The following is a 72,089-nucleotide window of genomic DNA, read 5'->3' as shown; positions in this document are numbered from 1 at the left end:
CAGAGTCGTCTCTTAAGAGAAAGTCATCCCTCAAAATGTTTAAATGATAACGTTATGGAAATGTGCTACCTTTCGACAAAATATCATAAGCTAATAAGTATGTTGATTTTAGGTCTGGTGCTGAAATAGAGTGACCATTCATAAGGTCGTTTTGTCATGAATAATTTTGATTAAATATATGACATTCCAGATACGTGGACACTTCAAGTAGAACATCTGAAAACGGAATGCTGCGCGGTGTCCGCGAACAAACAAACGCTTACCTCTTTATGCAAATTGTGTGAGCGGTGGATGTTACAGGTAGAGCAGTGAATGCTTACCCTTTTTCGCGAACAACTGGTGTCACCATTGATTTTCAGCCATCCCGTCAAATAATTTTAAGCACTATTTTGCCTTTAATTTGAAGCCCATTGGAAACTGTTTCGGAAGACAATCGAGACGTTTTGTATTGACCATGCTTAGAGCATGGCCTTAAGTTATGCGGTTGCAATGAGAAGGTTAAACTAAGCTTACGGTCTCCTCCCATTAGTAAGACAGCCCAGTTGTGAGACACCTTAAAACAACAAGGTCATACCTGGTTGCACATGTTAATCAGGTAATTAACCCCTATCATGAAAATGGACTTGTCTTATTATAGACAAAAGAAATGACTCAAGATGTTTGATACCCTCTTTTACTTTATTTAATTCAACATTTTAATTCATCCATCCCTTAAAATCCCTTAAAATCCAGTTAAAGTCCACCTGGAATGTCTCTGGGTTGAATGGTTGGTTCAGTAGTTGTTGGATGTGGACCTTCAACTGAGCAAAGAGGCGTTGGTAAGTTGTAGTCCGACGATCAGGCATCAATGCGTAGACTAGGGGATAGGTAATGCTTCCTTTCCGTGCATGCAGTATGTAAAGCTGATTCCAAAGATCTGGGCAGGCGGAGAAAGTACCATCCATGTAGACAATGGAAGCTGACTGGAGGACTCTAAGCTGATCATCAGTTGCAAATACCAGCATCTTGTCTTCTTCACCGTCGGCAAAAAGCAGAAACCGCTCACCATCATGGGTCTCTCTCCAGGGTGCTGCAATGTCGACTTCAGCTCTGGTTTTAGGGAGTTTCGGGATGGTGTGACTGCGGTGTCTGTACATGGCACTGCCGGCTGAGCTGAAGGAGGGAAATATAGCTGCAGCCTCCGGATCATGTCTCAAGACCTCGTCGTTGTAGAGGGCTGGCATAGGAGTGGTTGGTTCTTCTCTTGCTCTCTTTCTTAAGCTGCCAAGGAACTTAAATCTGCTGGTGTCTTCTGGTGGGTGGTTGTGTACAGTGAAATTTCTAACAACATTTCCAAGTGTTGTACATTTGCCAATGTAGGTCTTAACGGCACATCGCCAATGAGTACCAGTTTGTCTTACTTTGTTCTTGTAGTGGAGATATCCCTGAAAGAGGACCTGGAGAGTACCTCTTTGACTGGTAATGAACTCAACCTGCTGCAAACCTGCCATGACTGTGCATGAAATGTTCACAGACTAGGGGGAAATTATATGTGTAATAAGTAAGTTTTATCAAAACATCCATCTCAACTTTTTTAGTAAGCTCCTACTAGCTCCTAACTAAGTTATTTCCTGAGAATATTCAAACAGAATTACTGGCCTACTCTTATTAATTAATCCGCTAATCATGGGCTGTGACCATTGTTAAGTGGGTAGACTGGCTGTGTTAGCTAATTAATCCCAGCTACTCCACTGTCTTACAATGGGTGTCTCACTAATGGGATGTAACCAAGCTTACTATACTATAAACATCCGGATCCGTTCGTTTTCAGTAGTTTGTCTTCACCCTACCCGTTCTCATGGGTTTCACAAAAGGGTAAACGACTATGAGCTGAATCATTTTCAGGCTTTCCTCTGATATCAAGAGGCAAAACCAAAACACTCATCAGTTGTCAGATATATATATATATATTTAGAATGCTTATGTTAAAGAGCTTGTCGCGAACTCTACGGCGGCACAGGTGGCCCAGTCGTCTAAATTACCAGTCGTCTAAGGCGCCGCGATTCGCTGTGCAGAGAAAGATATTATTGTGGGTTCGAATCCCGGTTCGCCCCGATTATGTTTCTAGGTTTGTCAGCACCATACCCGTGCTCCTGGGTTTCACCGAAGTGGTAAACGTCTTAGACCTGCATCACTTCGAGCTTTCCTCCAACATTAAGCTGACTCGCCGTGATATAACTGGAATAATGTTAAAAGCGGCGTTAAACCCAACTCACTCACTCACTCAGTCATGAACTGTACCTGATGGCCTATTCGTCCAACTCCAGGTTCTTGCCACTCTGGTACGGATACAACAAGACAACCGTTCCGTTACTTAATATCAATGGAATGTGTGATATACACAGTTGTGGGGCACGGGTGGCCCAGTGGGTTCAAATCGTAGATTTGCTCTGATCATGATCATCGGTTTATCAAACCCAGTTCGCGTTCTTTCAAATCAGGCTTATACGTAATAGCTATGAAATAATGTTTCATGATGCTTGCAACAAACTCACTCACTCAACACATGCTCACTGACCGTTGTCTTTCAGACGACATACATGTATGTAGCCTTACCTAATTATCCATGTTCAAACATTGTAGACCCGTGAAGATCCGGGGTAAAATAGATCTCCAGCAACCCACGCTTGCCGTTAAAGGCGACTATGTTTGTCGTAAGAGGCGACGAACGGGATTGGCTGACTCGGTTGATAAATTTCATCGTATTCAAATTGCGTGGATTAATGCTCATGATATCAATCACTGGATTGTCTGGTCCAGACTCGATTATTTAGAAACTTCTCTCACTTAGAAGTTTGAAACCTCGTCCAAAACGCTCGGTACCAAATCAGAATAAGAGGTATCGAATCTACGGTGAGATGATTTCAAATTTCAAAACACAGTAGAGTTACCTACTAAATTACCAAGACGAAAATGAGTAATTATACCAATGATATAAGACACAACAACAACTTAAGTACCTGCTATCAGATACAGGAACTAGCCCTAATCATACATGTACATCACAAATGACTTTTACTCGATACAGGAACGTTGTAACGACGTTTCATGGCTATACTGCCTGCCTCTTCATTTTGTACATACTGGAAATTAATGTGTTGAGTTTATATTACATGAACAAGCTTATATTTCTACACAGAATTCAATCAATGTAAAGCTAATTAAGGCGTAGATAAATCTGAGTGAGACGATTGGGTTCGAAAACAAACAAATGACTTGGATAATGGTATGAGATTGTCACAAACGAGGTATCCCTAGGGGTTTGGGGGTAATTTGGATTGTCCAGTACATGTGAGTATATTCTGGAAAGGTCTTAGCCCCAGTTAGTATAGCTGGCTTTACATTTGTTTCTTTGGCTTACTAATATTGTCTATTTTTCCATTGATTAATGTGGTCGGGAATGTTGATTAACATTTTCCAAATAGCTGATTGCTTGTTGAATTTAGCAACAGAAATATTGTGAGGGCATACTATCTAGAGGATATGTGTATAAGCTAACATGTAACTTTGGATACAAATGCATTGGAGAGACATTGGATCGGGCTCATACCCTTACGAAGCCTGCACCCCATTCAGCTGCAGTTGTCGGTTTGAGGCGCACCTCATTAATCCTTCTCTGGATCTCGTCTAACAAGTATTCAGTGGCGTTCAAATCCGGCTGGAGGAACGTCCTAGTGCTTCTGCCAGCGAGGGCTCGGGCGTCTTCCTGGTGGAAGGTGTGATTCGGGTGTCGCGCAAAATGGAGCAGAACTTGGGGATTTTAAAACCTTGCCAATGTACCGAACAGTCGTGACCACATGACCCCTGCTTGGACCACTGTTATTGAAGGGGGCTCTACTATCTGGCTTTAACCATGGTGCTACGGCTTCCTTTCCAAGACGCTTGCATCTGCGAACAGCTCTCCCCGCCTTCGCCAGACCCTGGCTCTGCCATCTGCAGTGGAAATGCAGTACCTGCTTTCATCTGATAGGACGCTCATCCCCCACTACCGATGACGCCAATGCTTGGCTGCAGGGTCCATTGCAGACGTTGCCGGCTTTGACGACCTGCTAGTAAAGGAAATTGTTGTCGCTGTTGGGTGCCAATGGTGCGACGAGCTGTTTCCATTGCTCTAGCGAATCGGTCTTGAAGTCGTTGGCGTAGTATACAGCAATCCTGCGGCGACAACTGCGGAGACGGTCGTTGGTGTTGTTGGTTGTTCTGTATCTTTCGTTGTATAGTGCGAACAGGGCAATTGAAGGTATGTGCAATGATCTGCAATCGTCGTCCGGCGTTCAGACTTCCAATGGCTTGTTCACGTCGGTTACGGCTGTCATGGCATGTCTGCTGTGTCATAAAAACAACTAGCCCCTGAAGATCTGGGGTAGAATAAGTCTTTAGCAACCCATACTTGCCATAAAAGGTGACTATGCTTGTCGTAAGAGGCGACTAACGGTATCGCGTGGTCATGCTCGCTGACTCGGTTGATGCATGCCATCGATCCCACATGCGTGGATCGATGCTTATGATGCAATCACCGGATTGTCTGGTCCAGACTCGATTATTTACAGACAGCTGTCATATAGCTGGAATAATGCTGAGTGCGGCGTTAAACAACAAGCAATCAAACATAAAACAACTGGCAACCTGTGACTGTTGGGTGTCTTTTATACCCAGAGTTACCATAAATTACATGTGTACTTCAATTTTGCCGTGAAATAGTTTGCAACCACCTTCACTACACAGTTGGTTTGGTTGGTTGGTTTGTTGTTTTACGACACCGTATCCCAATTGCGTTGATCGATGCTCATGATATTAATCACTGGATTGTCTGGTCCAGACTCGATTATTTACAGACCGCTGTCATATAGCTGGAATATTGCTGAGTGCGGCTTTAAACAAGAAACCAACCAAACCAACATTAGGCGTAAATGGCAAGCAAATGGTAAAAATTATATAATTATTAATTATATAATTATTATTAACTGAAAATCAGTGATGACAGGAGGTGTTAAAACAATATAGAACTTTCCCAGTTGTTTTCCTTATGAATTTGTTGTTGACAAACAAGGGGGAAAGAATCATACTTTTGTCACTTTTTTTCGCCCAACACTAAATCTATTCTCGGTTAATTATACTCCACCAATGGAGGCTAAGGAATCTTTTCATGTGACTTTCATTGACACGACGTTCGGTATGTTCACAAATCAGGCATCTACATGTCCGAATCATCACGGAAATGTGAACATTCGTATCAACGACAACGTCAAATACATACATGCTTATTACATAATGTTCCAGCAATTACCACGCCCACCACCATGTCTTCATATTTAAGTGAAACTGGAATTTATTTCCATTTTGGATGCCCTTTGTTTTATACCCCGTCTCGGAGCTTGCAAGAGCCGTTTTCGCGTTCAACCCATCCAATGAAAGGTAAATGCTTAAAGACACTGAAACACTCACAGAACCTTGAGTAACGCGACACAAACTGGAACATCAGTTTGAATGATTTAGGTAGCTGGATACGATTTCCCAAACTATGTGTTGTCTCATGTGCTTTACACGCATTCGAAATCAATTCCTCCTCAAGACGAACGCCTTCCTCGTGTTTTTTTTAACAAATGACTTTCATCGTGGACAAGGATACATATAAAATTATGTTTTAGTGCCAAAGGACAAATGAATAAAGACATATTTGAAATATACTACTACTACTACTCCATCAAATCAGGGATAATCATGATAAATATTCAAATTACAAAAACGAAACAAACCTATAGAAATCTATAAGCACGTGTTAAATATGTATCGACAATCCAATTCAAAGATTTGTTATTCATGTAGTGATTCATTCTGCATTGATATTTAACATTTATCATACATGTTTTACATTTATACTATATTTATACTATATTTTGAATTAATTGAAAAGGTCATATAACGGTTTTTCTTTTACATTGAACATATAATTTGACCCTGCTAAACATTCGCCATGTTTGGTCATTAGTGCGTAAATGTGGCTGGCGAACCTCTGTCGAGCAACGTCTCGTCATTGGTAGGAAGGAGAATGCCAAGTTTCAGCTTCATTGGCTCCATTGAAGACTGTTTACAGACGCTGCCAACTTACAATGGACATTAATTCATTTAATTCAGTAAGGTGAGCTAAAAGAGCCCCCTATTCTATTTATAAATTCAGTACAGCAATATGAACTGTGTCAGTCCCTTGCGACAACGACACAATGTACATTATTAAATTATCATTGTAAGAGTTAACTATATCTATTTTTGGCGGATTTAAGTGATTAGCATTTGTCCAACTTCAACACAATATGTTTTAAGTCAATTGAGTGACAGCTTATTATGAACTCTAGTTCAGTTGTCAAGCTGTTCTACTCAGTTTCAATCAGTCGTATAAAAACTTCTCCCTTACACTTCCCTCATTACTCTCATTTAGATGTAGTCATCAATCAAATATGTTGAATGTATGCCACGTTAACCAGAGAGATGGAACCTTGCCGATCGTTTTCACCAGGGAACCATAATGTAATATCTGGGAGATGATGACGGACTTTGTGGAATTTGTATACACACTTAGTCATATCTGGAGGGCCTGCCCCAGGTTTGACACTAAACGTTTGCACTCTTTGTTCGTGGAATGTGTGTGCTCAGGTGGCGGATGTCGTCTTAAAGCACAGCATTTCGCTATCCAGAACATCGTCCCAGATTTCGATGGTCCAATCTTCGAATACTATATCAGATTATGATTCTTTGTCTGTCGGGGGCACGGGTGACCCAGTCGTCCAAGGCGCCGCAATTGCTGTGCAGAGTTGCGTCCCTTGAGCACGCCAGAAACCTATGATTGTGGGTTCGAATCCCGGTTCGCCCCTATTATGTTTCAAGTTTTGTCAGCATACCCGTGCTCGTGGGTTTCACCGAACAAGTAAACATCTGAGACCTACATCGCTTCGGGCTTTCCCCCCATGGCCACGTCAAGCTGACACGCCGCGATATAACTGGAATACTGTTAAAAGCGGCGTAAAACCCAACTCACTCACTCACTCACTCTTTGTCTGTCAGCACCATTCCGGTGGTAAATTTCTTGGATTGCAACTTCCCTGCCCCTCCACCCACGCACCCACAGACACTTACACATGCACTTGACGCTGGTGCGCCCTAACGTTGAAAGCAGCGTTATACTTAAATATTATTTTAGAAAGCAGCGCTGTACCTAACCTTGGGGCATTTTACCTTTTAAACTTTTAACCGCTCCACTGATTTATTCAGTACGCATTTTCATCCTTTCTTCTTTCTCTCTTGCCGGTTTTCGCAATGAGCCCATGGGGGCACGGGTGGCCCAGCCCTCTAAGGTGCCGGTTAAAGCGTTCGCCCGTCACGCCGAAGACCCGAATTCGATTCCTGTCGTGGGTAGAATGTGTGAAGCCCATTTCTGGTGTCCCCCGCCGTGATATTGCTGGAATATTGCTAAAAGCGGCGTAAAACCCTACTCACTCACACACTCATCGTGTCCTCTATCATAACCCAAGCGTGTAGAAGGAAACAACACCTTGTGTAGTCGTTGTTTACATTTGATCAGTGAGTGTAGCGTCATGTTAATTTTGTTACAGTAAACTACGGTTATAGCGAACTCAAAGGGACCACTAATTTTAATTCGTTATAACCGTAGTTCGTACAACATCTATATAGAAAATGGACGGCACCAAGAAACAGTTCGTTATATTCGACAGTTCGTTATAAGCGTGTTCGTTATTAACGTTGTTCACTGTACTTGTCTATATTTTAATGTGTTAGAAATACGACTACGACTCCCTTCGGTGTACGTCGTCGAGGACAAAACAAGACGAGAGCTTCTTTGCTACTAACGATATGAACTCCTTTCTATGCTGTTTGTAATTGATGATAAGCCTTAATCCATACATTACTACTTGTCCATGTTGTCATCCCAGCTAATTGCAGACATTTGTCTTCTTATCGGTTACTTCGTCACATTGAGGTTGGATTAATCAGAAATATCATCTGGGCATTATCTAAAAAAAAAACAATAGTCACAGCATTTTCAGCCAGCTGTGTACAAGTGATAGTGAATAGTAACAGCTATAATAGTTACAGATTATCTATTCCACGAGAAAACCAAATTTACCAAATATGCAGTCAGAATAGTTTTGACGATGAGTACCATTTTCTCCTTGTGACAAATATAAACACCATTAGCACATGAGTATTGACCAGGTTACTTTCATTCTGATCCAAATTGTATGAAATTTGCATTGTTGTTAGCAAGTGGTGATAATAATTATGCTCTTTTACAAATTATCTTTGTTTTTTTATCATGCATTGTTGAGAAGAAGCATATATTAATGCGAAGAAGAATTCTCTTTAAAACACCATACCCACTACTCTGCTGTTTATGAACATTATGTATGTTGTGTGGATTATAGATCTAGGGTCTCTTCAGTACTGAACAATGATTGATTGATATCATAAGTGAGTGAGTGAGTGAGTTGGGTTCAACACCGCTTTTAACAGTATTCCAGTTATATCGCGGCGTGTCAGCTTAATGTGGAAGGAAAGCCCGAAATGATGCAGACGTTTACCACTTCGGTGAAACCCACGAGCACGGGTATAGTACGGACAAACCTAGAAACGTGATCGGGGCGAACCGGGATTTAAACCCACAATCATAGGTTTCTGGCGTGCCCAAGGGACGCAACTCTGCACAGCAAATCGCGGCGCCTAAGACGACTGGGCCACCCGTGACCCCTATGATAAGTAAATTAACAACTTCGTAACAAAACATCCACATTTCACCTGAATATATTATTGTAGTATCTTACAAAACGTACACAATCATACACTATTTCATGTGAGCGAAAGACGTTTTGATGTACGTCCCCTGAGTGTTTAATAATACTATGTTGCTTGAGATGTTTGACGTATTTTAAGTATATATATGCACTACTTCACAATTACCTGTCGAGTTCAAGCCCCTCAATGTCCATCAGTATTGAACGACCATACCGATAAATGGCATCATATAATCCGAATGAAAAACATATCCTGCGCGCAGATGTAAGAGGGACCATGGGTCAGTATATCTGTCTATAAACGTATGTATTTGACGTAATGTTGCACCATCCTAGTGGCTTACCAATAGTAACATACAGAAACTTCATGTAGCTTTTCATGCATAAAACCCTATGTGCCTTTGAGATTAATATATTCAGATACATTTTATTCTGAATTCCAGACTATCTCACCCATAATATATTACATATATACAATTTATAGGTGCCTCTAAATATCTCCTTTGTTACAAAGGACTTTGTGCAACACGTTTGACAATTTATGTATTTGTTTGTGAAGATGTATATGACTGTGCTGCATCCAAAGTACAAATTGCATTCTATTGCATAAAAAGGGAATTAAAACATGAAATGATCATGGTTTTCATCTTTTATTACAAAACAGGTGTTACACAAGACTTCCGGATCATATGATTCACATTTACTTTCACGGGAGTTTTGTATTAATACCAAGAAACTTCCCCTCTAATGATGTCCATAAATGTCAATTAACACCTACACCTACTGTTCGTTGGTCAGTGACCCTGCTCCACGATATGTAATACCTCCTGCCTGTGTACAAGTAACATAGCAGGTCTCCACAACGCGAACATTTGTCCTCGTCAACAATAACCATGGTTGCTCTCGTCTAAAAATTCAACACTGAGTTTTGTCTTCGTCGTCTCACTGAACAACCATCCTGCTGGGATCCATGCAGGTAGCAAAGGTACTGTAAGTCCCCTTTTTTGTATTATTCCGTCTAGTGATGTAATTTTATGGTTCCATGCTAGTTTTAAATTATAATCTTTGATAAGTCTTCTTATTTTACTGTCCCTTTTTGACAGGATTATATAGTTTACATTTATTTATTATGTATAACCTTTGAAAGTCACGATATGGCTGAAATATTGCCGATGTGACTTAAAATCTTAACTCACTCACTCACTGAACAAACATCCGAGGGTAAAACGTATGCTCATGGACTGGCTTCTTAAATTATTCTCGTATTCTTTCATCAGTAATATCCCATTTTACTGTAAAATCAATCAAACAAACAAGTACTTTCAAGTAAGCATGATTTGCCTTACTGTAATACCAATCAATAATGACATGCCTGACTGATTTCTCATACATTGTTTCATGCTTATATAATTATAAAATAATCCCGGCTGGCAATAGTGTCATTAATCTCATTTTCCTGTAAAAGCAAGCAATTAGTGTTTTCGTGTATCCATGGCATCAAGTGAAATTGATGGCATCCAACATTAGTGATGTATACATGTACAAAATGAGAATGACTGTTCCCTTAATAATATCATAATTCCGAAAATCAACTAAACGGAATTTGCCGTCTTCACTGTCCCGGTCAGACGTCTTCTCAACAACGTTGGCCGTTTTCTCGAACTTTTCTTTGGCCGTTTTTGACGGTGGCCGTTTTCTCCGTTTCCCACTAAATGTACAAAATTTTCTAAGAATCGTTCTACACTTTTAATCCCCATATTTGTCTACCACATATCAGTATTAGCACATAACACTGTAACAATTACGTTATACATATTAAGAATACAATTTACCTGAAAATGTGTACCATCTGTGCTTGAATATGAAATTAAGTTCATATCACATTTACAATAATTCTCCCAACCAACTATAAATGCACATAAACAATCTTGTTCTCATTCTGATTTAACATCCGAATGCGATGCATAAATAGACGAACCCGAACACCCATCTTCACCGTCTAGACTTTATATTGTTCCATAAGTGCGTCATGCAAATTAGAAATATCAATACCATTCCCAACGGTACGAAACTGCAAGAAAGCCAAATCGAACTGCTCTTATGACACTCAATAGCAATCGTTAAGGAGTGATTCATATATTATCGCTTGGCGTCTAAAGTCGTGTTTACCATCGCCTTCATTTCACGTATTGACTAATGGAACACAGAGGGATACATGGCATTAGACAACTTCTCGATCAGTATGCCTATTTCGGTCACACCAGCAATACAAGACATAGAACAATATGCAAAAAACACATCTGGCATGCTCAATCTTTCCTTAATCCCTTACATAAGCATACGTATATGTGGTCAGGTACCATCGATGTATTCAAATTTCTCATTGATGCACAAGGTGTCGTTCGTTCGTCATTGTGTATTTCACATAGCTTTTCTTTATTTTATTTTCAAATTTTACTTTATTAACATCAGCAGTTGTACATACAAACCAGATACATATTTATACAATGAGTAAGTGAGTTGGGTTTAACGCCGCTTTTAACAGTATTCCAGTTATATCGCGGCGTATCAGCTTAATGTGGGAGGAAAGCCCGAAGTGACGCAAGTCTCAAACGTTTATCACTTCGGTGAAACCCTCGAGCACGGGTATGGTGCTGACAAACCTAGAAACATAATCGGGGCGAAGAGGGATTCGAACCCACAATCATAGGTTTCTAGCGTGACCAATAGACTCAACTCTGCACAGCGAATCACGCCGCCTTAGACGACTGGGCCACCCGTGCCCCCTATTTATACAATGACCAATGCATTGTGTAATAATGCATCCATGTAATACACGTATATATATTTATATTCTAAACAATCACATATTGTAGAATGACAACACCAAATGATGCCAATTCTGTCATTATTCCTGACAGTAACTGTTCGACTGTATATGTTTCTATTCAAGTTTTTAGGAAGGCTAATATGAAAGGGATGCACCTTTGATACAAATTGTATACATATATCTTTTACCCGCCACAATGATTAGTTTCAGAAGTTTATAATGAATCTACTGTGTATAACCCCAACAGTTTACTTTGAAGTACAGACCAGAAAGACTAAACATAATGTCATTCAAAGTATACATGTACATGTGTTAGCGACTCATTCGCAATTTAACAAAGGGTACAAATGATGTTGTCAGCAAGCTTCATTGGAAGTGATTCTCTCTTTATTTATGTAGTTCGGTGTAACAATGTATATCGAAAATCAAGAAGTTTCAAATTCTTGGTACGCTTTCCATGTAAGAAATTAATCGAGTGTTGTCACTTAAAATACACATCGGGTGATGTTTCAATTAGGTCATCATAAAGAGTCATGTATGTCAGTCACTCAAGGAGACTTCAATCCAACCCAATAAATATCAGTATTCCTATCATTTGCAATAATGTCACTCCATTGTATACTAAGTATTAAACGAAAAAAAAAAAACTTTTACTTTTTAATTGCATTTTATATTTTCAGCAGCTCAAATGACGTAAATCCTTCAAAAGATGCAATGTAGGGCCTCATAAGCCGTTTTTTTAACTGACTCAGAGGTAATTTGTTACATACATGGATAACGTGACTCTTCTGTAATCGCATTGATAACATTACCCTTTCGGGGGCATTCTCCCAAGATTCAAATCAAATCTCTCCAAATTGGGATTAAAATTTGTAATTTTTTGCACCGAGTTTATGTTTTTTTTCAAATGAAACAACTCTGGGCTGATAAATGCTGGTTTAGAGAAATACCTTTTTGAAATGAAAACAACATCAGAACTAATTAAATGTCAAAAATCATGCCGACACTGTATTTGTTTACATTTAATTAATTCTGATTTTCTTTTCATTTCAAAAAGGTATTTCTCCAAATTGGGATTAAAATTTGTAATTGTTTGCACCGAGTTGATGTTTTTTCAAATGAAACTCTGGGCTGATAAATGCTGGTTTAAAGAAATACCTTTTTGAAATGAAAACAAAATCAGAATTAATTAAATGTAAAAAATCCAACATTTGTTGCTCATCTTTATGTTTTTTTAATCAAATTAACTCTCTTTATTTGGTCAGTTTTAGAATTCCAAATAACACTTAAACATATTATATTTATTTTTTGCCATAAAGACCTATACACTTTCAGATTGAATCTTGCGCTTAATTCCTTGGGCCTAAAAGTTAACTGAATACCAATCTTCCTTTGTGCATGCGTCCAGACAAAGATCTCAGCCATATAACGTTTCTTAAACAGCATTCTGCAACCTGAAAAGCAATAGAATACAATAGATAGATAGATAGATAGATAGATACTTCCATTCTCAAAAAAACATTAGGCAGAGCCGTTTTGTATAATATAAAGAAGTTGCATGGTCAATAAATATATGGATCCATCTTGATACATTTGGACCAGATCTCAACTTTTCCAGATCTTATGTTATGAATTATTTTGTCAATTGCTTTTTCAAAAGTCCATCAGTAATAACGTACCAAGTGATGGGTTCTATTTGTCTGAAGGGAATATCATATAGATTTTACTTGTTATCAGTGATACATCTACCCAGAATAAAGCCAGTTCTGTAACAAGAAGGGGAATTGGAAGCCATAGATGCCAGGCAATTTATTGCTTTTCATGTCTTTTGCTGCTTTGGATAATTCTGTCTATACCTATAGTGTCTGTTTTAGATGATGTTATTGTTAAGGATGTAAGGATTGAACATTCATTTGCCGAAAAGCCATTTATATATTTTATAGAGGGTGCATTTAATACTTAGTTAAAGTACAGTTATCATGGACACTTTTTTTGTTCTTTGTGTGTATAACTCCACATTTAATCATTTTTTCTGATGACATAAACCCAACCTCGTGATTGTCTCTGTTTAAGACTTTATAGGACTCATTTTTTATAGTTTATTATTCACTACAAATGTGCCCCATTGCGGGGGATAGTGATAACTGTTTTAATCTGTATTCTTTTCGTTTTTACTTCTCTGCTCTTTTTCCAATAATATTTCTTTGTTTTGAAAATTGACCTAAGATATCTTCGATTGATTGAAAATGTTGTCTTATTTTGTTTTCCAATTCATTCACTGTTTGCTAATATATTAATATTTTTTGTCTCCTCTTTTCAATCTAGACACCAAAAGAGAATGATTTGTCTATCACAGTCACAAGAAAAGTTTCAAGGAAAAGGGTATCACTTATAAATAATTCAAATACGTCCTCATTTTCATCTTTGTTTTGTTTGGCATATTGTGTATTTTTTTTTTTTTTTTTTTTTGGGGGGGGTATTTTAAACAGAATTAGAAGTAGTAATTGAGATTGCAGAGTGATCTTACTTTTTCATGGCAAGTTGGCTAAGTCATTTTTTATTATTGTGTAAAGGGCACCCACGAGTCGAGCAGGAAGGCGCCCCTATCTGCGCTTGACGTGGATTCAAGTGTCTCGAACGCCTCGATCCCTTTTCAACCTTGATGAAGAACTAACGTGTACATAAATGTGTCATGAATGTTGACAAACATTAAGTCAAATGAGAAACAAGCAAAATCAAATTCAAACTAAAATACATGAACAGCTGTGTTGGTCTAGTATGAGTAAGTGAGTGAGTGTTTAACGTCACATGGGCAATATTTCAGCCATATCGTGACGAAGTTATAAATTTGTAATACTTATAAATAGACTAAATAAAAACATGTCATCAATGGAAAGTAAAATAACTAGAATATCACAGTAATATTTAAAACTAACATACAGCCATAAAAAAGATAACAATATAAAGTAACTATACAATATAAAAAAGGCTAGAGATCGCCAGCAACTGGAGGTCGATCCCCATGCTAGGTTCCATGGGGACTTACAGTACCTTTGCTACCAGCATGGACCCCAGCCGGATTTACATCATCCCATCAGGTGATGGCGACGATTGGGAAATGTGTCTGGAAGTTAAAAGAACACACATTCTACGATTAAAACTATGATAGGAATACATACATTGAATGATATGGACTTACTATTACCCTCTCAGGGGGACAATAATTTTACAGTACTTTAACCTCCGTCAAGGGCACATCCACAAACGATCTCAGTTCACAATTAGACGCTACCAACTTCAGAAACAATTATGTACATCAACATTTATTAAAAAGTTAAATTTCTTTTAAACAAGCCTATAATTAAATGGGGACTATTACTATTAAAACGATTCTTAAGAGATGATTATTTGATTAGTTATCCCTTGTGATGGCAAAATCAATACAGTCAAGCAGGACATACTTGACCGTGATTCTCTCGTCACAAGGGATACAAAATCGAGTATCCTCACCTTTCAATAAATATTCATGTGAAAAACTGCTATGGCCAATACGACATCGCCGTATTATGACTTCTTCAAATCTGGACTGACAACCAAAGTAGGTGTAACTAATTCACAATAGTTATTTTTTTTATTTCATGTAATTTATTTATACCTACTCGGATGTCCCACTTCTTTTGCTTCAGATCTCGGATATAGGATCTAATCACAGGCTTGTAATCAGTGTATGGGAGCAAAAGTGTTGTGACAGATTTGTTGAGTGCTGCTCTAGCCGCAGCATTATCCATTGTGTTACCAATGATGCCAACATGGCTGGGTAACCAACCAAAGACGATGTCGTATAATTGCCAGTAGCAAGTTTATCAAGTAATTCAATTATTTCGATTAAAAGTGGATGTTGACATGATATGTTATGAATAGCCTGTAGACACAAAAGAGAATCAGAAAACACGATAAACTTCTTATACTTTAACTGTTTACTGATATATTGTAAAGCTGTTAAAATGGCATTGACCTCTGCTGTGAAAATAGAACTATTATCGGGTAACTTGGATGAGATAGTCATGGATCCAATGACAGTGGCGCTGGCAACAGCACCACTATCCTTGGATCCATCTGTAAATATAGATTAATTTTGTAAGTGTCATTTGTGTTTCTTAATTCATTATATTGTTGATGATAAATTAGTTGATTTGTTTCAACTTCTTGAGTTTAGTTAATGTTAGATCCATTTCTGGCTTTACAAACTGCCTTGGACAAGAAGACAAAAGCTGCGTTGGGGCTATATTTTCAAGACTTATTTTAGCAGCAGAAATATCCGATTGTAGCCTTATTCCAAGTGGAGGGAGAACAGATGATTTTTTGTTGTCGAGATTTTCGTAAAGGGGGTTAAAACACAGTTATATGCGCGATTCGAATTTTTAGAACTTAATTTAGAGATAAACTGTAAGGATAATTAAATTCGGCGTTTTTTAAGAGATGTCTCGTCGACCTTAACGTACAGACTGTCAATAGGAGAAGTTCGGAGTAGGTCCAGAGAGTTCGATCACACGAAGAAGAAAGTGTTGTCATTCATGATCCACCACGTAAGGGTTTCTCTATGTTAATTATGCATGAAATACAATTCCAGTCAGACAGTGTCCATGGATATTCCAATTTTTGTTGCCACATGTGCTTATAACTAGTGGCAATGTTGTCATGAAGAACATGACTTTAGAAGAATCCTGTCTCCATGTGCGTCTATGTCTGGGCAACCAGTAATCAACAACCGAAAAAGACGCCGGATGTTGATCATCTTAACGTTTACCATTATCCTATTCATATATATGTAACAACCAAGTTGTGTTGAACATCAATTGCTACGAGTTGAACATGCATTTAATAACATTATTCAACATTCAAACCGCCGGTATTTATTATTCTATGTATTCTACATGGATTAAATAAACCGCAAATATTATTTATATTTATATTTATTTATATAAGTAAAAGATGTAAAACTCTCCGTATTATCTTCTGACATGAATGTGGCTATTACAAATAAGGGGCGGTGGGGTAGCGTAATGGTTAAAGCGTTCGCTCGTCACGCCGAAGACTCGGGTTCGATTCTCCACATTGGTAGAATATAACTTGAATATTGCTAAAAGCTGCATAAAAACATATTCACTCGCCCACTATTACAAATACCTCTATTTTGCCTTTTTGAAGCTCATGTTCTAAAACATGGGAAATAAATTCATCCGTCTCATGAAGAACAAAGGCCACAATGTATATTCAATGTTCCAGAGAAGCTATAATACACGTCTTTTGAGTTTATATTGTGTAGACATTGATTGTCAATCGTATCTATTCCGTTCTTATACAGGAAAGGGTAAAGTTTTAATGTCAGTATCGGAGATGTTGCAACATTAATGTCATACATACAGATAATACATTATGTGAAACAACATCGCACATTTAGACAATGAAACTATTGTTTCTGCTGTGTATCATGTCTTTAATTCATGTTATGATATTTGTCTCGACTTTAAAGTTTCGCAGGGATACGTTGACAGTTTGTCAGTATGATCCGCTTTCATAAAGTCTATCTAGTATAATGAGCCATATTCCATTCACCAAGTTAATGCTAATGGCGTTGTATCATGCTTTGTATCAGGTTATTCTACAGCAAGGAAAAAATAGTGGCTGGTGGCGAGGGATGCTGGATTTAGTACTTCTTGAAAAGCTAGGTCTTCAGATGTGCTTTGTGAACTTAAGTTGATAGATTGGTCCAAAGTGTTGAAGCAATAAATTCCCTCATTAACCAGTTTGCTTTGGTAAATTCTACCTACATGTGGCGTCTAAAATATAGCTGGAAAACTGAATAAAGGCAGAAAAATTAACATATTTACATCTTAAGGATAACTAGAAACTATAGAATGGAAAGGATACAGCCTACAGGGCGTTTACATCCTCATCATATAAACTCTAGGTTGTCGATCCATTTAAGAACAAAACATAAGCTGAGTGTGTGTGTATGGGCTTGGTTTAACGTCGCTTTGGACAGTATTTTAGTTATATCACAGATTGAAAGTTTTATGTGGCGGAAGTGAAGTGGCGCACAGCTGCTTCCAACAAATTACACCCTCCAGGGGGCTTCCCACCTAGGGATCATTATTGGGTAGAACAAGGAGTCCGAAAACGGTAGCATTGGATGCTGCGTTGGTTAAAATACAGAGACACTCTGATCGTACATCCACAATAAAAGCACAAGCAATATACATTATACAAATGTACAGGGTCTTCATGGAAATTTATAAGATGCGGTAAGTGGTCAGTTATATTTTACCATTGTATCTTTCATATAATGTGTTAGTCAAGACAAAACTTGAAAACAAAACATTGTCGGAAAACATGTTGTACAATCATCATGATTATCAAAAAAGGGTTTTGGCTGTGATTGATTCATTTCCTTGTATAATTACGCGACACAATGTCTGACTCACTCATATTAAATAAACACAACTTGGATAACAGGACATGGTAGACGAACAAAACTGTTCTCGGAAGTTATCCTTAAATGGACAATGGAGCATTACATGGGGCCATCTCCATTTTTATAAATCAACTATACCATACCCTGTCTACCAGCTTCTTGAAGATCCTGGTTGGAATAGGTCTCCAGCAACCCATGCGTGCCGTAAAAGGCGACTAACGGAATCGGGGAATCAGGCTCGCTGACTTGATTGATGCATGTCATCGTGTTCCAGTTGCCTGGATCGGTGCTCATAATATCAATCACTGGTTGTCTGGTCCAGACTTAATTGTTTTCATACCGCCGTCTTGTAGAGGGAATATTGCTGAGTGCGGCGTTAAACAACAAATGAACACACCAGCTTCTAGCGTCAGTGGTGCAACTCCACATCAAAAGTTCGCAGCAATAAGAACACGCCAATATAATCCATCCATGTACGACCTGTTCCACTTTCTGCTTTCCTTATATTAAGAATCCAGTTCAAATTTCCAAACGAGCAGCTTCTAGGTTTTTACATAAAACATTTACATTCATACGTGTGGTATTACTGATAATATTCATATGCATATTGAATTTGTCAATTACAGGGACATTCGATTTTTTCACACGTCCACTTGCATGTCTTCCAGTCATATAAGAACACTCTTATTTGATCTGATGCATATACATGCGAAGGAATCCATTCCCTGTCTCCATCAGGATTATCACAATTTACACAATCCAAGAAAATAGTATTATCTTATAGCTCGGTATGCATCCACTAAAGATATTTTGTGGTTCTCTACATAGAAAAGTGCCATAGCTGAGGACAGACCGTACTATGTTATCTGTTTTTAATCTGTATTAGATTACGAAGGCAACTGTAATTAACTACTAATGAATATATTGAACAAAATGTTCCTATGGAGAATAGTTTATTGCGATAAGAGCTCACAGTACCATAAAGTCCATGATTTCGGTTTCGTTGCATGGCCTAACCTCGATCATCTTGACAGTTGGAGAAAAACTTAAAAGAGCGATATACAGTTTCAGGAAAAGAAATGATTCTTTGAAATTGGAGACGTCATGTGGAGGCTAATGACAAAGACGCCATCTTTTTTTCCGTGCTGTACACACTTGCTTTGAATGCTTTCCGCCATTTTTGTTTGTCTTTGATTCGGCTTACCTTTTATCAGGGACTTGCATTACGTTAATTTAAATTTAAAAAATCCAATACATTCACCTTTAAAATCATAATTAACACCAGTTAAAACAAGCGCAACATTAGTATGATGACTTATGTAACTCTACTGTGGAATGCAGGCATAGGTGCACAGTGTTCACAAATCCACCTCCAAGTCAACCTTTAGTGTTTCGTGCGTCAAGATGTGACAGGTTATTGCACATATGTTCTTTAAGAGTACTAAGTAAGGATACGATATATGGATGCACATCTTCTTTATTATATTACAGTGTCGATTCTAACATCATGCAAGTGAACAAAGGATGGTTGACCACGCATTGTTTATCAATCTTCAAAAGGACGATTAACTGTGTAATGACATGTATTGTACGCTACACGATGGTTTACAATTGTGTCTAGATCTGTTATTATTCTGGGCGGTCGGGTAACCTAGTGGTTAAGCGTTCGCTCGTCACGCCGAAGACCCGGGTTCGATTCCAGACATGGTATAATGTGTGAAGCCCATTTCTGGTGTCCCCCGCCGTGATATTGCTGGAATATTGCTAAAAGCGGCGTAAAACCATACTCACTCACTCACTCATTGTTATTATTCTATGAAGGAAAACGAAATAAAGTAAACCAAATTCACACAGATAATCGCATAGTCATGCCCATTGGCAAAATAGTGACACTATTGAAAACGTTAATGTATTGTAATTGTGATGTGCACTAACTATTTGAACCCTCCTCGCCACAAAGCATCAAAGACAATTGGATAAAACCAAAATGACAAAGGTGGACCGAGTTAGATCCGAGGAGACATAATTGTACTATAGGGTAGGCATAATAACAAGTTTCAACATGGATTCGACCACGACGAGGCGGTTTTTGAGCCCACTTATCACACCTTAATTCATAAAAATACGACCGCCTCCGTGGTCTAGTGGTAGAGCGTCAGCCCCGAGAGCGGAAAGTCATACCAAAAGACGTTAAAAGACGGTACTTGTTGCTCGGCATTAAGGGGCTAAAACAAGGACTTGTCGTATACTGTGTCTGAGTGGGGTATTCATGTTACACTGCGGCATGGTATCTCAGTGAGCTAGCACTATATATCGGCATCAGTCCGGACTAGTACAAATGTAAGCAGCCACATAAACACACACACATACATGCACTTCGCTATATAAGTGCAATAATCTTGGACGCGTCGTTAAACCCCATTTCACCTCACCTCACCTCACCTCATAAAAATACATGTAGTGTCCGAGGCACCAGACCAAGCGAGGCCCCTACCGTAAGGAACCCACCCAGCGATATCCAAAGGCAGTGAGCGCCTCCGCGGCTCCATCACATAGTAGCGATTCCATAACACTGACGCATAGCTACGGTGTTACAAGTGCGGCGAAGGGATTTACGGAAACTGTACGTTCTGTAATAGAAATACGGCTAGGTTTACATCGTACCCCCGACACAATAAATGGCACTTGGGACGCAAGTCGTTACTTGGATGAAAAGAATCCTGGACGTGGAATAAAATTAACAACCCTTTCAGTTGATCATGAAACCTTTTGTGGGGGAAGTCATTGTCAAGTTTAAACCTTTCAAATCTTTGAAAGTTTGAAAGTGTCGATTATATTCATAAACATCGGTTAATATTTTGCCATCGAAACTATAAATATTAATGACGTCAAAGTCAAATATGAATCACGTTAAAGTCAAATATGAGTCACGTTAAAGTCAAATATGAGTCATGTTAAAATCAAATTTGAGTCACGTTAAAGTCAAATATGAGTCACGTTAAAGTCAAATATGAGTCACGTTAAAGTCAAATATGAGTCATGTTGAAATCAAATATGTGTCACGTTAAAGTCAAATATGAGTCACGTTAAAGTTAAATATGAGTCATGTTAAAGTGATCAAATGATCAAGAGTTTAATCAGACTGAAACGGATCATGTTGAGGTTATGAATACGCCTACTTCACTACACAATGGCCACATCAAATGAACCTCATTAGTAATTTCATGAATGTCACATCATGATGTTGTACGCGCGAGTGCCCAGAATGTGATACTGACACACGATACGGAGACGAATGTTATAAGTAACAATTAGAAGCTGAAGTAACACTGAAAGGAGGGAGGGCTTGAAGTTTTATCTTCCACGTATTGCTTCGGTACAGCTATAGGTAATTTGTATCAACCAAAGTAACCATTCATTTCAAACGATTACAAGCGTCCATCGACATCAATTGGGGATATTTCATTCCAGCCTAGATGAATTCTTCAGTTAGAATTACAACAGTGGTGTTGTGTTAAACATCAACGTCGAATCGACAATGTGTCAGCTATATCGTGTTTAACATTAGTAATTACACACTGTAATCATATCGCTGCTTCCCTAAGAAATGTTACAATATGATGTGTTTATATGATAGCAAGGGCAAACAAATTGGGTTACCGACTTAAGGAACCTGCTGAATAATTGTGGTTTTCGTTACATTTTTAAATTAGAACATATTGCTTATCCAAAGTTGTTCATAAATGCTATAACACAAAGAATAAAAGATAATCATTTATATTTTCAGTCATGGAATGTAACTCTAACGCGTTCACCAAAGTTCCTGTTACATAGCAGTTTCAATTCATATATCATTCCAGAGCAATACTTTTTCAGTATTAGTCTTAGAAAATTTAGTGTAGCACTTGCAAGATTCCGATGTTCATCACACGATCGTTTATGGAAAAAGGTAGATATCAAAATATTCCGAGAGAAAATATGTGATCTAGGATTAATTGTGGACGAGTATCACTTTTTACTAGAATGCCCGCATTATGATGAACTAAGAAAAGTATATTTACCAAAATATGTTCATGTAAACCATTGTACATTTACGTTTAAACTCTCGTCACGCCGAAGACCCGGGTTCGATTCCCGACATGGGTACAATGTGTGAAGCCCATTTCTGGTGTCTCCCGCCGTGATATTGCTGGAATATTGCTAAAAGCGGCGTAAAACCATACTCACTCACTCACTACGTTTAAACTATTAATGACCACTAGCAACATAGAAACCATAAGAAATCTTTGGAAATTATATGATTGTACCAATTGCACCTGTAATCATGATTGTACTATAGGCCTGTGGCCTGCTCAGTACGTTGAATAAAGAAATTGAATTGCTGTAGTGACCCAGTCGTCTAAGGCGCTGCAATTAACCGTGCGTCCGTTGAGTTGCTTCCCTTAGGCTTGCCATGATCAAATGATCAGTGATCCGAATGCCATGCTTGTCCGCAATGTAGCAAAGAGTGTTTCACGTCGAAGTGATGCAGTTCTGAGACGTTTACCACTTTGGTACCACTACTTTTACCACTATGCTCCCACGAGGACGGTCGTGGTGCTGACAAACAAAGGAATGTAGTCAGGGAAATCTGGGATTCGAACCCATACTTATAACTTTCTGGTACGCAATAGCGAATTGCAGCTCCTCAAAAGACTGAAACACTCGCAACCCGTTCTCCGAGGTTAAACCGAAGCAAGAAATTTGAAGTATACATAACTATTTTGTTTGGATGAATGATGTTCGCGATAGATGTGAAATCAAGGTCGCGCCTCACGTCTTTGTATAACTGAATAGTGGATGTTCCTTTGGTTGTCACGTGGCAATGGCTTCTGACATCGTCGAGTGGATCATGGTGAAATCTGGATAATTGTAATTGAGTCTTTCCCGATTACCAGCTGGTTACTGACAGACGATGATCCTTGCAGACGGGCTGTTATGTCGCTCGAAAGGTCCTTCAGACGTCTGCAGTGGAATGGAGGCCGTTTGGTAAAGGGGAGAGTGCTCTTTGTTACGTGATTGGCAACAGGTAGAATTGCGGGAGATATCGCGAATGGGAATATTGACTATTTTATGAATATTCCCTATACGCCGTTTTTCTGTTTAACAAATACAAGTGTATGTACTTGAAATGAAGTTGGACATGCAACATGGTGCTTCTCTGTATGTTTGTAAAGTAATAACAGTATTTGAAATGGTCTATTGATTGGATTTAAAAAAAAGAACGAATTTCAAAAACTATTTCCTCCTCGGTGATGATCATTATAATCGTGGTTTCAGTAGATTCATATGACGGAAAGGATGTTTCTAAATTGTTACGGTAATGCCCTTTATACCCCGTGTTCCGGAAAAGAATAGGCCCCCATTTCCTCCTGCTTCATATATAAGCCGACAAAACTATGGACAGGGTGATTGCGTGGCAACGTGCATCGATGGCGCGGATTGCTGCTCATAATTTCAGTCACTGGTTTGCCTGGTTCCGATTCGATCAATTAATCCGTGATAGAGCTTCAGCATTCATACAGTGGTAAACAACATTCTCGCATAAATTATTTTGTTAATAAGTTGTTCAGTTTAATTTAGTTGTTAATACTTTCGTTAACTTATATATAAGAAGTGCATGTGTGTCTCTGTGATATGTTACTTGTGTTCTATCCTATCAACTTCATGAGGATTCGGGTAAGCATCGGTCCCCAGCAACATACGCTGGTTGTAAGATGCGACCAAATGGATCGGGTGGTCAGGCTCTGTGACTTTATTGTTAGCGCGTCTTTGTTCCCAGGCGGCATGGATTTTTGCTCATAATATGCTCATCTATCACTGGGGCGGTCGGGTAGCCTTGTGGTTAAAGCGTTCGCTCGTCACGCCGAAGACCCGGGTTCGATTTCCGATATGGGTACAATGTGTGAAGCCCATTTCTGGTGTCCCCCGCCGTGATATTGCTGGAGTATTGTTAGAAGCGACGTAAAATTATCCTCACTCACTCACTCACTCATCTGTCACTTGATTGTCTGCTCAAGACTCGTCTATTTACAGGCCGCCGTCATATAGCTGGAATGTTGCCGAGTACAACAACAGTAACACACTCCACAGACACAAACACACACACACACACACACACACACACACACACACACACACCACCTATCCTATTCTATGAACATATATAAATGCACTCGTGATATTCTCGCAAATATAAAGTGTGTGACTCCGCCGTGTTACTCCGCTGTGGCCATCTTGTCAGTGTCATGCGGGAGTAAAGCCCTACATGATGTATGTCTTGGCCGTTTACCACTCATGTCAAACCCAAGAGCACTGGTATCGTGTTGGCAGATCAAAGTTCATAATTGGGGCATAATGGGTTTTTGAACTGTCGATGAAGATTTTTGGCACGGAAAAGTGACGCAGCGATTAGCAGATACTAGTACCTGGATACCTGCGGTATATAAATGTATACTAGTTTAGTTACAAAATATCAAAAGACATACAATTCAACTGATCCGACATCCTATTGTGTCAATCTATATATTTAGCAATGTTTCGTATCATTGCTGGAACAGTGGCTTTATTTGTTGGTGTTACTGGAGCGGCTCCTCACTCACTGTATCATAACAGTCAAATTGCACTTCCATTAAACATAGAACTATCCTACAATCGAGCAACTTTGTCATTTCCGTCTTTAAACTTCAGAAGGAAAAGTGACTTTGAAACAGATAAGAATAGACCGAAATTAGAAATAATTGCGACACGAAGAGCTCGATCCTCACATGTTTCTGATCCTGAACACGCATTAAATACCCGGCGACATTCCTGTGATCACGCGACACGTTGGTTGGAAATAACTGACTGTTTGAAATAGCACAACACATGAAGATCTTTCGAATGTGCTTCATTTTCGTCTTTAGTGTAGTTTCACAACTCTCTTTATGGATTCACGATCAAGAAATGAAAGCAGTCTGATCTCGTCAGCGGTCATTTTATTCACTCGTGTTTACGTTCAGCATCATGAGCCATTAAAGACCCTATGAAAGTTTTGAAATCCTTACAAGAAAATCCAATGGGGCACTAAAGCTTGTGTTTTCACATTAATTTGATACAACAGTTCGCTATTGATGTTCGCAAGATCAAGCTTGGGACATGTATTCATGAGATCGAGCTGTTAGTGCGTATATGTAGATTTGTACACTGATTTCTATCAAAGCTAGACCTTCTGCCATCATCCAGTTAGATCAAAGCAAGGAGGATAATTCAATTATCTATCAAAGCAAGACCTTTTGAATAACGACAAAATAAAAGCTTGCCTCAGACGACATGAAATCAAATGACTTCGAGCAAAGGCCGTGTTCTTTTCATTACACTGTGCAATTACATGCAACGAAAACATTGCAAAGAATGACTCGAAATAAATTCTGGCCGATAGCAGTTTCGTGTCATTCAAATGTAGGCGTTAGGCTCACAGAAATATATCTGCTAATGTGCACCAAAAACATTTGGCTCTCATATTATCAATTTGAATAGATATTAACCATAACTAACCTACACTTTGATCATAGATGCACTGGAACGGTATTATCATTTTCTTCTATATGCGTGTGCGTGTGCGTGTGCATGTGCATTTGTGTGTTGTGGTACTCTCATGTCAAATACCTGTTTGACATGTGTACAATATCCTATCTCAGACATAATATGATAACTACAACTTTATCTGTTAAAGGACATACAACATTTTAATCGACTTTTCGTTTTTATCGGTAAATACCTCCAAACGAAAATATGCGCATCATTGTATAAACAAATCATGAGGGTTGACAAATTTTCCGGATTAATGCATATTGACATGAAGGATCAATTCAGTGAAACACATTTTTTGCTACCATTAATTAGTTATGCTCGTGGTCAATACTTGAACATCAAATGTATTGCATACAGTTTTAAGTTGTGGGCGCGTGCTGAATGTTGCGTACATGCCAGGTCATGCATGCACGTGACTTCAACTACTCGAACTTGCTTTAGACTTGCTGGCATTTATTCCAAGCATGATTGTACCAGGTTAAAAGGACGACGCTGTACAGCCCAAACGACTTGATGTTGAGTTCGCTATCCACGCGACCGCTGCACGTGCGTACTTTCTAATGAACCGAATTTCATTTTCATATGATCGTAATTGAAATATAGCATGTAAAATCAAGCAAAAGTCACCTGCGCGAAAAAGGTTTGAATATCAATATTATCATTTTGCCAAAACTGAGTTGAAACTCGAAATCTGTTAAATATATATTTAATGCAACCTTTCCAACAATCATACGCAGTTATCAAATAAGTTTAAGTCTTGTACTGTGTTTGAGTTCTGAATTTTTATGAATCAATTATTGTATTCAACTAAAAAAGTGGATTCGTAGTATTCAGGAGCAGAACATCCACAGAAGTAAAATGACATCTTATATCAACCCCGTGATATGTGAGTGTGTGTCTACTTTTATAATTGAGATGTTATAAGGTTCATATTAAATTGAACTGAGCAAGGTTCAATAAATGACAAGGTTTGAATCTCGAACAGGGAATAAAAATTAAACAATCCCTGATGGTAAGATAATGCTGAGTGTAGTTAATTTTTTGGGGTCATCTACCGTTGATACCAGTATATATAATTGATGGATCTGTTTGTTCTGATTTGAGGCCTGGGAGCTAGTTGAACACAGATGCATATAATGTCGTGAGAACTCACACGTTTCCTAACGTCATGATGACCTTATCAAAGAATTGAAATGTTTTCCCTTGTCCTTCACAGTGTATTTGTTTAGTTTCTGATAAAACAATCGTCCTTACGATTTGAGGTCTGGGAGCCGAAGAACACATATGTATGTAATCTCGTCTAAACTCCCACGTTTCCCGACTGCATGATGATCATGACCTCCATGATCAAAAACGGAAAATATTTTCCTTGTCATTCACAGTGTATTGTTTTGTTTATAATATACAAAAGTATCATATGATTCATAGATTATGACAAATTGGAGGGTGGTAAGCATTGAGTTCTATGAGAGTGAATTTCGATCAAACCTCATTTAGTCAGAAGCAGTCAACACCATGGTGCAGTAAATTCAGCATTATATCAATAATCACATAATTCATTACAGCCAAGTACAACCGTTTGCTACTATCGCGTGTCTTGCATCTGTTCACTGAAGCACATGCTCCAGATGATACGTGTCAATGCCATAGAACTAATTGCCTCCGTCTTTTCCACCATGGCTGGCATTAACATTGTCAATTGTGCAGACTTTCCTTTTTTGACCATAAGGTTTTGAATTTTTTATGATCAATCAGTATCTTCTCACGTTATGATGTCCATGTTCTGCACATGTGATGTGCGTGGTTCGCAGATCTGATCCTTGGGAATGACTGTCTCAAACCCATCATTAACTCAGGTATTATTCGGTGACGAAGGGTTACTATCAGCTTAACGCTCGCGGAGTATCGTGCCCTTAGCACTGTCCTTTCCACACGCTCGTCATCTCTTGTTAATTAGGAACGCTCTTAGGCTTTTTAACATTACCACAAATGGATTTATAATCTAGTTTGGTGTGACAGACGTTATGTTGCCGGTTTGTAATTGTTTAATATGCCTGGAGAAATATGTCATTGGACACACACGTGTTTAATGATAAAGTTTGTTTGTTTGTTGTTTAACGCCGCACTCAGCAATATTCCAGCTATATGAGGGCGGTCTGTAAATAATCGAGTCTGGACCAGACAATCCAGTGATTGACATCATGAGCATCGATCCACGAAATTGGGATACGAAGACATGCATCAACCGAGTCAGCGAGCCTGACCACCCGATCCCGTTAGTCGCCTCTTACGACAAGCATAGTCGCCTTTTATGGCAAGAAGAGGTTGCTGAAGACCTATTCTACCCCGGATCTTCACGGGCCTAATGATAAGGTGATGTGACACAAACTATAGTATACGGACTGAGTAGGTGAATGTTGTTTTACGCGGAAATCGGCAATAATCGAATTTTGCCTGCAAATAAAAGAGAATAGGCCAATCAAATAAGTGGATGAAGGCATGATAGCTTTCGTGCCGTCGGGGTTCTTTGACACACAATCAGCCATGTCACCCGTAACAATGGCCAATGCAGAACTTCTCATGTCCGACGTATAGTAGGACTTTAATATCTCCTCCTAATGACCTTATGTCTCGTACGTTGGATACGTTTGGGACGTCATGATAAACGTTGCTCATTGTCAACCATATAGTCGGATATTACCACCGTTACATTGCGGTTAAGCATATCTTTTACTTAATGTGTATTAAACATATTCTGCAAGTACTTGATCACTCCACTTCCTCGGGTTAGTCTATTTTTAAATGGTCACATACACCTGCTTATTTTACTGACTTGCTAAAGCGAAACAATTTGCTCAGTTGACGTTTTGCAGGATATATCTCATGTCATCATGTAAAGTCCACAGCAGAATATTTCACTGTTTCGCAATTTCTTCTATGTGAGGCTCAGAACTTATCAGCCAACTCTCGTAAATATCATATCACTGACAATAATTCAATACGCACTGATTGATCTATTTTCGTATGTTTCCCGTAATACAGTTCCATTATAATATTTACTGAAATGATGAACTCGCCTCATCATTTTTTAAATGATATTTGTCCATTAACTCATAGTAGAATCGGCTGACATGTCATATTGATTTTGAAAGTTGAGGCCAGTTATCAAACTGTGTGTACATTGTTTGTTGGGATGAGGTAACACAACGTTTTATTGGTATTATTTTAGATTATGTTTCTACATATGACCAAAGCGGGAATAAACAGATTGGCCTGGGTGGGAAAGAAAAAAACCTTTTGTGGAAAAGGATGGTGCATTCTCACAACAAACATTGATAAAATGTGTAAATCTACAAAACACATTATGCGCTGTGATTCAGTTTAGTCATATGTGTTACATAACATGTATGGAAAAGGTTTTCTATATACAAATTACAACCATAAAACCTCACTCAGAAACTTCTGATAACTTGAAAGTCTGCATAGCCTCTTGATAAACGTTGGATGTTACAAAAACTGAATAAACCTTGTCCAATATCACTTTGGAAAGTGTCAGTGGTAGAATTATACAATGAACGAGATCCCCAATTTTTCTGAATAGATTATAATCAGACGTGGCAAAGGTTCTTTTGTGGTAACTTTGACAGAGTTAACACCATATCATCATGAAAAAGTCCACCGTGGTGGATAAATAACCCGACGTTGGCGTTTACATACAGTGGAGAAAAAGTAGTTTATACACGATGCACTAGGAGTAAGGGCACATTGTAATGTTTACTTCATTTTCTCCAAGGTGACATTAGGTGTGCTGGTTTGTGTCAGTGACAGATACAATGTACTCTTGTATGAGTGGGACACATTTTGTCAGCTTTATCAACCAGGAAGTAATGTTTTCTGACCGTTCAGTGCGTCATAAACCGACAACCTTAAACAACAAACAAAACTAACGGTTGCAGCCCGGTTGGGTAACGGGTCACAATGGGTTCCCGTCTATGCTCGCCGTAAGATACGACTTAATGAATCAGGCTGTAACACTCGGTGGTTTGGTCCATTGCTCATCGTATACACTGAAACCGCCTCCGTGGCCTGATGGTAGAGCGTCCGCCCGGAGAGCGGAGGGTTCTGGGTTCGATCCCCAGCCGCGTCATACCAAAAGACGTTAAAAGATGGTACTTGTTGTTACCCTGTCTGGCGCTCGGCATTAAGGAGCTAAAACAAGGACTGGTCGGCTCGGAGTCAGTATACTGTGACTGAGTGGCATGGGGTATTCATTTTAAACTGCGGCATGGTATCTCAGTGAGCTAGCACTATAAATCGGCATCAGTCCGGACTAGTACAAGCAGGTTATGACATTTTCTTTTGTTCAAGCTTTAGCATACTAGTACATGTTGTCTTTTGTAACATGTGTATATCTAGCCTCTATCAATCACATTGTATGCTTGGTTGTTGTCAGATCTGCGGCCTCAGGTGAGAAATGAATATCTACATATAAATGTAGTGTCACGCATGCATAAAGTTACTTTTATCTACATGTGTTTTGTCCTTGTTTACCATATATTTTTAATCCAATTCATTCAGTTGATAGTGAGTGAGTGAGTATGGTTTTACGCCGCTTTTAGCAATATTCCAGCAATATCACGGCTGGGGACACCAGAAATGGGCTTCACACAATGTACCCATGTCGAGAATCCAACCCGGGTCTACGGCGTGACGAGCGAACGCTTTAACCACTAGGCTATCCGACCGCCCCATTCAGTTGATAGGAGGAGGAACGAAATAGTATGCACCCTGTTAATGTGTTTTTCCGCACAGATGAATCAATGATAACACTCGATCCTTATGAATATGTGAGATCCTTACGAATGTGTGAGTAACAGTGCTACTATAATCAGAAACACATATCGAAATGTGCTGACAATTATAATTTGACTGAATACGTGAAAGGGATTTCGTAGTCCCTATTAAACAATGCTGTCAAGGCTCTGTCAATCATAATGACCGAGACAACCTAATGAACTTCATACAATCACATGAACAAACAAAAGACGTTTCAGGTCATGGAAGACGAATGTTCACATTACAACTAACGGCCGTTGTCAATATCACAACATAAATATTTATAATACCGAGGGTAAGCAAATAAAAGAAAACAAAAGACGTTTCAGGTCATGGAAGACGAGTGTTCACATTACAACTAACGGCCGTTGTCAATATCACAACATAACTATTTATAATATCGAGGGTAAGCAAATAAAAGACTTAGTCCTTTCTGAATGTACTACAATTTGAAGTACTGGAGAATCAACTCACACTCAACGCACGACACTTACACTTGCAATTTCAAAAGGGAAGGTTTGGAAATTAATCTGTTAATGATTTACGACGTAATTTACATGTTATTAGAATTAGCAAAGTGGAAATTAGGCTTTAATTAGATTTATCGATTACGTTATTGTGCACACGTAATTACTACTTGTTCAATCAACCTAAATTGGCATGCGATCAATGCAAAATACATAATTTAGACTCCATGAGGCGTAATTTATATTTTTTCAGATGTCATCGTACAAAACTGAATATTTGTTCAGACACGCAGCGTTTGACAGCGCGAAATAAAACATGCTTCTGTGTATCGTTATGAGGCCGTCTATGAAATTTGCGAGGCAAGATGGTAACATCCGTGCTTTCAATAGTCAGACAGAAAGAGCTGCAACATGACTGTTTTTTATATTCCCACATAGCACACTATTCCCGACATACATGAATATTCAACTCTTGAAAAAAATGCATGACATTGTGTGGATCCTAAGAAGCGGCTGTAACATCTCTAGAAAGAATGTTATTTTCATTTCTTTTAGTTTAAATAGTTAGTGAGTGAGTATGGTTTTACGTCGCTTTTAGCAACATTCCAGCCATATCACGGCTGTGGACACCAGCAATGGGCTTCACGCATTGTACACACCTGGGGAATTGCACCCTGATTATCTGCGTGACGAGCGAACGGTTTAACCACTCTTCTACCCCACCGCTCCTTCCATGTCTGAAACATGCGTTTAGGAAAATATTAACGAGCCAAATAATCTACATCAGACGATCTAGGAATAGAGGGCAAATTGTGTCACAATTTACGTGTGCGGCGAGTTGATAGATGTCGGCTACCAGATAGATAGGTGACAATATTCGACAACTTGATGCCGGATAGTCTCTAGGGCATCGGTTCCGCCCAAATCTGAAACACAGATGACATGTGGTATCTTTTAAGGCACAAGTGAGTGAGTGAGTTGGGTTTAGCGCCGCTTTTAACAGTATTCCAGTTATATCACGGCGTGTCAGCTTAATGTGGGAGGAAAGCCCGAAGTGATGCAGGTCTCAGACGTTTACCACTTCGGTGAAACCCACGAGCAGGGGTATGGTGCTGACAAACCTAGAAACATAATCGGGGCGAACCGGGATCTGAACTCACAATCATAGGTTTCTGGCGTGCCCAAGGGACGCAACTCTGCACAGCGAATCGCGGCGCCTTAGACGACTGGGACACCCGCTTTAAGGCACGAGACATCGATCGGAATTTCAACCAGCAGTGAATGGCTACCCGGTAGGATGAGATTGTACAGTTTGTGTGTACAATCACCAGGTAGCTGGAATGAAATGCGAACTAAAACAATTATTCTGGCAAATGGAACATCCATCATGGCAGTGCAAAAACATAAGACTGTTCTGAAACGAACATGGCGCCCGAGAGAAAACAAATCAATGAAAACAACACAACAGTTAATGCAATTTACCGTCCCCTTGATTGTTTTCTGATGGTTAAGTGTAGAACTTATTAATTTGTTGTTTCCTTCTATTGTTTTTGTTTTGAAGAAACTAAGTAATTATAATTTTTCCAAGGAATGTGTTAGAAGCTTAACGATCAATTGGGTAAAAAGTCCACAACATCTTTCCATTCTATGCTGGAAGTGATACAGGCTGCACAGTTTCACAGCATATACACTACACATTACTGACAGCTTTTCATTGTGTCCTGGTTGGTGGCAAAACAATGCACTTCATTTGCTTGACACCGTTTGTTTCTCACTGTTTCAAGAAGTGTCCTTATACTTGTCTGCTTAAGTACTCATGGAAATGCAAATAAACTATTTTGCTGGATTTAATAATCGACACAAAGCATTACGCAGATATAAATACGAAATAACAAAACAACTGGAAAAGTAGTAGTCTCGATTTGCTAGTTTTATATCAGTGCTAAATACAAAATGTACTTTACAGGAGGTTATTTGTCGGCACTTTCAACATTCAAAAATAAAACTAGGTCCAAATTGACATGGCAGAAACAGGCTAAAGGCATTATGCAAATTAGCCTGGAAAAAGTTATCAAAACAACAATAAAAATAACAGCTATGTTTTTTTGTACATAATAATAATGACATGTAAATTGTTGTTTGAGAAAGGAATATGTTACTTTTACGTTCTGATATTTTGACGATGATTCACTATCCCACAATGCCACAAATCACTAACCGCTGACAAATCACATGCACGTGGGTTTCAAGCACCTGTTTTCATCTGTCGTCAAGGTGTCATAGGTCATGGACATTCACCTTGATCTACTAACACCTGGTTATGCTCAGTTTCACAAAGGTCTGTTTTGTTAATATTTTTAAAAACTTTTACTAGTAAAAAGACATAAAAACCTTTGATACGCTGTATTTGTGTATTTGTTTGAATATTTATATATTTTGTATATTAACTGCATTTATTTAAAATCTGAGATCGAAAAAACAGTTTGTTTTTTCATTTCCGTGAGTACTTTAGTTTATTTGAATGATAATCAACGGTAGGTCATTTGAGATCGCGAGAGACCGCGGGAATGAATTCAGGGGTCAGTGTACGTTTACGAACCCTGGAGATAAAGAGTATGCTATACCTTTATAAGATATCTAATTCCGTTAACTACGTAACTGTATCATGACTACGTATTTATGGGTGTGGTAACGGAACATTACTTTTGTAAACTGAAACACTATGGAATAAGAAGTACATTATCTTCACAACGATCACATCAGATAAAGGTGAACTCTATAAAAGCTTCCCAGATATATATATCAAAGTAAATTTAACTTCCTCCGAATACTTAGTATATTATGTCAAATTTCTGCGGTGCTCCATATATCTAAATCCCTAGGTAAATGCTGATTTTGATTGTGTGGTGTGGCGAGATCCCCGCCGTCGGGCTACGTATAGAGTTTTATCTCAGGGGCATTGCACGTACACATAACGTTAGAACATTGACATTAAACAAACCTGCTTGGCATCACGGCACATGACAAGCCTTAACTGCTTGCACTAACCTTCTCTCATCTTTGATTTCGGAGGACGCCATCACAGACACGTGCAATGGGCATTACTATCCCCGTTGTCATGGCAATTAATTAATAGTGGGGTTGCTACGCGACAGTGATAACGTTAGCCTTCCCATTTGGGGATTTCCTGAGCGAAAATTGAAGAAATAAATTGGAATTACTTCCTAAGACCTAGCACAGTAATGACGACTCACCAAATTTCACAATCTTGGGATTAACCCTTTAGGATATGAAATACAGTAACTTAAGGAATCTGGTATTATAGAATTTCCAGTTGTGGAAAGACGAATAGGTTTTACCGTAGTAGACGGTATAAAAGTATTCACATCCTTTAACGTATCAGTTCCAGACATTTTATCACCACTTGAGTGAGAGCACAGGAACTTTAATGGTCCATGTATTTTACACGGAATGTTTGACTTCTTTATTGTCTTGCAATGAATGGAGCGGACGTAATTCGACTCGATGGCAGCCAGCTTCGGTCAGGAATCTTGATAGTGAAAAAAGAGTTTTCACCCTGAGTCCTCGATGGTATATACGGGTGTAAACCAACATATTTTGGGTCACTAGTAGTGAATTTAAATCACAGCATCCTCTTGAACACAGTGAATCATATCACCATTCTGTTTTGATAATTATATGCCCTGACATTACTCGCCTCCAATCTTTGTGATGAGTCCTGTGTCGACTGGTAGACTTTAAAACCTACGTCTAATCAAATTAGACTATTCTTTCGTGATTGACAGTAGCGGCGACTAGACTTTTACTTGATTCTTCTTTTGCGTACCGTCTCAAATACAACAGCAGCGTCTTGTGAAGGAAACACTCCCCTCTAACGTGTCTAAAGATTTGTAGTCGTTTTTTTTGCTTGTTGTTTAACGCCGCACTCAGCAATATTATTCCAACTATGGCGGCGGTCTGTAAATAATCGAGTCTGGACCGGAAAATCCAGTGGTTGAAACCATGAGCACCAGTCTACGCAATTAAGATACGATGACGTGCATCAGCCAAGACAGCGAGCCCGATCACCCGATCCCGTAACTCGCCTCTTACAAGAATGGGTTAGTGAAGACCAGTTATAACCAGGGTCTTAACGGGAACCTCAGTTGTCAGAAAACAGCTTTCCAGCGTTCCAACGTTTGTTCATTGGTAAGTGTAAGTATTCTGTGTCGGTTGGATACATCGAGGGACCGCTCGGAGATTTTGAATGTAGATCTATGCGAAACACGCAGTCTCGAATTCAGTTAGTGATAAGAGAGGGAGCTGGTGACTTTTCACCGCTGGCTGTTACGCCCAATGGAATCTGTTTCGGCAGATGGTGGCGACTGGTCTTTCCTTGGCGATGACGTTCCATATTTTCTGAACGAAGCTATGGAGGTGAATGGGTCCAGTGTATTATGATAAGAGAACGCAGATTTGATACACCAGATACTTCTAAATGGAATGAACTTTATTTAACCTTCTATGGATACGTTATGACAATATATAAAATATAAAAGACGAAAGACGTAACGTCAGTCACAAACCGACGCAACCCCCAATAGGCTCGCTTCACTGCTCGCAAGACCTACCACATGTTTGCATATGCATCACAACATATATATCAACAGTAATTAGGTGAAGCAATCCACGCATTTCAAACTATCCTTCCGACAAGCCAGTTCTTATTTACGTACCACATCTACGTCTTTGAACAAAACGTCTTGATGGTAGTATGGTGATTGGTTGCGCCTGTAATATTGCAGCGTGCGTACGCCCCAGGTACCCAACCCCATCCACCAACCAAAACGAAACTGCGGAAACACGTTAGCATATCTGCATTGTACGGATGGATTCGGAAAGGCTAGATTATGTTCTCAGTCTCTTACGACTGTTATAGACCTGGTTAAAAATAATAAAGTCATTGAGGGGGTTCAGTATGTCCTTGAGAGCAGGGCTGCCTATAGACTGTAATAGTTGGTCGAGTTGGGTGTTGTTGGCGAGTTCTGTTGAAGTTACGGGCTTCACTTTCTCGTTTTCTTGCACTTTATGGGGACTCAGCTGCTGAAGAGAGTTTATTACCTTTCCAAGTGATCCACGCTGTGCAAGTTTTAAATTTAGTGTTCCAATGTCTTTTTGTCTTGCGCCGCGAATTCAGAGGCCTCGGAGAACTGTTTTTAGAGCAACTTGGTGATTTTCACGTAGTCACTATTCAAACCCGTCACTCTCAGCGGATGCTATGATGCGCGTCCTCAACACTTGCAAGGTGCACTGAGACGTGTCCTCTTACCTCCCGGCCTCACGTCCAAGAAGCCATTTATACGTCAGCAGCTCAACAAAAATAACAGTGATATATAATTATTTATACAAACGCAGCTTGGCATTGTGTACAAGTATGTGTATATATAAAATATGCCAAATTCAGTAACTAAGAACATAATATAGTTTAATTGCCTAACCTAAACAACAGGGGAAAAGAATGATCGATCGATAAAAAAAAGTATAACACTAAAGGTAAATGTTTAATTGCACTAATATTCGATAACGATGCAGAATTATTGAGGAATATCACAGCGAAAAATAAGATCAAATATCGTCTAAACCACAAAGCGAAATCAGTCCTCATCACGTTTATCTACTCTCACAATTCCACACTTCAAGCATATGTATTTGTATAGATCCGTGTTTGAATAGGTCTTTAGCAACCCATGCTTGTAGTAAGAGGCGACTAACGGGAGCAGGTGGTCAGGCTCGTTGATTCTGCTGATGTATGTCACTTTATCCCATTTACGTGGATGGATGATCATGATATCAATCACTGAATTATCTGATCCAGACTCGTTTATTTACAGACCGCCGTCACATAGCTGGAATATTGCTGAGTGTGGCGTTGAACAATAATTCTACCTTGAACATTCTACGAAAATACTCGATTTTGATTGGTCATTTAGAGGTATCAAATCACAATATACCCCCTTTGATTGAAACAGCGGATTTGACGACCGCAACACCGCGGAAGCTAATATTTTAGTATAGTATATACAAATAATTAATTCTAAATGCAAAGTTGCGGTTACTACAATATTCAATGATTGGGGCAGTGCACGTTCAGAAAACACGAAATAATCCAACGAAGGGAACGTATTTCAAGTTTTGAGGACATCAGAGAGCTTACTGTGTGGTGCTTTTCTATATACGACTATGACGTCATGTCTTTTGCGTCACAGTGAGCGATATTGTTCTTAAGGGTGGTCCACCTCATATCAATCTAAATAAAATCAGATCTAAGTTCTCGCTGCCGCTAAACAAAGATCTGAGGACATCCCATTACGGGTCACGTCAGAACGACCTTTCATCCGACCAATGAAGCGTCGCTTACCAGATCATGAAAGTGACAGTCGAAATGTGTTTTCTAATCATGCAACCTCGAAAACGTTAACACGGGGTATTCCGAACGACAGCCTACTCAAAGCAATGAAATCAACACATGCCGCTTCACTGGTTCCTCTTGGTAGAATTAATTACATACTTTGTTTTCAGTTTTGAGTTAAGTTACCTGTAAATGTAATCGCGCTCAATTTAACAACTGAAACCTCGGTGCCAAATACAATTAAGCGCAAACAAACAAAGAGAACAAACACAGTTTTATCACACACAAACACACACACACACACACACACACACACACACACACACACACACACACACACACATTGTTATCAAAAAATCCACAATCTTTAGGTCTTTAGAAAGTTCAGTTTGGCGCGAACACTATAATATGGTTCGTTCAGATAGTGTCCCGATGATTGGACATCTGTATTAGAATAATGGTGGTCGGGTTCCTCGTAGTCACCTTCCATCTCACCATGTCTGGGGATATGATCAGGATTGAACAACGGATCAAAGAACGTAACCCATGCCGAAGTTCCACAACTCAGCTTACTCAAATGATCACACACCATGCTGTGATATTACAACTCCGCACAGCGATGAATCACTCAGTGATGGAACTTGATCCAGTAGTAACCTCCCGACAATAAGGAAGTATTTCCCCGCCCATGTAAGTAGCGACCTATCCTTTGGAGACTGTTTATTATTTTCCCAGGTGCTTACAAAATTATTACCAGTTTTCACATAATATGTTTAATAAAATGTTTAATACCATTATCAAATCAATCGTTAAAGAAACAGAGATTAATTATATTTGATATTTTCTAAATACATAGGACTTTTGTTTTTTCACAAGTATTTAAACATGTCAAGACATGGAAGCCCAGCGTAGGAATGAATGTGCAAGGCCACAGTGCCGTATAATCCTGCAGGAAACACTATGCAGTCATAACTACGACGTCAGATGCTGACGTATTGCGAGTTGTTCAAGTAGTGTCGAATGTCCTTGACTTAACTCATCCTTGAATTGTGTTGATGAGGATATGCAATATGTGTCTGGATATTATGTATCTATTCAGGATGATGTGAAGAGCCATTATAGAGTCTATAATTAGATGTTTTGTTTCACTCCACCATATCACTCGAGGAATATGTCGGATATGTCAGACACATGTACTTATACATGTTCGTCGACATCCTTACCACCAGCAACATTTGGTACTGACCCTGAAGCAGCATTTTGTATCATATTTATTATATCAAAATATAGCGCCGTAGTTCGCTGTGCAGAGTTGCGTCAAAAACCGATGAGCATTGGTTCGAATCCAGTTCGCCCCGATTATATTTCTAAGTTAGCACCACACCGTATCATGTCAGCACCATACCGTCCTCGTGGGTTTTACCAAAGTGTCGAACGTCTGAGACCTGTACCACTTTGGGCTTTTCTACCACATTACGCTGACACGCCGTGAGACGACTGGAATACTGTTCAAAGCAGCGTTAAACCAAACTCAATCACTCCATAGGAAGGACAGAAAAAGTGCATTTCATTCTGATGATACATACCGATGTATATCATTACAATATTTCTGCAAAGCTTTTAAAGCAAATTGACATGTTATTTGCATATATTGTATTTAACGAATGCAGGTACTATCAGTCCATTATTATACAGATAAAGCATCGATGTGACATAAGAAGGAATCTCAGCTTAATTGTACCTCCGTGGGGAACAAGGAGGGAACAGAGTAGGTCCCCATTTCCCAATTACCCTTCCAATGCAAGGCCACGACGTGTCGTTACTTTGGGGGCGAGTATTGTGGCTCATACCATCGACCAGCCCTATAGTTTGTTCAGAATCACCTTTGTACAAGCAGCTGCGATTAAGACGTAAACCTATTAGTGTGAACTGTGGCACACACAACATCAACTCGCTCAGTGTGCCATATGTGAAAGGCCATTCTACAAATGCAATAGGCTGCAACATGTCTGTTGTTACGTAAACGTCTGCAGACAGTAATCGACTTGCAGCAGACGAGCCAGTGCGAAAATGGTTTAAGTAAATCTGGGTTGGAATGGCACACATTCCCTTGTGATACGGGTCAAATCAAGGAACATTCCGAAGTGAAAACGTCAAATCAGATTAGAAGTGGTTTACCTTGCGAAATGTTGAATACCCCGTCTCGATTTCAAAAGAGAATCAACACAGAATATGATAATGAAAGAGACTTGGCAAAATAAGTATTTGGTTAGTGTTTGTGACTTGTGGATCGCTATAGGTAAACAAATCACACTGATCATGCACCTCGTGCAATGCACGTTAACAACGCGGAGCTAAATTCCCGTTCCTTCTCAATTTGTTCCACAATTTATTTTTAGAAAGAAAAACTATCGATCCGCCTTAGGAGGGAAAACCCTGACAACGACGATGTGTGACATAGCGGCCATGGCTTCTTTCATTCTACAGCCATCGAGAGTAGTTGACATGTTCTGTAATGAAACAAACATGCGTCGTGTGTCTCCAGACCAAGGTCATACACAACCCCAACGCAACCATTGTCGAAAAACATTGAACTCAAGTAAGTATGCTTCTAAATTGCACCGCCCAAGATTTAAATCATTTCCTGTAACAAATTCATAGTATTTACGGCTTCTTCCATTGACATACAAGTTCAATGTAAGAGTTGTCTAATTTATTTGTATACCGCGAAGATCCAGATCAGAATTGGTCTCCAGCAACATGTGCGTGTGAGAGAAGACTAATTGGATAGGGTGGTCAGAATCATTTTATTGGTTGATGCATGTCATCTTCTCCCAATTGTGTAGATCTATGCTCATGATGTAACTCACTGGATTGTTGGGTCAGGCTTCGATTATTTACAGACCGCGTCATATATCTGGAATAATTGTTAAATGAATTACATAAAAAAGAAATGACTTGTAATATTAGAAACCCCAAAGTAGAATTGTTATGACCACACACCGTTTAATATCACATGTGGGGGCACGGGTGGCCCAGCCGTCTAAGGCGCTGTGCAGAGTTCCAAATTTAACGTGCCTTATCTTACCCTTCGATAACAGCTTATCAATAGGATGTGCGTCAAAAGTTAATAAATGTTGGAACTTACCTTGCTCATGATAGTTAAGAAATGATTTTGGGTAGGAATATAGTTTTCATTTATACATTGTACGTTCATAATATACTGCAATAACAAAATTCAATGTCAACTTTAAACTAACCCACACAATCACACACTGACTAAGATACAGCCGTGAGAGAGGCACGGAGGGTCTATGTAACCAGAGTTGCGTCCCTTAGCTATACAAGGATCAGCTGATCTTGTTTGACCAACACAAAGGGAAGTGATTAACTCTTAGGACCGGACTCATTTGAGCTTTCCTTTCGCTTGAAGCAGACGCAGGCACTGATAAGACCGAGATATTGTTACATGCCACTCACAATAGTATCATATTTTTGGAAAATGCCAAAGCTTGCGTCAAGCGCGTGTATATCTACCGTAATCAAACCCATCAATGCTCTAACAAAGTTGAGAACATTAACTCATTAAATGTCCCTATGTCAATCTTTCTGGGACGAATTAGGCGCGTGTTTCCAAAAGGAGGGGGTTTGACTGATTTATAATGCTGCTGGCAGATGTGGCGTGATATGTGAGTTTGGAGGAACCGTCAAATCAACCTTTTTCTTCTTTATTTAGGCGACATCAGATGAGAGGTTATACGCGGGAACAATGTCAGGCACCGTATCTGCTGTCTGTCACGGCTGTGTGAGCTATCACTAAGAAAACGTGTCTCGTTTAACGCATCCTTTGCTCGTTTAATTTGAAAATCGGTAATGTTCGGACGTAACTCCTGCCTCGATCTCTGCTTCATGGCTTTTTTCAGAGATTACACTGCGATAGCTCCGATAATGCCTCAAGGTCCATTCTCTGCACCAAACATTTACACCGACACTGCCAAGCCATTATCGTATCAATAGCCAGTTAGCTCTTGCTCTGCAATAATTCCACGAGTCAACTTTTCTTCGCATTTAATGCTGAGGGACGGCGAACGGAGCGCGCAAGGATTTAGCCCGAGAGTAAATCAATTACATGCGCGGTGTATGATCATGCTGTCTCGTATAGAGGCCCTGTGTTTTCCAGTTGACGATGCCAGTACAACCTGCTGGCCTGGTTTGACGCCTGGCGTTTGCAAGTAAAGGCAGTGTCGTGTCAGAGACAACCATTTGCAGAGGGAAACGCCACTTCCAAGAGGCAGACGACTTGCTAATAAAATCAGACAGTGGCAGAACAGAGTGAGAACGAAAACTTCTGACAAATGGAATGAAAACACTTTTGATGGTTTGAGGTACATCGTCTTTCCAAGTTTCGTGGAATAACGGACACTTGCGAATCTGTGACAGTAAATGGAATAGAAGGAACCTTTACGCAGTGGAAGAACTTTCACAATATCGTGCGATTGAGGCGAGGGATGCATTAACAAATTTTCGGTTCGACGAAGCCGCGGTGTTAATGGCATCGTTTCCCGTTCTGCAGGGTTTGTTTAAGCTATCCCAGAGGAAATTTCCCTTGGCCGTCCAATGAAACCCTGCGTCGTCCAATGTTTTTAATTACACGATGTTGAGATCAAACCATCAACGTGCGCCCATGGGCTCGATTCAGAATTGATCGCTGTCGCATCAGGTCCAAGGGAACCTGGGAAGGAGAGAGTGGGGAAAATTTTCCCCGTAGGACGTCAGAGGACAGAACATTCTATATAACGTTTTGCATCTCCTCGCCGGTAACCATAATCCAGGGCACATGGAACTACGGCTGTATTGAAAGAACAGCGCTCGTCTCTTAATGTAGGCAATATAACTACAGGAATGGTTGGTCTGGTGAAGTGTTGGTTCATTTAGGGGGCAAGTGGGATTTGCCCCTTCCGAAAACTTTCAAATCTTCTCCTATTTTAGTAAAACATGTATTTATGGGAGCCAAGAGGGATATTTGCATCTTTTGTTGCAACGCTCGGATTAAGGTGACAAGGACGCGGTGGAATCATTTGCCGAAAGGTCGGCTGAAGACATGGCAAATCCTGAAAAGATCTGGAGACATTTTAAGATCCAGATCTGGCCAAGCATTCTGTTATCATCCTTCCTATGGGTTGTGTTGCTGTTCCCCTGGATTAATGGCATCGATGTCGTAAGTAATAAAGTGTGGCTCTTACTTCGCTTCAATTTGTAGTTACGCAGGCTATGGTCATCAATCTTCCTAACGCCGCTATCATTAACTTTTGTGATAATCGAATTCTAACCATTTATTGCACCTTTCATAAGTGGTCGCTCGCTTTTAATGACCCTTATTTTCTTATCTTCCGGGAAACGCGTAAATCAGTGTTGTCGTGTGGCTGATGAGGTTTTGTTAGTGATGGTATTTTTAACATTATCAATTGTTTTTATTCATGTCAACTGTTCGATATATTATTATAAACGATCGATTTTTGTCTGTGTCTTATACTGACTGTTAATATAGGTTGAAACAGTGTAAAGGAAGTTTTGAAAAGATGATAGATTCTCATATATCTCATACTTTTCTTATATTATAATAACAATGCGTTTGGTCTTTATAATGTATGTTGGTATTATGAAACTAGGATATACGACATCATTTTCGTAAAATTCCTGACAAGTTATAGTTGTATTAGTTCATGTTTGATTCGTAAAATGCTGGAATACTGTAGTTGTATAAACATCGACTAATATTCTACGTCAATTTATAGAAATATCCTGATGTATTTCAATAATATGGTAAGAACATGTTTTACGTTTTGTTTTGAGACAAGTTGATTTTTGACAGCCAACCAGGCTTGTATATTCATACATGTCAAACGTCTGCACAACCTGTTGCAGATATTACTTGTCCCAGGAAGATAGTGTATAAATGTTTAAATACCAGGAAGCATTTTGGAATTTGGAATAGTGTGATCAAAGGACACCATAAGCCTGTGGCGCACAGCTAAGGATCAAAGTCGTTGCCAATACGTATTGTTTGTGAGGCATATTCGTGAAAGCTGATGCAACTCCGATGTTGGTTTAGATTCAAATGCATGAATCCTTTGTTATTCTGATGTCTTTGCGATACTTTTATTCCAAAATAGCAGATAAGGAAGAGGGATCTGTCGTACTGTTAGCACAAGATGACATATAATACTCCTTCTCTGAATGCTCTTGTATGTCGCCAGACGTTCCCCATGCCTTTAACACCAAAGGTACCACCTGTAGTTTAATGGTCTGACGTAACTTGAAAAGAAACAGCAAACATTTTCTAACTCACAAAACGAAAAAGACATCCCTTATTGTTATTAACTGTTTCTTTTTCTGCTCAAAATATATTTCTTGTTATTGTGTCCCGTTGAGACTTGTCTGTATTTATTCCAGGTAAGGTTGATGGCATGCATGTAGTGTTGTGCGATTTAGTGCAACTTTATAATTGAATAAGAAAGGACAAAGATGCTCGTAATGTAGTTTGCACAACCACCAGTGGGGCAGATTAAGCCCAACTTTTACCGAACACCTGGTGCCATCCCTAATTGATAGTGATTCAAGGAATCATACTTATGCTTATAATATGGAATCGTACAACAGAATATATTTCAAATGATTATTGAAATGATTTCGTCACTATTTTAACGGGGCACTTTACACATTTACATGTCCATCGACTTTGGAATACTTATTTTTGCCAAATCCAAGCAGAGGAAAACATGTGATGTAATTAACTTATATATAGCCTTTCAATAATTGAATGGTCCTAATTCTGATGGGCGGTCGGGTAGCCTAGTTGTTAAAGCGTTAGCTCTTGACGCCGAAGACCCGGGTTCGATTCCCGACATGGGTTCAATATGTGAAGCCCATTTCTGGTGTCCCCCGCCGTGATATTGCTGGAATATTGCTAAAAGCGGCGTAAAACCATACTCACTAATTCTGATGGTTAAAGCCACAGAGTGATCCTGAGAAGAGATCAGTGTGCCAAACCATGTTTCCATGTGTTGACCTAATACCTCTGAAGTATGGAAGACCGCCAAGACAACTGGGTCAGTGAGTGTGGGTGTTTTGGTCCTCCCACGACTGATCACTATTGCCTATGATTGTGTGCCTGTATACGGCAACGGCTGTTTAATGTCCTGGGATTTCTAGTTTCGGAAGGGATTGTTTTCTCAGTCAGTACACTCTTATTTGTCTGAAAGAAGGAGCTGACATTTATTTCACTAAAAACATGTTTCTAACAACATCCAGGATGCCTAGTGAACGATTAATTATTTCGTGTAAAACCTGAGAAAAAAATATACTTTTCCAGGATTTGGGGACAATAAATCTCCGGCCCCATCTGTCCGAATATCGAGTGCTCGGCCCATAACGAGTAATAGCTCAACGCACGCTATGTATCTCCTATTAGGCTTTAAGACATAAATTAAAAAATATATATATATAAAAACGCTTATAAGTTCACGTATGGGACATTTGTCCGGATTATATAACTACCATGTAAAACAGATCCAGGGGATGCTTAGGAGGACACGGTTATTGAGCACGTCAATATTATGCACTAGTAAATAATATATATGAAGCTAGGTTACTGAGAATTAAAATACCATTCCCTTTTTTGTATGATGGGAAATGTGTTACTTTAGTACATGTATATCCAAGTTGTTTTGGGCAACTGCAGAAAGTATGGAGCATGTATATTAGTCACCTAAAAGGACGAAATAGGCAAAGACATGCTATCTTTATTGTTGCATAAGTGACGCTTAAAAGCATCTTCTTCTCTGATTCGGTTATATCACGGCATGTCTAAAGTTGGTCGAAAGCCGAAAGTGAAATCAGTTAAAAATATCATTTTGTTCAAACCAACGCGCATGGGCATGATAGACCATAAACCTGGGTTTCGACCCCAAAGCCACTCGATCCCAGCACATAATATCACTAGAGCTGCGGTGTTTTAAATCACAGGCACTCCATTCAATCTAGTACATTTTTGTTTCAGTTGCGGATGGTCTGCATGAATACATGCATATATATGCCAAAACACGTAATTTTCACTTTTTACATAAGCAATGCCTCAAAACTCTTATACGGCTTAGAGGTGATATTTGGTGCGGTTTTTTCACTTAATGTGCTAAGAATCGATTTATAAAGTGGTTATTTGTGAGAGACAATTGGGAATAGAAACCAAGATTGAAGAAATCGATATCATAAACGAACTTTTCGTGAGTCTGGTTTTCGTTATTTTGGCTTCTTTCTTTGGACTGTTCTCAAATATGTAGATTGTAGGTGTGTCACTGTGGCATTACTGTGTGCAGGCATACATTTTCAGGCACATACAAGTTGTTATTTTTCTAGAATTGAAAACAACGCCGGCTGTGATTGTTTTATTTTGGGCGAACGTTTTGCATATATCGATTTGTTTCTTGTACATCAAAGCAATGCGAACGGATTGTGTGCATTGATATTTCAGATGATAAGAGTTGACTATGAAACAAGGTAGGACATGACAAAACTTCATTCATCAGTCTACAAACAATGTTTGACTGACTACAGGTAATGAGGACCATTACATTAACAATTATTGGCATGAAGTAAGACAAGTTCTATGGATGAACAACTTCTTTAATTTTATTACAATTAGTGCGACGTTTCGGTGTAGATCTTAACACCTTGCACTTGCTTGATAAAGGTGTTAGGATCTACACCGAAACGTCGCACTAATTGTAATAAAGAAGTTGTTCATGGATAGAACTTGTCTTACTTCATCACACCAACTTCTAAATGTCACTAAAAGAAGTAATTATTGGTATGTATTGCAACACATTAACCGATTGACCCTTTGTGATCGGAAACACTGCCGATGTAACAACATTTAAAGTACTAAGGACACATTGCGTGCTTTTTGGTCACCAGAATAACATTTGAAGGACCAAATCGGTGCCTGTTACGTGATACATTAACATAAGATAACAAGTTATGTTGTTGATGACATCGCATTACTAAGTGAGTGCGTTACATTTGACATCAACTTTCATGTACTAGCCCGTTCAATTACATATTTGTCAATATGTTCTGTTTATTTCGTTTATACAACAACAATAACAATTACCTAAACATATTTTTCTCTCTCCGTTCACGTTGTGTTTTGAAAAATCAGAACAATAGGTCATGCAATCGTCACATCATTTTAAAAAAAATAATGATAGTTAGTTAGCGCTTCATGTTGGGCATCACGCAAGGACATACTTCACAGTGATGGCGATTTGTCTTGGAGGGGAGTAGAGAAATCCCTTATGTCTCATTGGACAGAATGGCATCCATTCAACATTTTGACTGCAATTGATGATCATCGGTAGGACGCGGCACAGAGGATAATCTCTTTACGGTCCTCGTTTATATCTGACATCCTCAGATCGAAAATGAAGATTTGAAACTCTTTAAAGTACTTTCTACGTAGATTTATTAAGAAACTTGGGAAAGTGTGCTTGAAACAGCTGTTTGTTTAAAACCATTGGGCTCATCCTCATGCGATACAGAATCTATTCTCCTATCTTTTTGTCGACCACAGGTGGCATATATTTTCAATTCAGTTCAATTTTGATACGTTTTATAAAGGGCAAAAACCTGTTTTTGCAAACGAAATAGCTATCTGTATCTGTTAACTGAAGTGACGGAACTTATGATAGGATTCGATTGGTTGTGAGCAGGTTGTTGTGAAACATCTAAAACTTGCAGCTATAACTGAAATAGCATGAAAGGTTGCCCCTAAATTTTAGATGGACATTTTTCGAAGTCAAGAAACAAACGCAAATAGTTAGTTATCGTTTTTCGACAAAATGCACAATTTTATTCATATTATGCACTTTTAACATTATTTAAGTGTCTTATGAGCGTGGTGTCTTGACTGTAGTGCGTGTTAACTGATGCCCTAATCGTGTGTTTCGTAAGCATATAACACCACCTCTGGTCCAGTGGTAGAGCGTCTGTCCGGAGGAGAGCGGAAGATCGGCAGTTCGATCCTCGCCCGCGTCACACAAAAAGACGTTACGAGATGGTACTTGTGGTAACCCTGCCTGGCGCTCGGCATTAAGGGGCCGAAACAAAGATTGGTCGGTTCGGAGTCAGTATACTGAGTGGGTTTTTTCTTGTAAAACTGCGGCATATGGTATCTCAGTGGGCTAGCACTATAAAATCAGCATTCGTTCTGACTAGTACAAGCACACACGCACACACACACACACACACACACACACACGTCGCTATATAGGTACCATAACCTTGAACATGCCGTTAAACCCCATTTCATCCCACCTCATTAGCATATACTAGTAATCAATGACTATGTACTTTTATATTTGTACTTGAAATACATATTTGATTAATAATTACCAACATAAGACGCTGTTGATGCCAGTGCCCGAGTGATCTCAATTCGTTGTACAGATTTGCGTCTCTTAGCAAACACGGCCGCTTGTCACTGCTTCAAATCCAATAATGGCCTGATTTGGCGAAGTCTGGGATAGAATTGGTACTTTTTGGAGTAGTCGACAAGAACGAATCGGATGGGTAGTAGGCTCGGTCAGTCTTGTCATCGTGCCCGGGTTGTGTTGATCGTTTCTCACGCCCTCATTCACCGGTGTGCATGGCACATGCTAGATTATTTGCATGGCCTCCGTACGTGATGTACACTGTAAGTGCGGCGTTAAACAACATTCATTCGATCGCATAAATTTGAGAGCTCACCCAAAGCTTGTATTTCATAAATGAAAAACCATAACCTAATTTAGACTGTTTTTATCAAGAAGGTATCGTTCACGTTATAGAGACAAAGATGCTTTATATAGTGTGATCTATGTGTGTTTTGTTTGTTGTGTTACGTTACAATTCGCAATAGTCCAGCGTTATCCCGTACATAATCAAATTTCGGCCAGGCAAGCCAGTGATTGATATTGTGAGCAATGCTCTAGGCCGTCCGTTAGGCAAATAACCAAGGCACCGCCGCATCTGAGTACCCGATTCATTTGTGTCACCTCTTACCACAAGCAGGTTGATGGGGTAGCCCAGTGGTTGAAGCGTTCGCTCGTCACGTCGGAGATACGGGTTCTATTCCCAACATGTTGCCGAATACGGTACACCCATCTATCTACTCCCCTAGATCAACTTCGCGTATTTGTGACCGTTTGTACAGCTCAAAGAACCACCACGCCTTACATCTAAACAGTGACGAGACAGGGCAAGTCGCCATCTATCCCTTGGTGTCTGCTAAAGCTGGTTCCCGGCTCCCTATGCGCGTCGTCAAATTGGGATATTAGAGACGGGGCCCAGCTTAGGTGTCTGATATGAATTATTTGGCTCGTTCATATTTTTCCTGACACATGTTTCAGACGTGGACGGGGGTAGCCTAATGGATAGACCGTTTGCTCGTCACGCCGAAGGTCCGGGTTTGATTGCCCACATAGGTACGATGTGTGAAGCCCGCTTCTGGTGTCCCCCAGCCGTGATATTGCTGGAATATTGCTAAAAGCGGCGTAAAACCATACTCACTCACACCTACCACAAGCCATAGATGTATCAATGCTAAGGATGATGTGATTACCTTCCCCAAGGGGGATATGAGGCATGAGAAATCCTGTAATCTGTGTTACTATCGACGACGTCGTGTCATCTACGCTTTCTTTTGACACGTGAACTGCACTCATACTCTAATAACGTTTGTAATTAGTTAATTCTCTTTGACTATTTTTCTACCTCGCTTTGTTTTGTGTATGAATATTCCTACTCCATCCAGGCAATTTCACTGAATGCACCTATTTCTATGGAACAAAACTAAGACTCATTCAGTTGTTGTATGCATATTTCAGTAACCCTGATGACGGGTTGAACGAACAGGAAATATCAGGTTAAAGATGTATGAAGCTTGTCGTGCATTACAAATTAGATATTATACTACTTCTTTGATGCTCTTCCACGCATGTGACACTTTTTGTATTTATGGATCTAGTTATTTCGCCCAAGAATGGTTTGGATGGAACTAATTATAGAAGCTAGTGAATGCTGACGGGGTGAGTTAGGTGACCTGAAATAAATATTTCGCAACAAGGCAGCATCTGTAGAGTGAGGCTTACCACATGATAGAACTACTGCAAAAACAATCTTTTAAAATCTTCACTTGATTCATACTTTCCCCCCTCAGCCGACGGTTGATTTACAACTCCGATCAAAACGCATCGTCCGAAGTTCTTTTAGCAATAAATCATATTGCGTGGTAGAAAAACAATTCTCTTTGTATTGATTAGTAACGTTTAAAACGTTATCACTTTTCAATGGCGCACTAGAGAGAACTCCGGTTCAGTTGTTCCCTTCCTCGTTTTAGTTTTCCTTTTCAATTTCCTGTGCAAGCAACTTTCCGAGAACAATGTTATACATGTGCAGAGGATAATTATATTTGCTCATCTGATGCTAGTGATTCCGACCAGGTATATTCCCAAGCGACTCACGTTAATGAAAAGCAGTGAATCAATCTTTCTGCTGGATATGTCAAAGACTACTCAGACTCCCTCGAGAGCCTACAATCATTGAATGCTCCGAAAGGTTGGGTGTAAAATGCTGTAAGAGTATGTTTTGTGTTATGTTTTGTGTTTTGCATGCACAACGATGGCTTGTTTATTAAAAGTGAAATAATGTTAACGAGATGGTTCTACAAAGATTAAACTGAATTCGTGGCCAGGCGTATCCGGACTTCATAGCAGCAATGTAAATACTATCCCATTTCGAGACCGACCGTCTAATATTCTCACCGGGCCTGGGATTAATTTGAAAGACAGACTATGCCATGTAATGCTTCAAGACATTATACTCGATGTGCTTATGTATATTTTCTTTCCAGTATTTCCAAAAATATTCATATAAATTAACACTTAAGTTCCTTACGGAAATGTCGTTCTCATGACTTGCCATAATTTCACAGTTCCACTCATGCCCTCAATTACAAAAAAATATGATCGATTATTTTACCCATTTCTCTATTTGCTGACTGGGATTTTGTCATACATGGCGATATAAACATGTGGTAACTTTGTATGCGCTACTTATTATCATTCGTACGGAAAATAAGGTTTTGAACCATGCACTTTGACATTGCAGGCTGTCACGTCTTATATGTAATACTTAGTACAGCATTTTCATCACGATTCCTCTCTGTGATAGAATAGACGTTGTCATGTTACCCCAACATAGAGCTATGGGACTTTCATTTAATACGTGTCTGGAGTAGACCAAGACTGTCATTATCGGCGGTCATCTGACGGGTCAGATATTTCTTACCAGTGGTCGATATGTCGAAATAATGCTAACGGTTCTCATAAGGACAACGAGTAAACGTTATATTTTCCTGTCTGGCCGGTATAGACCTGATTGTTTGGAAATCACTAGACTCCAATTTGGCACGCACATAGAACATGAATTCTTACATGTAAAGTAGCCAAACATATCCCCAGAAGAACAAACAAGACTCGTATCAAAGAGTTGAATCCCCTGTCACTGCTTGTTCATCAAGCTGAAGGTCTCTTCCAGGGCCGGTATTATAGAAAGAGTGTAACTGTAGGATAAGGGATTACTCTCACATTTTATAATCTCTTCTACGACTATAGTCTGGAAGGCTGAAAAGACTTTGGAAATGCTTTCCATCTTCCGTCGTTGTTGAAACATGTCTGTGGCGCCATTATAAACCTAAATGTGGTGACCCTCACAACATGAAATTTTCTTTTGACTGAAACATTTTGTAGTCAATAAAAGACCATACAGGCGGATATTGAAAAGAGCAGTCGCTGCGGGCTTATTCTTCTGGGAGACCCTAGACGCTGATATACATAAGTCGGATTTTAAATTAGCTATGTGGCTAACGTTCAGTGATGGTTCCGGCCTTTACTTACCTTGCAGATGATGAATGTTACCATATTTTCTTTTACGTTTCGGGGCAGTGGGGTAGCCTTGGTACATTGCTCATTTAACACGCCGAAGGCCTGCGTTCAATTCATGACATTGGTACAATGTGTTAAGCCTAATTTACCATGATACTTTTGAAACATTGCTACTACGCATCGTAATGCCATATTCACTCATTCATGTTTGGTGAATAGACCAAGTGCTGTGTAACGGAGAAGTTAACTTGAAATGACGTCACATAGTTGAAAATACCACGTATCAGTCATGTTAAACAATATTAAGTTCAATAAACAACCAACGGAAAACATCTAGTTTTTTTAATGTATAAAATGTATATGTGTATTAGTGATGAGTGAGTTAGTGAGGTGGGGTTAACGCCGCTTTTAACAGTATTCCAGTTATATCACGACGTGTCAGCTTAATGTGGGAGGTTGAAGGTCTCAGACGTTTACCACTTCGGTGAAACCCACGAGTACGGGTATGGTGCTGACAAACCTAGATACAATACATAATCAGGGCGAACCGGGATTCGAACCCACAAAAATAAGTTTCTGGCGTGCCCAAGGGACGCAACTCTGCACAGCGAATCGCGGCGCCTTAGACCACCCGTGCACCCCGTATTGGAGATGAAAGCTTTAACAGGGAAGGGAACCGGACAAAAACTAGACGTGTGAAGTAATACGATAAGAAATATATTTTTACGCACTCTAGCATGTATGGCAAAAGTCGGGATAGATCAGTACGTACATGAACACCACATAGATGACCATACAATAGATACACAAACCTATACAAAAACATATTAGTGTAACGTTAGCGGTTCTTTAGGCTTTTAAGGTTTCATATTATTCATCAATTGTACCAACTGTGCGATCGCTAACTGTTTCAAGAAAATGAAAGTTACAGTAACTTTTATTTCAGTGACTATCTCCCAAACCGGCATTGTCGTAACATTATTATGAAAGTACGACTGCACCTATGTGGCTGATCAGCAAAGCTCCACGAACATGATATGTTCGCGACATTGTACTTTATAAGCCAATGTACCGGTGACCGTCTCACTACACCAACTGTCATATTTCGAGACTACGTAAGCTATATGTCTGAGAACTCTTGGTGTCATTCTGGATAAAAAATATATTTTCCATTATGATCAAAACTTGTAATACATCGGTCTGTGTTGTAGCCCTTCCTGTCCCTTCAAGCAAATAACATAAAAAGTTGTAATATTATTATTGTTTGAGATTCGTAAATTGCATTACCAGTTGCACATATTGTAATACTTTTTGTAATACCAGTTGTTCAAGTAGCCGGTAACTGAACTCTGGAACATTTCTCTGTTCAAATCTCAAGTGCTTTTCTCTAAAAAAACACCTAATGAAACTGATCGTGGCTAAGAACGTCAGAAGATGAGGATATGGCTAATCAATATATGTTTCATCTATTCTTGATAGAGCCTAGCATTTTTGCCCACGTTGAAAGTTCATTGCTGCAGGGGAAGGCAGAGGAACACTTTTTAAGCCGTAGTTGTAGAAGTATTGTATCATATGCTTATGCCAACTGGGTCCACACACGTGCGGTCTTAGATATTTTAAAATCATTTTCTGTGCGCTGAATACTTTCATTTTTAGCAGTAGAACCATTAGGAATGGAATCATCAGGTTGGGTCGACGAAACGAAGCTATTAACTATTTTGGACCTCTCCGGGTTTTTAATGATATCGAAGTGAACATAATGGCATAAACTTTCTGGACAAGCCATCATTGAAATTGTTACTTCTCAAAATTAGCTTAAACAAGAAGGGTAAAATAAAAACAATATGCAAATAATCTGTTGTGTATTTCTGAGATAAGGACATTTTCAGAATTTATGAAACCAGGCATCACAATGTCAAAACCTTCACATATTGTATCCACATGCCTTGTTTGTGAAGTGCTTGTGTGGCCACAACCACAAGAGAGTTAATTATACCGATTTGCTTTGCATACAACGGCCCTCTATTTAGCTTAATAGGTTTCGCTAATGGAAACAGCAATTCACAACACCAGAGGAGATGCTATTTTCACAGCAGGGACAGAAACGCAATGTTAATACTTGATTTAACAACTCGCTTTCAATAACCGTCTGCAGAGATGAATTATATAGGACTGTGTGGGAAGTGTATGGTTAAATCACATAACAGTTTTGCTAATGTAATTATTTGTCAACTTAAACAAGTTGCCTTTACGTTATGAGTCATGCCGACTGGCATAAATCCAATTACTCCCCTGAGATTGGGGGATGCTGACAATGCTGTCTGCAACCAAACGGAATTTGTAGATTCAATAATTCTTGTATTTTACTTCTGAACGGATTATTAATTGGTAAAAGTCTTCACAACATATTTTCCCTGCCTCTTAATTGCCGGCGGGTTATGGCCAACAAACATAAACTGATTACCACACAAAATGATTACGCCGTACGAGCATACAGTTGCCATGAGCTAAGTACAGCACACACAAAACATAGTAAATGTTGTGTTTCTTTAATGTGTTCATTGAAGATTCTCTCAGGATTCATGGTTGTTTAACTCTGTCAGTGGATATCGATTTACCCCCAAGGAGCAGAATAGTTTTGACTTGTTTTACACGTTCCTCCTGTTGTCGTGTTCAGTGTTGAGCAAACACGACTAGTATAGAGCGACTCACTGTAGTGAACCAGACTGTGAAGCGCTTTCATGAGCTGTTTTAACTCTTGGGAATCAAATCATCGCAATGCTGAGTTGGGATTTTGAGGGTATACGTAGCATACGTTTTGTTCAAGTATCCAGAATCTTTCTCCAGTCGGGCGAAGTTTCAGTCTGTGCAATTCAGCTGGAAAGAACCATATTACAAGTCTGGACCTACCTATCGATGGTCAAAAGACCGTGGAACGCCTAACGTCCCTACTGACATGTTCTTTGATAGCAGTTTGCGGAATAAATGCTTGTGTTGCTGTTTGTGTCACTTGTAGCAAAAATACATGATTCACCAAAAGCGGATGTCAGGCATTGTACAAATGAGAAATCGAAACCGGGCATTTGGCGTGACAAGCCAACACTAAAAATTGACTCTTCCACAATAACATTGACCTATTTTCTTTTGTGTGATACCCAGAGTACAATTCATCATGGAGGGAGTGACAAATAGAACATTCCACTATCCGTGAGACGACTGATTCCTTCCCACTTTGAGCGTTAATGCGATGAATTGATACGTGTTGTGTTGACAGACTGAAATACATTTTATTGTAATGGAAACATTACACGTTTCAATAACACGTGCTAAAAACGTATGCATAACTGGCAAGACACCACCGTGATTTGCATAATATGAACACTATATTATGATGTCTTTTAAGGGACCCATACTAATAGTGGTAGAATTTCACGGAATATTGGAAGCAGAATTGGAATGAACGCTTTTTATTAAAATCAGCTGTTATTCAAAATCTGGCTTCCCAACATGAAATGTTCCTGGCCATTGGCAAGGCTCGAAACAACATTTCCCACATGTAACCATCACTGTGTATACTTTAATTGTGTGATCAAAAAGTTTGGTTTGCGTGACATAAAATAATGCCCCATATAAGGACAAAATCCTAACGGTTAAGAAATAAGCAAGAACCATGCAACAGTACTTTCTTCTTTTGACTTGACTCTAAAACCTGAAGACATGGAAATGTCTTTTCGTACTGGATTCCAGAACCAATATGTGAAATGCTGGACTTTCCCATAGATACAATTTATGTGCAATTTGGGGATAGGACATTTGGGGAAATACCCATGTCACTAAGTTAGCTTCCCTCCTTTCTGATCTGTTTCCTTAAAACCATACATCGAAATTTGGCCGAACAGATGACCGTCTAGTACATGTATATAGTTGGTTAAATAGTCAATTCCCTAACACTGTATTTATCCTCCAGAACTCGAAATAAAAGACACCAGTGTAACAATTTCGTCTGGTTTAAATTTGTATCTATGCATAACGATTCAGAGTGACAACAAACTATCCTCAAACTATCTGAGAGACTGTATGACAAAGGTGGTGACTCTCCAATGGTCAGCTTTCACGTAATTTCAAGCTACAGCCTTATAGCGCAAGCCTTTGACTTCATGTCTACGTTTCAGAACAATTGAGGACACTCTTTCTACGGAGATATGAAAGAGCATTCTCAATCGTAATTGCCCTGAGTAAGCGTTTTATAAAAGACAAGTTGAGGACATTTCCAGAGTTGACGTACGAATGACGAAAATGACTTTTTCATTGTATCATGTGATCCATAAACACAGGCTTATACAGAATATATTGTGCCATGAATTGTCGCTCTCAAGGTGAGGTGAAATTGGGTTCAAGATTATTGCACTTCTATAGCGACGTGCATGCACGTATGTGTGTGTGTGTGTGTGTGTGTGAGAGAGAGAGAGAGAGAGAGAGAGAGAGAGAGAGAGAGAGAGAGAGAGAGAGAGAGAGAGAGTGTGTGTGTGTGTGTGTGTGGCTGCTTGTACTAGGCCGGACTGGTGCCGATTTATAGTTCTAGCTCGCTGAGATACCATGCCGCAGTTTAACATGAATACCCCACTCAGACACAGTATACTGACTCCGAGCCGGCAGTTCTTGTTTAAGCCCCTTAATGCCATGCACCAGACAGGGTATCAACAAGTACCATCTTTTAACGTCTTTTGGTATGACGCAGCCGGGAATCGAACCCAGGACCTTCAGCTCTCCGGGTGGACACTCTTCCACAAGACTACGGAGGCGGTCTGTCGCTTTCAAAACACATCCTGTAATCTGATTAATTGCAAAACTTAAACAATGCATGTATAGTGTTTGGGATTTATGACGATCTGTTTTTTGTGAAAATTGGAAAATCAACATAAGCAGATCAATGAATCAAAGGGGGTTAAAGTAGTGTAAAATTATTGTCCCCCTGAGAGGGTATTAAGACCACGTCTCTCAATGTATGTTTATTTCTATCACGTTTTTAACCGTAACATATGTGTTGTTTTTATGTTTGCTAACTTTGTCAATAATTGCCAGCAGCTGAGGGGATGGTGTAAATCCGGCTGTTGTCCATGCATGTAGTAAAAGTACTGTAAGTCGCCATGGACCCTAGCATGTTGATCTCTCTTCAGTGGCTGGCGATAGCTCATTTCTATCTTGTATTGTTACGTATGGTGTTATATTTGTATGATTATCTGCTAGTTTTAAATATAATCTGTGATATATCTAGTCCTTTTACTGTCCATCGTTGACAGGTTTTTATGTAGTTTAAATATAATGTATTATTAATGTACTTCTCGTCACGATATGGCTGAAATACTGCCGATCTAATGTTCTATCTCACTCACTCACTCACTTTGTTTCCACCATTGTGGGTTTAAATTCCAGATATGCTCCGAATCGATGAGTGGTCTGTCAGCACCATGCACCTGCGTGTGAGACTTTTCACTGAAGAAAACACTTTCATTTCACACGACATAATATAACTCAAACTTTGCTCAATGCGGAATTATCCCCAACTCTCTCCCTCAAATTATCGCAGCAGGTGTGACAGAACCGCCACAGAACATCTGTAAATGTCATGAGACAGCGAGAACTCGCCCTCTCGTGCAACGTCCATGGTGTTGCCATGTCCAAGAAAGAGATGGATATCTGAAAGATATATCTTAATTGCGTGTCCCTAATATCGGTATAATATGATTGTTACCATACATCAATTTGCTCAATGTGAACACGCTGCATCATTGATGGAGGGAACGAAGAGTGATCACGACTGTGCAGACATGAGTGGTTTTACGCCAACCTCATCATCATCTATATGCACCACTATATTTCGTGAAGGTCAAGGTCTAACAAACATGAGCCGAAGAGGAGCATGCCTTGCCAGCCACGATGTAAATCGATACAGTTCTAAAACTGTAAACTATGATCTTATTGCATTCCTGTCTAGCCTTCAGCAATAACAATGAAGAAAATAACCTTAGACAATTTTCGCCTGTCACGACAATTACAGAAGAGCTCTGCACGTGTCAATTCGTGATGTCTCCAGGGACTCACCACGGGTCATGACAGTTATTTCACTTCAAACCTGACAGGAACTGTAAGGGTGTGAGCTCAACTGGTTCGAGAGAGACTACTTTATACAATGGCGAGTCTTCCGTTAACCATGGCCTGATGCTCACGTACGCTCATTAATGCATTTGGACGGACCACAATAGATTAAGTGAAAATTGTTGACGTCTGGTTTCCGAATAAAATGTTCAATATGTTTAGATTTGGAGGAGAGTTACTTTCAGACATGTTTTGGTTTGATTGTAGTTTAAAGCGCACTCAGCAAAAGTCCAGCTGGCCGTACTCTCAGACATTTCTTTTAATAATTTGCTTCATTTAAACAATTGCAATTAAAGTTTAAAACAATCGTAGTCGATAAAACTTCGAAAATCTACAGAGGGATTTGAGTGCTAGATACCTATGATGGCGGGTTCCAATATTTCAGATTCGCCCAGATTATGTTATTAGGTTTACCCGTGCTTGTTGTTTTTGGCATTGTTATTCACATCTAAGATCTGCATCACTCCGAACATCAAAATGACACGCTTTAGTTTGACTGAAATGCTGTTCCAAAGAGGCGCAAACCAAACAAGAGAAATAATGAGACTATGTGCAGAAAATATTTTTTTAACACTCGTCCATATAACGCCATCGCTTTACATATTGTAACAGTTGATATCTCCTGATTAAAACCACAATCTAACTGGTTCACTTATAATTATAACCATGTTTGAAATCTCCATTTGAAAAACGCTGGGTCTATTTCATAACGCATGTCGTTATCAATGTTGATTTCACGCTTCACATGCTGTGTATTATTTATTAATATGCTTCCCAGCACGCAGCACTAACGTATAGCTTTAATTTCAATCATTTCGTGAATGTAACACGACCCATTTGAATCGGAATCATTACTATATTGATTATGACTTATACACGGCCCATTTAGACAGATCTGGATACAAGAGAACAAGTTAAACAGAGATAGTGTTCAGTTCATGTTACCATGGAGAAATGACGAATAAATGATAGTATCCCGCCAACGATCACCAACAACTAAACATTTTATAATTATTGTTATGTAATGTCAGTTCAATACTCACCCTCCGAGACATGACCCAGATATATATCTATTGAACCCCTTGTAACTGCATTTAGATAGAACGGTCTTTATTGCATTGCCGACGCGCGTCTTTCATGTGTTATACCCGTGGGGCCCTTAGTGCCATACCGGCATAGGGCTAGCGCCAGACAGTTGTTGAAAATAACGGTGCTTGTCCAATAGGGATTCAAGAAGCCTTATGAAGGGTGTGCAAATCCCTCCATACTTTGATCTTAAATGAGCTTGGAGGAGGCAATCTGGGAGCATTGTTATAGGAGTGGGAAGTCAAGTTTCTTCACTTAAACCGTTATACAGTATGCCTACAGTTTCGTGCTGTAGCGTCTTGCGGCTGTCAGGGTTGATATGAGCAGCGCGATTCAAGACGTTCATTACTCATATCACTTCGAGTATGTAGACGTGTAACAACTGGAAACTATTTCAAGACTGTCTGCGTCATTCAGCTGAAATAGTTGACATGAGTACTTCTTGTAAAAGATAATTGTGACAACGCGAATAGTTTAAACCTTTTTGTTATATATTAATATTAAAATAACCGGCTTCAGGAGCTTACTTTCAAAAGTACAGACTCCGAGGTAAACACGAGCCATCTTGAGATGAGTAATTCTTCTTCTAGCATCTTCTTCTAGCAATGAAACAAACCAAGTCTTTGCACGACATGGGAATCCTAACAGCATATGCCCCATGTTGTTCTATGAGGAGTAAACATACTTTACAACCACAGCTGCCCGTTGGGTGCTAAAAGGTTTCCACTAACGTTATCGTCCCATGTTGCCGTGGTGCTCTTCACTTGATACAACAGGATACTAGCCTCAGGGACAGTCAAGATATGTTAGAGTGCCGGGAATCCATCTAGCGGAACAATCAGTCTTTCAAATATATCGGTTCTCCATGCCAGTGTTGTATAACGTCACATTTTTGTGACCTATGCTCTTTGCACGGGCCCCATTTCTCATTTTACTTGTCAAAGAATGTATCATGTCGGTTTAACTCGTTCTGTTTGGGGTTTAGCTGCAACAAAAAGACATACGTCCACGTGAATGTGATTTCAGATGAATCACAACATGCGTTCATATTTCGGATTTAATACACACTATGTCCAGGACGTGTCTTGTTTTAATAAGCTGTAAGATGATCACACAAAACAGAACTCGATGTTGCCATGACGTACATGAATATAGTCATTCTTTCAATCAGTATCACGCATTAGTCGTATCAAGATATATGATTTATAAATCATTAGCAAATGTATTTTAAGTTTGTGGAATATTACACTCTGCCGAACATTCACTAGCTGAGAAAATGAAATATACATTTGACATATACACATTCATCACCTATCATTTTAAGATACGCCCTAGACCCTTTTCCTTAAAGCGATCTGTGGCTTCGACTGTCGTTAGTCAATGTTACAATCACCCTAGCTCGACGATCGATTAGTGGACCGGGGCCCTGTCATTTTAATCAAGATCAATGCCTGTTGTGTCCATGTATACACAGAAGTACAATCAATGCAACCCAAAATGCAAGTCCGCCTATGTGGTCTTATAGATGGCGAGCATATGTGGAGAGCGGAAGGTCGGTGGTTTTCGTCATACCAATGTGCGATTAAAGATGGTACTTGCTGTTACCCCGCCCGGCGCTCGGCTTTAAGGGGATCGAACAAGGACTGGCAGGCTCAGAGTCAGTATACCGTATCTGTGTGGGGTATCCATGTTAAACTTCGACATTGTATCTCGGTTAGCTAGCACTGTAAAACGGGCATGAGTCCGGACTAGTACCAGCAGCCAAACACTTACTTTTAAGGTGCAATAATCATGAACGCGACGTTAAACCATACTTCACCTCACCCAAGTTTCAGTCAGGAACGCACATCCATGTTTTGCCCATGTATTCTTCTTAAAAGCAGTAAAAGAACACCCGATTTGTTCATATGACTATAGTTTTTTCCTTCATAAACTATTCTCATCTGAACGAAATCGGATGTTCTTTGCTTTTTCGTGTAGTATTATGAAGAATCAATGCAGCCCAAGATACAAGTTTCAATTCAATATTCTGTCAGTGGATATGAACAATTCAAACATCCCAGAATACGACCAGTTGTATGATCACCACCACGCATCATCGCGACATAAGTGTGTCTAGTCATGACTCCTTTGACATCAAATCTCAAAGCAAATACCTGCAAAGGTTTACTGTGGATCCGTGGTGGTTCTTATATCGCCGTAAGGTCTCACGGGTCAAGAAGGACTATCAGGCATGGCTGCTGGAGGAATGAAACTGCATACACGAGTATCAATCAATATATTCTGCTTCTGAAATTTATAATAATGTCCCTTTGGCTGTCTGGCCAGGACGGTGCATCTCCGGCGAAGATCGTGTAACACAATTTTGCTTCATCAGGTCTCAAATGACACAACCCGCTCTCTTCTCCATTTGCTTGTGCCAGGGGAGATTTGCGAGCGGTTCACACCAGTCGTCCCTTGAGATGAACCAGTTAACTGGAAAAAATAGTTTAGCTGGTATTAAAGGCGCTTAGCTTTGATAAATGTCGACATTTGCATACCAAAGATGACTTTACTGTGATGATGTCTATTGAACCGGCTCGCTTATAGTAACGAGGTGATATAATGCCTTTAATTTATATGCAGACATAATTAAATGTGACGCTGACTTAATATACGTTTTGGTATGCTCAGTGACCATAGAATGTCTCAGACATATAAAAGAAACAGTAAGATAAAGACAGCATGAGTTGGTATAGCAGTTACTATTTGAATTGTATGTGTACTAATATGTACTACTCAAAATAAGTTGAAGAACATCAATTGGAAGACTGCTATATATGTAGTGTTGTAAACCAACCAACCATGACATATTCACTACAGCCTTACTAACACTTCGTATGTTCCTTAACTTCTTTTGAGTTGCGTCCCTTGGGTGTGCCAGGAATCTATGATCGTTGATTGGAATCCTGGTTCACCATGATTATGTTTCTAGTTTGCTCTGCTCCATATTCGTGCTCGTGAGTTTTGAAAAGAGTGTTAACGTCTACAACCTGCTTCCCTTCATGTTTTGATCAAGCTGACACGTCGTAAAGGACCTGGAATAGCGTCACATCGGCGAAAAACTTACTCACACTTTGTTTATTATCAATTGATGAAGTTAGATATGTTTCCCGTTCTATACATCACACAGAAGGGTAGTCTTGATACTGCTGAAAGAAGCACGATGTCACGTGTACAGTAGCTGCGACTCTCTTGGGTTTTCGCTGCGACTTAAATTGGGATAATGTGGTTACAATATGTGATCGTGTTTATCATCACCAATACCCAATAACAATGTGTTGTAAGAAACGAATAATGATGACCATGGGATTATATAAAGTGTGACCTGGCTAATGTTGTGCCAGCATTCCCCGATGAGGTCGATCAGTGCCTGTGCTTTCAACCACTGATATGACTGACTGGAATATTTCAATAACATAAATAATGATAATAATAATAATAATGATGATGATGATGATGATGAATACAAATTCTTTGGAATAGGTCAGTATGCAGCCTCAGACGTATCCAGGCCAACAAACCTGATCTTGTCCTTTTTGATAAATGCAATGAAATCCTTTTTATTATTGAATTTTCTGTCTCTTTTGACAGCAGTGTGATTGACAAGATTCGGGAAAAAACATGGCAAATATGCGGACCTTGCTTTCGAAATGTCACGCTTGCATCCCAAGTTGTTCTTGGTGCCTTAGGTTTGGTACCTCCCAATCTGTTCTCTGATTGTAGTAACAAGTCTCTTGTGCTCTTTATTCTTTATTCTGGTTTCTTTCATTCTTTCTTTTTGCTCTTTTACACAACACAGACTGACGGAAACAGATAAGAAGCGGTCTCAGTGGTTAACAAAAACAAACAATTAAATGTCTATACGTTCTAAACGATAATTAACTTAAAGAGAACTAGGCTCACATTTGAACTTGATGGTGACGTTAAACTTTAACTCACTCACTCACTTGAACTTGATGGGTATGGTAAGATGAGCTGCTATAGATGAACTAACACACACATGGTGAAACAATTATCAGTTTTCCACACCAGAGAATTACTTAAGATTTAGCATAATATATGTAATGTAACATTTGCATTTACATTAATTGCATGAGGGTAATGCAGAAGGCTGCAGTGTTGGTGAATCTTCACATTCACCGAAAAGTCCTGGGTGGGTTTGACTAGGCAGAGCTTCCTAGGATGCTGCCTGGGATGCGTGTAGAAGGGGCAAGGGCCGGGGGCTGATGATGAGCCTAACCAGCCTGACTGTGCCAGGATCACCCAAACCGTCTCTGCTGCATTTTATATTTCAATCTGTAAATAATAATAATAATAATAATAATGTGTACTTATAATGCGTTAGCCCCCCAACACTCGTCCATGCTCAGAGCGCTACGTCTAAACCAATTCATATACAGGTAGCAAATGGCAAAGTGGTTCACTGCCCCAGAACAGTGTCTCACCCTGCCTGTCTGCCTCATGCAAGTAATATGCTTCTGGGAAGAGATGTGTCTTGAGCTGTGATTCATAAGTTAAATGACTGTAAAAGTTCCGACCACAGCGTAAAACACAATTCACTGTCTATTATGATCTTTATCTCCGCCTTGGGTTACTTGAATCTACTCAGTAATCCAGACATCACCGCATGTTTATGGCTATTTTTTTTTATTACTGTTAGCTAAGTGTGTACAAATTCGGGATTCGTCACGCCTCAGACCCGGGCTCGATTCCATACCTGTGTAGAATATGTGGAGTCCATTTTTGGTGTCTTTTACCGTGATAAAGTTGAAATATTTCTGAACAATATCTCTTGAACGAAACCAGGTGTTAATGGAAAAAGATCATTTGATGTTTTCGTCACCCCATAAGTTCGCCTGGCCTGAAGCCTTTTCATTATGAAGTAATAACGATGTCGCCACATTGAGTATGAAGAAAGATATAGTGCATATGCCATGGATTTTGTTTGACAGAGGTGGTTGTAACTGAGACCACTTGAATTGTTACTAAGAGCATTCATTCTTATTTGTACCAAATAGAAGCGACAAAACCAATTCCTTAATCTCAAATTGTTCTTCTTGCGTAAATACATTAATGGCCATCACTGCCAACTTACAGGGCGGATACCCCCACCCCCTCCCTCCTCCTTGACTATTCCCAGTGCATTTCTAGTTTTAGAACACAATTGCATTAACTTTGACCTCAAGACTCTAATACATTTGGTCCCAATGTATTTTACTGTCACATTCTCAAGGTTACGTACAGAATCCTTTAAAGCTTCCCATTGCTCCTCATGTTTACCTCAGCCCAGTCGTAGTGGCGAGCGATACAACAGGGATAACACACTTCATCCTCAGGGGATTTGCCCAGTCGTCCGATTACAAAGTATCTCTTTCCTGCCTCTTTGATCATTGCTCAACGCCACTGCTGAAACTCTATCTCGAGATGCGGCTTTACCATCTGAATACAAGTTGGACATTTCAATGGAAGGCCACCCTCAAAATAGCTTCACTGATTAAAAAGCACCAATATGTAGATTACTCATGAGATTGTGATTAGTCACTATTATATCATTATTACATTATCATGGTATTTTTGGAGAGGTAATTTAGTTTGTATGTGTTCACCCCATTACACGACAGATGTATTTTCATTTTGTTCTACAGTTAAAATAAATTCAGTTTTCGGTGTAATTGTATTCTCAAAAGTATTTTGCATCCTAGACCTGTGGCATGACTTTGGAATATAGCTAGATATTTTTTTACTAAAAGCCTAGGCAAGTCGAGATCATACTAAACCAAACCAAAAGCAGAAAAGGAAAGCTCCTTTTGAAGAAAATAAAAATACAATTACTTTAAGAAATGTTTTTCATAGACTGTGTTAGTCTATATACATACATATTACACGTGCTTATGCTATTCATTTATATTTTCAGACTACTGCGTTGCCAACTCCAAATATTACAGTAAATGACAGATGCTGCAATGGGATCCTCGGATATGCCACAAGTAATGCTGACTTTACGATAGTGTGTTCAGAGATGATATGTTGTAACAATAGTGAGACTGTGGCAGTCGTTCCAGTGGATGTCGCACTGGGATTCAGTTTTCGTTGCATGGTGGGTACTTTCAGTTTTGATTAAATTGCTGTTCGTATGAGTTATTTTGCCAATATGCAATGAAGCGACATATGAAAAAACATGATGACTCATTGTTCCTTTGGTGAATGAGAGTGAGTATCAGTTCGTTATCGACCTAGCTGTCGAGGCTATAATTGCAAAAAAAAGTGAACACAACACTTGACAGAAGAGTATGTACGAAAAACGGAAAACGGAAATGATACAGTTGCTGTATTTTCAGACGAAAAAAAACAGATAGTTGCCTTCTGTGTCACGTCCCGATTATTATAGGATGGTCATTACCGCAAACATGAAAAAGGTGTGTTCCTTTACGTGGCCACAGAGTGGGCTACGGGGCGGTGGGGGAACCAAGGGGGTAAGGCTTTCGCTCCTCACGCCGAAGACCCGTGATCGTCTCCCCACATGGGTTTAATGTGTGAAGCCCATTTCTTGTGTCCCTCGGGGTGATACTGCTGGAAAAATGCTTACAACAGAGTGGCACATTATTCTCAACACTAATTTGGTAAAGTAAAACGTTAAGAGGCAGTTGTCTTGCTACGTTCAGATACGTTGAAATCGTTTTTGTAAGTGGCAATTTAGAAGCAGTAAGTGAGTGAGTGAGTTTGGTTTTACGCCGCTTTTAGCAATATTCCAGCAATATCACGGCGGGGGACACCAGAAATGGGCTTCACACATTGTACCCATGTCGGGAATCGAACCCGGGTCTTCGGCGTGACGAGCGAATTAGAAGCAGTAGTAACAATGAAGAGATTATAATGAATTCAGCTTCATTATTCTTTCTCTCCAAGATTTCGGTTCAGGTGAGGTGCAAGTACCTTTTTCAACCATGTTGGGGGGTGGGGGAGAGGGAATGGGGTGGCATAGTTATGTAGTCGTGTTTGTATGTCTATGTTCTATCAAGTAATCGTTGCTGGAAATAACAGAGAATTTGAAATTAATAAATCATCTCTGATTTCATCGTTTAGATCACGTTTTTTTTCCAATTCATGTACATGAAAGCGATTCTTTTTTCCATTATCGTAAGAAATCTCAGGTGCCCATGGCATGGTTCCGGCTGTATCATAATTATGTGTGAAGGAATCACTATGAAATATTGATGATATAAGGTGACCCTAAAAAGTGCAAAATATTCTTTGTTTGTTTCAGCCTAGGTCTGAAGTTCGTCATTTATGCTACCGGGCTGGTGGAGAAGTGAGGACATCCAATCAGGATCCAGATCACGCACCACGTGTCTGTTGTGAGGATGCTAAATTTGACATTCTTTTAAATCAGTGGGATGCTGCTATGGTTGTGAAATGTATTGCCAGGTAGCCAAGGGTGTGCCTCCGTCACAAATGCTTACAGTCGAATGGTATGTGATGTATGTGATAGATTTCCATTCCAAGTGATGTTTGTATTCTGTATTTGGATTTTGTACTATTGGAGCTGTTACTTGCGTCAACACAAAGGAATATTTTCAATGAGCTCTCAAAGCTGCAGTATCACCTTACCACATTGCTTGGATACACATCCCTCCATCGCCGCACTCCCCCGTTGCATCACATGACTGCCAACACAAACAACTGTAATGAAGACATATGAATATGTATATTCATCGGACACACCGATCGTATTTGTGGATTGTATGACGAACACTTTGATGACAATGTAAGGCCATTCACAAGAAGTTGAATAAGACACGACGAAAGACAATCAAACAAATGAGGAAGTTTCAAGTTAAAGTGAATTGTGTCTTCAGCAAGAACAATATAAAGAAATGCGCGTATAGCAGTGAGCATATGACATCATCAGTTTTCTACTGACACGTTTTGAATAATGATTCCTGATATATTTGACTATGGTCCAATGGCGCGTGGGACATATCGACCAGGACACTGTAAATATAGATATTTCGATTAACTATTGCTGTTTTGAAGTTTTGATTTCACGAGTCTATCATTTGTGTGAATGTCTCTGAATCTTGTGAGTGAATAAATGTTCTTTCTACTGCTGTCGCGACCATTGATGTTGCAAGAGACAAACATGTGGTATACGGCATTGGCAACGACCCATATCCTCGGGTAGCAGCTTGATGAACTTATGTGTATCCGCTGATCACGGGATAAGCCTGGCTACTTTGGGGCCGATCATATGATAGTCTGGAGGTCGGGTGTAATGGGCATATTCTTTGGTTACTGCGTCAAGACATAAAGTTTTCCCTGAATGGGAAGCTGAACAATGGCCATGATACATTTGTTACGTGACAAAGTATGTCATTTTGTTAAGAAACATTTTTGCTGAGACAAGATGAGGTAGCATATTTGTTCCCTGAACCATACGTCTTTCTGACAGATAAATGGTAAAACAACGCCAATGTTTGTTTTGTAAATGCAGGATTTCGAAATCAAAACGTGAATATCGACGGTAGTCCAATTTAGTATTAATCTTCCATAGCCGTCCGTTTGGGTTTCAGCATCTACAACGCTCGTCTCGCTGGGTTTTCTTTCCTCCCATATAAAGTTAACACGCCCCAATATGACCGCGCATACACTAATGTACAACGCGACCTTACACAAAGCCTCACTGATATCTCACTCCTTCCAAGACATGAAGAATGTTAACTGTCATTTGACATACGATTTACGGGTTGTGACAAGACACGATACGTATATGTACATGAAGTGTGACTAATGTGTGATGAATACGTCGACCTTTGTAAGACCCAAAAGAAGTCGGAGGCAGAATTGTCTGCTTGTGTAATTTGCCAGTAGTTTGTGTGACCTAGACTCGATAATTTAAAGTCCTTTATCCGGTCGATTTACTGTTGACTGCTGTTATCACAATGCCCACTAACCTTCATGCCTTGAATAAAAATGTTATAAGAAATAATAAAGTGGGGCTGAATATTCCGTGTATCAGCAAAATACAAACTAGCACTTAATATATTTTTTTGCTTCGGAGTTAACATAAACAAAGTTCGTGTTTGGAAGTTTATTTTACGGCGTCTGTTTATTGATTTCAACGCTTGTGTTCCACTGTGTAAAGTTTATATGATTACTCGACGTTTTTAATGGTCTGCTAAGGCCCTGTCACTTATACTCCAGCAACCATCAATCAAACCAGTACTGGATGCTGCACAATCAGGCTGGGCACAGTATGATCCACACACATACACATGAGACGCAATCCTGCTCAGAGTTGACTAAGCATCTGTGGTATACATTGTTTGGATGAATTAAAAAACAAAAACAGAGCTATTCAAATATGCGTCACATGCATTTCGGGTGACATACAGAGTGACAATTTATGTACTTGCATTGAACCAGAATATATTCAAGGAAACCTGATTCAAGGAAATCGTCTTCAGATGATTCTCGTCTTCGTAAGGCCGATGCTTTGAATTTTGAGGTAAATGTTTTGCATCAAATGTAATTAACAGTTCAAGTAGAATTGAGATAGAGTAGAGCTCGGGGGAACCAGTGGACTGTATGAATTTCATGTAACGGAGTGTTGAAAATATATGCTTGATATCTCATAGTTTCGTGGACTGTTACGGGTCCGGCCATGATGGTGACATGTGTCGAACATAAGCCTAAGGTTTAGAAGTAAGTGCTTCTTATTAATCCTTAAAAGGCGACTATGCTTGTCGTAAGAGATGACTAACGGGATCGGGTGGTCAGGCTCGCTGACATGGTTGATGCATGTCATCGTATCCCAATTGCGTGGATCACTGGATTGTCTCCTCCAGACTCGATTATTTACAGACCGCCGACATATAGCTGGCATATTGCTGAGTGCGGCGTTAAACAACAAACCAACCAACCAATCTTGTTAATCCACACAGATGCTGGTGTGGTATTTAGCCACATCCTAATCATTGTAATGGCACGTTTTCTCTTGTAATAACAGCAAGAACATTTCAGATGTTTACATGTACCTAACATTGACACTGTTTATATGTATTCACATTTTCCGCCAGATAGAAGGCTTGTTTTGTCGTGTCACGTTTATTATTACAATTATGATAATCAGACTACCCGGACTATGTGTGTTCAATGATGGGTTTTGATAGAGACAGGAAGCATATTTTCAATAAAACACATCTAACGCATAGAAAGATCTTGTACGGGGCTGTGGGGTAGCCCAATGGTTAAAGCCATCGGTCGTTACGCCGAAGATCCGGGTTCGACTCCCGACGTGTATACAGGTTATGATGCCCATTGGTTGTCCCTCCTGCCATGAAAGTGTTGGAATACATAATTATAAAGTGGCATCAAACAAATTTCAATCAGTCGTTTAAATGTAAAACATGCACATTAAAGCTGTAACAAAGCTTATTATTCCTGTAATTAGATAGCAATTGTTACCATTACTCTGTGCGTTTGAGATACATATGTACAGAATGTATCTGAAATATGTAATGAAATGTTTTATTGCATTTCATGTATCCCGTTCACGTGTTTTCTATTGCATTCTGGTGTGTACCAACCACCTCTGTGATCTAGTAGCTTGATCGTCTGCCTGACGAGCTCATTCTTTGGGGCCGATCATATGATATTCTGGAGGTCGGGTGTAATTGGCATATTCTTTGGTTACTGCGTCAAGACATATAGTTTTCCCTGAATGGGAAGCTGAACAATGGCCATGATACATTTGTTCCGGGACAAAGTATGTCATTTTGTTAAGGCACATTTTTGCTAAGACAAGATGAGGTAGCATATTTGTTCCCTGAACCATACGTCTTTCTGACAGATAAATGGTAAAACAACGCCAATGTTTGTTTTTTGAATGCAGGATTTCGAAATCAAAACGTGAATATTGACGGTTGTCCAATTTAGTATTAATCTTCCATAGCCGTCCGTTTGGGTTTCAGCATCTACAACCCTGGTCTCGCTGGACATTAAAAATTGTACCGATTCCTCGGAATTATGGTGATAACACAACTGTTTCGGTCCAGCAGTAGTCCGTAGTAGCAGAAGCACACACACACGTAGCTCGACAGATGCAATAACTGGAAAGACACGTTAAGCCCCATTTCACCTCATCTCCTGACATGGACTTTTCTATTTTGAAACAATTGGTGAAGATTACTCACATGGGTATTCCTGCTAAACCAATAACTCTCTTGTTCGATTAGGAATACGTCTTTCTTTCGTTGGAATTTCAGGATTTACATACCCAACTGGGATACGACGCGTGAGGGGTCTCAGTTCAAAATATTTCTTGGGAAAATGTAAATAAGAGTCATGCTAACTACAGCAGTTTCCTGGCTGACAATTTACATGTACATGTAATTGAGTCTGCTGATCCCTGTTACGCAAGAAAATGGCCGTTACCCATTCTGAGTAAATTATTCTTTTGTAACATTCAACGCCTTGAGACAGCCTGTCCTTCCAACTTCTACCCTGTACTTCACTGCTGATAATGTCATTAGGTCCTGGAAATTATTGTACTCCTATTTGCCCCTATAACACGAGGGAAAAATCGACTGATTTGTTGCAGTTACAGAACTGAATCCCGTTTACTTGATCAATAACTACTTTATGTCCCTCGCAAAGATGCCCAGTTTCACGAGATTCTGTATTAGACTCCATTCATATCAGCAAGTCATTCTTGGCGCCTGGTTGAAAAGATGTGATTTTCGTGAAGGCATGGTAATGTCCTGCAGAAATTAAAATCTCATCTTCAGGGTACCGAAATGAGCGGTGGCAAAGGTCAAGTCTGTGCGACGAAGATAGAGCAGAAATCACCGGAATCGTACATGTCGGAATGCTGATGATTCTAGTTTATAAATACTCCCCAATGACCAGTATGAATTGACTTGTTCCATGTGTGCCTAGAATAGATGTTTGGGAGGAAAATAAATTGGATGTCATCTCTGAAGATTATATCGGCGGGACAACTACCAATAAATGTGTGACTTGTGACAGTCTATATATGTAGCAACTTTCTTGTGATGAAATGAAGTCGTTCAGCACGTTCAAAACCTTCAATACAAAACCTTTTGAATACATGTATATGTGCTACGAAATTGCTGTTACAAACGTAATTGATTTGTATGAATGTTTGTCAGTAGAATAGACAAAGAGGATATTAAAAAAAATACATATGGATAAGAGCTGTCAAATCTGTATGCATAACACAGCCTTCCTTAAAATTATTGCTGTACAGAGCGCTGATATTTGTTTGTTTGCCTCAGAACGAAACATGTATGACAATAGTGTAAATAGAAGCGAAAATACCATTTCATATATCATTAGAAATCTATGCTAAAGGCAGCATCCACTGTGCGACGACATCATGACATTTAAGAATAACTATTCAATAGTGATCATACCAGGAGTTCACGAACCGTTGAGCATATCCCCCTCCACCGGGGCATCCATTGCAAATACATGCAAAGGCAAGTCAATTATTCACCTGAAACAACACGGGAACACATGGTAATAGGGAATTGCATCGGACATCATTTTGGCTGCTGATGCGTTCAATTGTAAATGTTCCATAAAACACTCTGAAAGCTTCACAAGTTATGACTGTTTGATCACACATCAAATGAGGAAAAAGGTAAAAATAAACAAACTTAAATCAAACATCTTTTGGGCAAGAGTCAAGTACTCTTTGAAGACAGAACATCCTTGATTGTTCGTCAAACCTTGCGAAATGTAGACACTTAAGCCTGGAGCACTTGTAAGTATTGCTCGACATGAACGGAAAGTGGTATTCTCTGTGTGACTGGTCTCTTACATGTACATTTCTAGTTCAGGTGGGCATCACAGTGGAAGGGAATTGGCTATTTGATCATTATTGAACGATCAAATCATCGCTCTAACTGCAGCTCAAGTAAAACTTCTTTCCCAAACTCTCTTGTTATTCTGTCCAAATTAAAAACAACAACAGATCAGTAAGGAGTGGAGCACAATTACTGCCCATGCGGATGCCTACCTATAACCTAAATACTGTATCCCCCAAGTTCACACAGACATTATCAACGAGGAAATCCAGAATTTCATATATTGTTTTCAAAGTAAACTTCTGATGGCGTTTGCTTTCATTTCTGCCAAATTGTCCCGATCCTTTGAAGAAGGCTTCTTTCTGTGGCATAAAAGTATAAAATATCCCCACAGCGGAAATGACGTCACCATTTGCCTACAGCTTTTCTGACAGATCTTTCTGTTAAGTTATTGATGAGGTGGAAATCTATGGTGGCAAAACGGTCCCATGGATCACGAAATGAAGTGTTTCCTTAGGTTTAGCA

The 72,089-nt window shown here is 39.5% G+C and overlaps 1 protein-coding gene across 1 annotated transcript; it reads left to right on the top strand.

The window, feature by feature from the left end:
* Positions 1–41,493: 41,493 nt before the first annotated feature.
* Positions 41,494–66,545, top strand: LOC139474289 (uncharacterized). Its single transcript, XM_071257240.1, has 3 exons — positions 41,494–42,689; positions 64,649–64,831; positions 65,999–66,545. Exons 1-3 carry the CDS (start codon positions 42,573–42,575, stop codon positions 66,161–66,163), a joined length of 465 nt encoding a protein of 154 aa, XP_071113341.1. The 5' UTR covers positions 41,494–42,572; the 3' UTR covers positions 66,164–66,545.
* The last annotated feature ends 5,544 nt before the right edge of the window (positions 66,546–72,089 follow it).

The sequence above is a fragment of the Haliotis cracherodii genome, unplaced genomic scaffold, assembly GCF_022045235.1.
Source record: "Haliotis cracherodii isolate W230 unplaced genomic scaffold, xgHalCrac1.p SCAF_3, whole genome shotgun sequence".
Taxonomy (NCBI): domain Eukaryota; kingdom Metazoa; phylum Mollusca; class Gastropoda; order Lepetellida; family Haliotidae; genus Haliotis; species Haliotis cracherodii.
Note: the sequence above shows the minus strand (reverse complement) of the source record. Positions and strands in the feature narration are given on the sequence as shown.

Excerpts from the sequence above, each read along its gene's own strand:
- LOC139474289 (XM_071257240.1), top strand. The coding sequence starts at position 42,573 with ATGGCAAATCCTGAAAAGATCTGGAGACATTTTAAGATCCAGATCTGG. Across the intron at positions 42,690-64,648 it reads GGATTAATGGCATCGATGTC|ACTACTGCGTTGCCAACTCC; the intron begins GTAAGTAATAAA and ends TTATATTTTCAG. Across the intron at positions 64,832-65,998 it reads GATTCAGTTTTCGTTGCATG|CCTAGGTCTGAAGTTCGTCA; the intron begins GTGGGTACTTTC and ends TGTTTGTTTCAG.